Source organism: Bos indicus x Bos taurus, chromosome 23 (genome assembly GCF_003369695.1).
Source record: "Bos indicus x Bos taurus breed Angus x Brahman F1 hybrid chromosome 23, Bos_hybrid_MaternalHap_v2.0, whole genome shotgun sequence".
NCBI classification, from domain to species: Eukaryota; Metazoa; Chordata; class Mammalia; order Artiodactyla; family Bovidae; genus Bos; species Bos indicus x Bos taurus.
The window spans coordinates 30,241,387-30,313,475 of record NC_040098.1 but is presented as its reverse complement, the minus strand read 5'-3'; the positions used below and the strand labels follow the sequence as shown (position 1 = coordinate 30,313,475).

The 72,089-nt window shown below is 39.7% G+C and overlaps 5 protein-coding genes and 3 pseudogenes across 5 annotated transcripts; all 8 read left to right on the top strand.

The window, feature by feature from the left end:
* The first annotated feature begins 7,841 nt into the window (after positions 1–7,841).
* On the top strand, positions 7,842–10,341 carry LOC113881170 (olfactory receptor 12D2-like). Its single transcript, XM_027523986.1, has 2 exons — positions 7,842–7,906; positions 9,412–10,341. The coding sequence occupies exon 2, from the start codon at positions 9,415–9,417 to the stop codon at positions 10,339–10,341; it is 927 nt and encodes a 308-aa protein (XP_027379787.1). The 5' UTR covers positions 7,842–7,906; positions 9,412–9,414.
* Positions 10,342–20,611: 10,270 nt separating this feature from the next.
* Positions 20,612–21,541, top strand: LOC113881150 (olfactory receptor 1361-like). Its single transcript, XM_027523957.1, has one exon. It carries the CDS (start codon positions 20,612–20,614, stop codon positions 21,539–21,541), a length of 930 nt encoding a protein of 309 aa, XP_027379758.1.
* Positions 21,542–26,958: 5,417 nt separating this feature from the next.
* LOC113881204 (olfactory receptor 12D2-like) lies at positions 26,959–27,885 on the top strand. Its single transcript, XM_027524040.1, has one exon. The coding sequence runs from the start codon at positions 26,959–26,961 to the stop codon at positions 27,883–27,885; it is 927 nt and encodes a 308-aa protein (XP_027379841.1).
* Positions 27,886–35,837: 7,952 nt separating this feature from the next.
* On the top strand, positions 35,838–36,763 carry LOC113881138 (annotated as a pseudogene).
* Positions 36,764–40,553: 3,790 nt separating this feature from the next.
* Positions 40,554–41,468, top strand: LOC113881203 (olfactory receptor 12D2-like). The gene has a single exon (XM_027524039.1). The coding sequence runs from the start codon at positions 40,554–40,556 to the stop codon at positions 41,466–41,468; it is 915 nt and encodes a 304-aa protein (XP_027379840.1).
* A 5,919-nt stretch (positions 41,469–47,387) lies between these two features.
* On the top strand, positions 47,388–48,314 carry LOC113881467 (olfactory receptor 12D2-like). The gene has a single exon (XM_027524492.1). The coding sequence runs from the start codon at positions 47,388–47,390 to the stop codon at positions 48,312–48,314; it is 927 nt and encodes a 308-aa protein (XP_027380293.1).
* Positions 48,315–49,000: 686 nt separating this feature from the next.
* Positions 49,001–52,140, top strand: LOC113881465 (annotated as a pseudogene).
* A 2,584-nt stretch (positions 52,141–54,724) lies between these two features.
* Positions 54,725–55,635, top strand: LOC113881464 (annotated as a pseudogene).
* The last annotated feature ends 16,454 nt before the right edge of the window (positions 55,636–72,089 follow it).

Below are 72,089 nucleotides of genomic sequence, written 5' to 3'. Positions count from 1 at the left end.
CCAGTTTCTCTTTGTAACAGTTGGACATAGAATGGGTGGGCACTGATAAAATCTTCCCCTTTTTTTTCTCTCCTCCTCCACTTTCTCCTTGTGACTACCCTGTACTTCCTCAGCAGGGATAATGCAGGGACTCAGAGGGCCAACAGACTAAGGCAAAAGCTGTTAGTCATTGAGAGAAAAACCCCATAACAAGAATTAACATCATTTCTATCATATTCTATTAGTTTAAGAAGTTACATTTTTCTTCATATTTCTTCATGGAGAGAGAAAATAAATCCTACCTTTCAAGGGAAAGAGTGTCAAAGAATTGTGGCCATCAGTCCCATCTCTAACTGTTGCAGAAACCAGTACTCAAGAAACCAAGCACCACACTCGGAGAGTTGGAGAACTCAGGTTTATTTCACTGGTGGGCCCAGAGGAGCTAACTCTCCAAGCTCTGAGCCCCAAACAAAGCAGTTACAGAGATTTTTATACACGACAGGCGTGATTAAGTGGGTTTGTGGATTTGCAGGGGCTAAAGCAATTGCAAAGAGCAGGACAAGGGTGAGTGAGATAAACTCCTGTTCCTAGTATTGTGAGTCCCACTTTCTGAGACCTATGTGATCTAGACTTTGCAAGGAGCAAGCTGGGTTACAGAGGCAGAAGGAGAAGAAAGTTATATAAATTTTAACTTTTCCTCTTCATAACTACAAATAGCTTTCATAGTCCTCATGTACAAAGTACACTTACTCCCTCTCCTAGTTCTAAAATGTATAACATTACAACATCAGTTCAAAGTCTTTCCATCAAATCAAGGTACAAATGGGGCTTCTTGTGTAGATCCTTCAAGTATGATTTCTTGTAGTCTGAAGAACTTAGAATAAAGAGTCAAATTATCTGCCCATCACAAACTCAACAGATAATGATACAATAGATATAGAATGACCAAAACAGAAAACTTTTATTGTAAAAGGGGAAAATGAGAGGCACATAACAGTAACAGGACATCCCTGGGGGCTCAGATGGTAAAGCGTCTGCCTACATGCGGGAGACCTGGGTTCAATCCTTGGGTCGGGAAGATTCCCTGGAGAAGGAAATGGCAACCCACTCCAGTACTCTTGCCTAGAAAATCCCATGGATGGAGGAGCTTGGTGCAGGCTACTGTCCATGGGGTCACAAAGAGTCGGGCATGACTGAGCGACTTCACTTTAACAGCAACATAGTAGTAGTAAACTCCAAGCGGGGGCATTTTTCTAAATTTGCCCCTAAAGCCCAATATGATGAAATTGAAAATGATGACACCAATGAAATTATTTTTAAAAATATTTTATGGCCTTACAATTATTATTAAGATATACTCAATTAGACAAATGCCATATTCACAAAGCTCTTTGATACAAGCTTTTCTCTGAGTTGGGCTGAGGGTCAGGGTACTTTGGAACAATATTGTTAAGATTTCTAGGAACATTTTTGTCTGGTTGAAAGTCTATAAGTCATGTCCTTAAGATTCTTAGAGATTTTCTTATCTAGCATAGAGCATCTAGGAGACCTGACCTTAAGTCTTTTAGAATCTAATCTAGGTTTCCTGTTTATTTTACTGAGGTCCCAACAAAGGATCTTACAGCCACATCCTTGAGATCTCTAACCAAAGACCACATTTTCCTCCCAGCACCTAAGAATTTGATCTTTGCCTCGACATCATTTTTACTTTGATAACCTTCTACCATGTAAAGTATCTACGACTTACATACAGTTAAACTTTTGAGTCTAAACTGTCCTGGCTTCTTTAATTTTCCTCTAAATTCTGCTTGAAAGCTGAATGGTTTGGTTTTTAGCTCATCTCATTCCTTATGTATTTTATAATAGTCAACTGAAAGAAATTGCTTGGAACTTTCACAATTCTTCCTGGTAGTCTCCTCAGCAAGATATATGGGCTCAGGGTGACGTCAGCATCATGGCTGTATGGCTCCCTTTGCCGCTCCCCTTCCATCTAAAACCAGTAAAACATCCATAACTCAACAAAGTTGCCTCTGCCAAATATCCCATGATGCCAGAGAATTCCACATATCTGTTCATATAAGTGTTTGGGCTAGAACATATAGAAAAGGCACAACCAGGAGCAGAGGAGGGGCGGGGATTATAATTCCCAGCCTGCAGGGAGAGCAGCTGAACCTACGGTCCCAGAAAACAGAGTATCTTCAGGGGAGACAGCACATGACTCCAGCCTCCGAGCCTCAGCAGTCCCCATGGCCACAGGCAACCAAGTGGCAGAGACAGTGAGGCCTGGGACCCCATCCCGCTAGTTGTGGAGACACTCCAACTCCAGGCAGCGTCCACCCACAGCAGCAATGCCCATGAACCCAACAACCCCGGGCAATATGGGGACCCTCCCAACCCTGGCTCTCCAGCCACCTCCACCCTTTTCCTGTGGTGGCTGGAGCCTGCAACACAGGAGGCCCTGGGTGCAGTGGATGTGCCAGCCATTCCAATGCCCTAGGTGGCAATGCCAGTAACACCAGATGGGCAAGGTGTTAACAATCCTGGAGGCACAAGCAGTGACAACAGGAGTACTGGATGACACCTTGACAGAGGTGCTAGGGGGAGCAAAGTGCCAATTCTCAAGTGTAACCAGAGGTAGCTCGGGTAAGGGAAACCAAAAACTTATGCAGCAGTGCTACCACTAGGAACCAAAGACAAGACCTCTCCTTTCCAACTTTTGAGTCCGCAGAATCAAATAAAAAATAAAAAGTTTTACCTACAGAAGAAAGTGAAAGTTGCGCAGTCGTGTATGCAGTAGTGCCACCTACAAGGAACCAAAGGAAAGCCCTCTAATTTCTAACTTGTTGAATCTTCAGAATCAAGTTTAAAAATAAAAAGTCTTACCTACAGAAGAAAGTGAGGTTGCACAGTTGTGTCAGAATCTTTAAAGCTGCACAGTCATGCCCAAGTCTTAGCGACTCCCATGGACTATACAGTCGATGGAATTCTCTAGGTTAGAATACTGAAATGGGTAGCCTTTTCCTTCTCCAGGGGATCTTCCCAAGCCAGGGATAAAACCCAGGTCTCACACTTTGCAGGAGGATTCTTTACCAGCTGAGCCACAAAGGAAGTCCAAGAACACTGGAGTGGGTAGCCTATCCCTTCTCCAGAGGATCTTCCCGACCCAGGAACCAACCCAGGGTCTCCTGCTTTGCACGCAGATTCTTTACCTACTGAGCTATCAGGGAAGCCCACCTATAGAAGAAAGGTGTTTGCAACTACAAATGCACTAAAAGGAACAACTCATCAAACACCGTTATGGACGGCTGTAACGTATTATCACAAAAGAAAATGACAGTTCTCCAGAAATCAGACTTAAAATGTAATGTCCTCTAACAGATAAAGAATTTTAAATAGCTGCCATAAAAAAAAAAAAAAAACTGCAGCCAAAGTCACATGCAGTGAAGAACTTTAGAAATATCCTTTTAATATATGAAAGAAAAATAAAGGTTTCCACTACTGCATCCCTGCTGCTGTAATAGATCTCAGCCAATGTAATTAAATAATAAAATAAATAGTAAATAGAAGAAGAGGAAGGGAAGAGACAAAAATCTTTTTTTTTAATTTATTTATTTTAATTAGAGGATAATTACTGTACAATATTGTATTGGTTTTGCCATACATCAACATGAATCCGCCATGGGTGTACACATGTTCCCAATCCTGAATCCTGCTTCCACCTCCCTCCCCATACCATCCCTCTGGGTCATCCCAGTGCACCAGCCCCAAGCTTCCTGTATCCTGCATCGAACCTGGACTGGCGATTCACTTCTTATATAATATTATACATCTTAAATAATGCAGAGTATATTATTTTTGACATTATAAAAACTGTAAAATTATCCAAAATGAGTTGAAAACTTCCATTCACACAAAAATCTGTGCATGGATGTTCATGCTGCTGCTGCTGCTAAGTCACTTCAGTCGTGTCCAACTCTGTGCGACCCCATAGACGGCAGCCCACCAGGCTCCCCCATCCCTGGGATTCTCCAGGCAAGAACGCTGGAGTGGGTTGCCATTTCCTTCTCCAATGCATGAAAGTGAAAAGTGAAAGGGAAGTCGCTCAGTCATGTCCGACTCTTCCCGACCCCATGGACTGCAGCCCACCAGGCTCCTCCGTATGGATGTTCATAGCAGCTTTATTTATAACTGCTGAATTTAGAAGTAAACAAGATGTCCTTCAACAGGTGAATAGACACTGGTGCATCCATACACATGCCTGCATGCTCAGTCTCAGTTGTGTCCAACTCTTTGTGACCCCATGGACTGTAGCCCACCAGGCTCCTCTGTCCTTGGAATTTTCCAGGCAAGGATACTGGAACAGGTTGCCATTTCCTCTTCCAGGGGATCGTCCCAACCAAGAGACTGAATCCACACGTCTTGCCTCTCTTGCACTGGCAGGGAGATTCTTTACTAACTGTGCCACCTGGGAAGCCATATCCACACAAAGGATAGGTAAAAAGAAAAAAAAAAGCACAGCTATCAAGCCACAAAAAGACATGAAGGCATCTTAAAGGCATATTAATAAGTGAAAGAAGATTCCAAGTACATGGCATTCTGGATAAGGCAAAACTGAAGACAATAAAAAGATCAGTGGTCGCCAGGAGTCTGGGGAGGGAAAGATAAAGAGATTTAACTTGGGATTTTTAGGGCAGGAAAACCATTCTGTGTGACACTGTAACTGTGGATACCTGACATTATGCATTCGTCCAAACCCATAGAATGTACAACACAAAAATGAAACACGATGTAAACGGTGGGCTAGAGAAGGAAATGGCAACCCACTCCAGTGTACTTGTCTGGGAAATTCTATGGACAAAGAAGCCTGGCAGGCTACAGTCCATGGGGTCACAAGAGTCAGACACGACTTCACGAATAAACCACTACCACCACACGGGCTTAATCAGGAATGATGAGCCGGTGTTGATTCATTGATTGTAACAAAGGTATTACTCTGGTAGAGATGTTGGTAGTGAGGAGGCTGTGTGAGAAACGAAGAGGGGTTATGTAGGAACTATGTATTTTCTGCTCAATTCTTCTGTGAAACTAAAAGTGCTCTGACAGTCTCTTAATTTAAAACAGCAACAATAAAATCGATGTAAATAAGAAGCAAATTTAAAATGAATTTGAAGCTTAAGTAATGCTGCCTAATACAAAACCAACATATACAAATCAAATATTCAGCTACAGCAATAATGATTATATAGAAAAGTTAGTAGGATATGAAATACAACTAAAAATAGAAATGAATTCACTTTTTAAAAATGAACAAAACTTACAAAAAAATTTTCTATCAAAAGATTTTAAATTAAAACTGAATAAAAGTAGCAATATATCACATTTAAATATGAGATAATTAAATACTATAACAGATCATTTGTACAAAAAAAAAAATGAATCCAATAGACTTTAAAGAAAATTCCACAATCAGTTCAAAGGGAATAATGAAGGAGACCACACAATTAATGAATAATGTTCCCACCTAGACCACTCACTCTGGAGTCTGAGCAGGTCAGTTCACTTCAGTTCAGTTCAGTCGCTCAGTCATGTCAAACTCTTTGCTAACCCCATGGACTGCAAAATGCCAGGCCTCCCTGTCCATCACCAACCCCTGGAGTTTACTTAAACTCATGTCCATAAGTCAGTGATGCCATCCAACCATCTCATCCTCTGTCGACCCCTTCTCCTCCTGGCTTCAATCTTTCCCAGCATCAGGGTCTTTTCCAATGAGTCAGTTCTTTGTATCAGGTGGCCAAAGTATTGGAGCTTCAGCGTCAGCACCAGTCCTTCCAATGAATATTCAGGACTGATTTCCTTTAGGATGGACTGATTGGATCTCCTTGCAGTCCAAGGGACTCTCAAGAGTCTTCTCCAACACCACAATTCAAAAGCATCAATCTTTGGCACTCAGCTTTCTTTATAGTCTAACTCTCACATCCATACATGACTGCTGGAAAAACCATAGCTTTGACTAGATGGATCTTTGTTGGCAGAGTATTGTCTCTGCTTTATAATATGCTATCTAGGTTTGGTCATAACTTTTCTTCCAAGGAGCAAGTGTCTTTTAATTTCATGGCTGCAATCACCATCTGCAGTGATTTTGGAGCCCCCCAAAATTAAATCTCTCACTGTTTCCATTGTTTTCCCATCTATTTGTCATGAAGTGATGGGACCAGATGCCATAATCTTAGTTTTATGAATGTTGAGCTTTAAGCCAACATTTTCACTCTCCTCTTTCACTTTCATCAAGAGGCTCTTCAGCTTTTCACTTTCTGCCATAAGGGTGGTGTCATCTGCATATCATCTGCATATCTGAGGTTATTGATATTTCTCCTGGCAATCTTGATTCCAGCTTGTGTTTCATCCAGCCCAGCATTTCTCATGATGTACTCTGCATGTAAGTTAAATAAGCAGGGTGACAATATACAGCCTTGACATACTCCTTTTCCTATTTGGAACCAGTCTGTTGTTCCACGTCCAGTTCTAACTGTTGCTTCCTGACCTGCATACAGATTTCTCAAGAGGCAGGTCAGGTAGTCTGGTATTCCCATCTTTTTCAGAATTTTCCACAGTTTATTGTGGTTCACACAGTCAAGGCTTTGGCATAGTCAATAAGGCAGAAATAGATGTTTTTTCTGGAACTCTCTTGCTTTTTTGATGATCCAACAGATGTTGGCAATTTGATCTCTGGTTCCTCTTTTCTAAAAAAGAGGCCTTCTCTGGCCTTTTCTAAAGCCAGCTTGATCATCTGGAAGTTCATGGTTCATGTACTGTTGAAGCCTGGATTGAAGAATTTTGAGAATTTTGAGTATTACTTTACTAGTGTGTGAGATAATAACCAATAATTCTTATTGATGTGTATTCTATTCATAGCATATCCTAGAATAAGAAATTATTAATGTGATGAATATGTAATGAGTTTCGGCAAAGCAAGAAAAATAAACTGCAGTAGAAAGATACATAAAGTACATGGCACACATAACTGTAATTAAAAAACTTTGATAGATGTTAGATCACATACAGGTACTCCTTCAATGAATCAGATAAATTATTTTTACCTAAAGGATATAGGAAGAAGTGAAGATACACATTGGAGAGACCAGCCTCATTCTCCCAGAGAGAAATGTGAGCTCAGGGACCCCAAAATTAAAGAAAATATTTTAGTGTTAATCCCAACAGTGAAGAATCAGATTTAGAAGAAACAAAAACAATACTACTTCTCCATATTCCTCTTTTTTTTTTGTTTTTTCCATAGAACCACAGTAATAAATGAGCAAAATATTTAAAAGGTATTGAAATACAGATATCTTTCTGTATGGATCAATGGGATATCACTGGCCCTCATTCTTTAACTGTCATTGCTCAATTTCCTTCCATTTCATACAGTTTTTGAAGGAAAGTGCCCAAGATAAGAAAGTGCATCCACACCTCTGGTCCCAGGAAATAAAAGGTAATTTAAGAAAACACGAGGTCATTGTGAATTGTCTCAAACTGTTTGTGGTTCTAAAACTAAGAAAGAAACACAGTAAGCAAAGAAAATAGGAACAACAACAAAAATGGAACTCAAGATGACGAATTCCCTGAGGAGAATCCTCTTATATTGCAAGGAAAGAAAGGTAACAGGTTAATTTTTATAATAATCTTCACAAACCCAGGGGACACTCTCTCTTAGGGATGATATGTTTAAAGATCCATGGATCATAAAAACGGGCAGAATTTCAGCAAGAAGAGGTTTTAGAAGATGAAGAGCTTATACTGTAATCCCAATATAAACCATCACGTCAAATATTTTTCTACTCTTTATTTTTCAAATATTTTTATACCATTTACTTTTCAGGAGTGTCAACCTGATAAGGCTTCTTAACTGTGAATTTGAACACTCAACCAGGTAGGAAAATGAACTAGGAGACAAGCTGGAGAGTTGTCCATATTATCTGTCTTCTTGCCTGTAGTAAATTTACAAGCCAAGGATTTAGACCTGTTTCTTATCTTATACTGAACCTTGTATTTGTAGATTATGAAGGTTCTTTACTGTCTACAATTTTATTGCCATATCTCTAGATATTCTCAAAAGTAGATATGTAATCTCTACATATTCACTGTGATGCAGTGAAATAAATCATTTAGTACAGAAAGTTTCATTGATATTTTTTTAATGTTAGGAAATGGTTTTTGCTCCAAATGAATTTTTGATACGATTTTGTTTTGTGTAGAGAACCAAAAATAATATCTGGCATGACAATTATATCTTAAGCAGGAGTCACAGAGTTTAACAATTTACAAAATATACTTGGCTATTAAGGAAAATTAATAATAATTATTAATTTCCCTGATGCTGGGAAAGATTGAAGGTGGGAGGAGAAGGGGATGACAGAAGATGAGATAGTTGGATGGCATCACCAACTCAATGGACATGAGTTTGAGTAAACTTTGGGAGCTGGTGATGGACAGGGAGGCCTGGCATGCTGCAGTCCATGGGGTCGCAAAGAGTTGGATACGACTGAGTAACTGAACTGGACTGATTAAGAAAAATTACTCTGAATCCCTTGAAGCCAATCTTTCATAAAGGTGTAATAAAAGTTAGATAATTTCTCAAACTTTATCTGGTTATAAAGCCTAGAATCCCACAGGATCCCTAGAAATGTCCCCTAATTCACTTTTCTACTTTAGTCACTTAAAATCTTTTGTCTCTCCTCTCAGGGATTTTCCAAACTTGAGATGATTTCCTGTTTATAGGGAACACTTTAATGTTTGCATCTCTATTCAGATTCTTATAGCTCTTATTATCCTTTCATTGTCTTTTTTTCTGAAGTGAAACCCTTCAGGTGGTTTCCTACTAAGTCAAGAGACAGCAGAGGGGAGTGCTTAAAAGTTTACCCTCTGTTAGAGCTGACTTGGGATGACAAAAAGGAAGTTGCATCAGAATGTAGAAGTTCACAGCCAGATAAGATGCTAGGCTGGCAACATGCTCCGAATCTCTGGGTAAAGGAAAAAATAATGATAAACCTAATGAAGAAAAAAAGTGGTTAGGAAACAGTCCATTACCAACATGTAACCTTAATATTTATGAAGTTAATGGTCCAAATATTATACAATTTCTGGTGCTGTAAATGTTTAAAATAACAATGCTCTCCCTCAGAATATGATGTCTAGGTAGGAAAATCCTCAGCAGGAGGCCTTTGGTTCTGATGAAAGTGAAAGTGGCTCAGTCATGTCCGGCTCTTTGAATTCTCCTGGCCAGAATACTGGAGTGGGTAGCTGTTCTCTTCTCCAGGGAATCTTCCCAACCCAGGGATCAAACCCAGGTCTCCCGCATTGCAGGTGGATTCTTTACAGGCTGAGCCACAAGGGAAGCCCAAGGAGATAGCATTTCATTATTGTTTTGTCTTTTAGGTGATGCTGAATCAAACTTCCGTCACTGAATTTTTCCTCCTGGGAGTGACAGACATCCAAGTACTGCAGCCGGTTCACTTCGTGGTTTTCCTTACAATTTACTTTCTCAATTTGGCTGGAAATGGAGCCATCCTGATAGTTGTCATCTCTGATCCAAGACTTCATTCTCCTATGTATTTTTTCCTGGGCAACCTGTCATGTCTAGATATCTGCTACTCCACGGTGACTCTGCCAAAGATGCTGGAGAACTTCCTCTCTACACACAAAGCAATTTCTTTCTTGGGATGCATAAGCCAGCTTCATTTCTTCCACTTTCTGGGTAGTACAGAGGCCATGCTGGTGCCCGTGATGGCCTTTGACCGCTTTGTGGCTATCTGCAAACCACTTCGTTACACTCTTATCATGAGTCATCAGGTCTGTACCCAGATGGCTGTCACTATCTGGATCATTGGGTTTTTTCATGCCCTGCTGCACTCAGTAATGACATCTCACTTAAACTTCTGCGGTTCCAACCACATCCATCACTTCTTCTGTGATGTTAAGCCATTGCTCAAGCTGGCCTGTGGGAACACTGAGCTCAACCAGTGGCTGCTCAATAATGTCACAGGGACTTTTGCCATGGGCTCATTCTTTCTAACCCTTCTCTCCTATTTCTACATTATTATTTATCTGTTCTTCAAGACCCATTCTTGTAGCATGCTCCATAAAGCACTGTCCACGTGCGCCTCTCACTTCATGGTAGTTGTTCTTTTATTTGGTCCTGTTTTTTTCATTTATATCCATCCTGCCTCGGGTAGCTCCATGGACCAGGAACGGATCATTGCCATTATGTACAGTGTGGTCACTCCTGTACTAAATTCACTGATCTATACTTTGAGGAACAAGGAAGTGAAGGAGGCATTGAGGAAGGTGATCAGAAGGAAACTCTGACTTGAAGAAGTCTATGATATCTTCTGAAGCATAAACAAGCAATGAGACAGTTGAGATGTGAAATATATTGCTTCTCAAATTGTTTATCAAATACATAAATACATATATATAGATAGATATAAATACATATATATGTGTGTACATGCTAAATCACTTCTGTCAGGTCTGACTCTGTGACCCTTTGGACTGTAGCCCTCCAGGCTCCTCTGTCCATGGGATTTTCCAGGCAAGAATACTGGAGTGGATTGCCATTTCCTCCTCCAGGGGATCTTCCAGACCCACAAACTTCCAGACCCACGTCTCTTACATCTCTTGCCTTGCCAGGGGGGTTCTTTACCACCAGCACCACCTGGGAAGCCCATCTATACATGTGGACCTGGAAAAGGCTTGTCTAGTGTTCAATAATGCATTCTTAGGTAATAGAAATGAAATGTGAACAAATGAAACATCAGCCATGGAAGTCTAATGCTGAATTTGTTTTTGAGATACCAGTGATAAAGTAGATTTGCTATATATCTCAACAAACTCTTCTCTGGATTTAGTTACAGAAATTTGCCTCTGTTGCCCATGTAACATGTACAGTTTTTAAGCCTGTCTAAATCACCCCTCTAGGTTAGCACATTTTAATGTGAGAAGTAAAATTATTATGCTTTCAGATTTTGAGAATTTTAATTGAGGACATAATTACTCAGAAAATTAAATGTTAACTCACCATTTAACATATGATTTAAGGGGAATTTTTTAAGAGGTACATCATGATTTCTTGTTATCCAAACAGGAAGGCAAAATAATAAATAAAATTATACTGTAATCATGATTGAACAGAAAACAACCAGTAATTTAACTTCAAATAATTTCAATATTTTTAGAACTCAATGGTCAAATTCTCAATTACTATGAAGTGTTATTAAAAATGGAGGCAGCTTGAAAAGACATCTCAAGAATATCTTCTATCTTATTTGTGGTTTATTTATTTTTCTCAACTTCTGGTCATGGAAAATGTTGATTTACAGAATTTTTTCTAATCTTTTGTTTTTCTTTTACATTCTACCCTTATTTCAACAAACTGTAAAGCAGTGTGACATGAAGTAATATAAGAGAAATATTAAGAATAAATAAATTAGTATATTCTTTCACTTCTCTGTTCTTAGTCTTATACTTAGTGGCTTTAACTGATAACATTTTCATTATCACTGCAACTTCCATGGATGGCAGTCTCTGTTTACCTGTATATTTCTTCCTGAAACATCTCTCCTTCCTGGACCTATGTTATATTTCTGTGACTGGACCAAGGTTCATCTGCAACTTGACTCTGCACAGTAGCAATATTCCCCTCTGGGAATGCATTTGCAGTGTTGTGCTTTCACTCTTTGTGGCTCTGCTGAGATGGCCGTGCTCACAGTGATGCCTTATGATTGCTGTGTGGCCATCTGTCTGCCTTCCTCTGCGCTCTGAAAGCATCATGAACGTCAACATCTGTACTCAAGAAATCTTGGCCATTTGGATCAGTGGGGTCATCTCTGAAGTTATGCATACATCTGCTACTTTCTCCATCACTTCTATGGTGCCAATATCATTTACAAACTCTCTGTAATATCTCCCAGCTCCTAAAACTCACTTGTTCCAATGAGTATATCAGTGAGCTTCGGGTTACTGGCTTCCTGTCCTTGATGGCATTTCTTTGCTTCATTTCCATTTGATTCACCCAATCACACACACATGCACACACAGACACACATATTCTCTACTGTGTGGAGGATCCCATCTGCTGAGGGAAGAGCAAAGGCCTTTTCCACCTGCCCCCTCCACTAGCTATCATCATATTGTTTGTCTCTATTGGTGTCCATTGAGTTTCTAAAGCCACATACTGACTCTCCAACTGCATTAGACTTTACTTGAAAGTGAAAATCTCTCAGTCATGTCTGACTCTTTGTGACCCCATGGACTAATGCAGTCATTGGAGTTCTCTAGGCCCAAAAACTGGAGTGGATAGCCTTTCCCTTCTCCGAGGGATCTTCCCAATCCAAGGATCGAACCCAGATCTCCCACATTGCAGGCAGATTCTTTACCAGCTGAGCCACAAGGGAAGCCCAAGAATACTGGAGCGAGTAGCCTATCCCTTCTCCAGCAGATCTTTCTGACTCAGGAATTGAACCATTCTCCTTCATTGCAGGCAAATTCTTTACCAACTGAGCTATGAGGGAAGCTTACTATGTCTATATTGTTTTTTATAATATTTTGCTTCCGACACTTAATCTGATGCTCTAAAGCCTGAGAAACAAAGCCATGAAGGCAGCTCTAATAAAGTTTTCAAGAAAAGAAAAGCCTACCTCTTTTATGAGTCACATCTATTCATTCCTCACTGAGAAACAAATCAAAATATATTGGAAAAATATGGCAGAGTCAATCAAGAACTTAAAGCTCAAGCATAGCTCATTATAAGGAAAATCATACCAATGGAGTGTCTCTGAGCAATAATAACATATACATGCTGCTGCTGCTGCTTACATAGAGTTATCTAAACACTATTCTTGTAAATGGAGTAGATTTAAATCTCACTATACAATGCCAAGTATGGTGAAAATATAATTTTTTTTAACTGTGAAGACTCCAACTTAATTATCCTTTCTGACTCATTTCTTTCTTTTTTTTTCCTCTTTTGGTTTTCCTGTTTAATGTTTTATTTTCACTTTGACTCATACTTTATCTCAGGTTATTATTATCTCCTGTGCTTTCTTTGCTTGGTACACATCTGTCTTTTCCTTCACTTTTAATTTTTCCAGGTCCCTTTGCTTTAGTCAAACCCTTATTAAATAATGTATAGACAGACTTTTGTTCTGTTTCAGCTCAAGGGTCCCTCTTCAGTAATAAGGTAATTCCTTCAAAATTTCTGTACCACATTTTGTCTAATTTTTATTCCATTGTATACTGTGCTTCTAATCTCTTATTTTCTTATTGTTGTCTTCATCATATGTCATTCATCTTTGTCATATGTTCTTTTTCTTTGAGGACAGTGATTGTAAGGGCATCTGTACATTGCTTTCTGGCTCATTTCTGTCAAAGAAAAGAACAACTCTTTCTTTTTTCTGAGTTACAATCAAGTTTGGAATATTATATAGTACGTAAGCACATAAGAGAACCACCTGGCCCTCAGTGTTTTCTGTCTGTTTAAGGGTCCACCTAATGTTCTATTAATCTTACAGGGCTTCAGTTGGTAGCACACACGGTCACCAGGGACAAGTCTGGTTATGTCATTTGTGTTGCATCCTTGTCTTTCATGTGAGTTACAAGTTGAAAAAATACAAACAATAAGCGACTCATAAAATGTTTATAGGAATTAATACAAACACAATTAAACTAATATGTTTTTAAAAGGCACATTTGAAAAATAAGCAAAAAAAATCATGTCAATATAATATACAGTGACCAAAATGTAAAAGAATGGATGATATAAGCAGCAGATAAAATGCAAGAAAGGGCAGAAGAAGCTAGCTGACAGATCCAAGTATTTCTCACAGAATGAGAAAAAAAAATTTTTTTAAGCATGAAAAAGAGCTTAGTTTTCATAAAAGATACAAAAAAATATTCAATATCTGTCCACTAATGGTTCCAGAAAGATCTACTTTCCATGCAATTGAGGGAATGTGTGACAGGGAATATTCAGAGAAATAACTTTAAAGGCTTTTTTCCCAGAATTCATAGAAATGTAGATCATCAGGTTTGAGAAGCACAACAAAAATTGGCAAGGATAAGTAAAATGAATATAAATGTAGTTATATCCTTCTGAACCTATAAAATAAAACAGAAATTTAAAAAATCTTAAAGCAGAAAAACTGTTTTAAAAATACCAATGTTATATCCTAGAAGCTTTATTATTTTACCTTTTCTATTTAGTTCCATAATCCATTGGAAAACAATTTTTGTGATGGCATAAGGTGGATGTCATTGTTTGCTTTACTCATTGATATCCAATTCACTACAATAATTAATTGGAAACAAACTTTTCCCCCCAAAGAATTGCAGTTGGTGCCTTTGTAAAAAGTTGAGCAATTGTATATGTGTGGGAGTCTCTCGTCTGTTCAATTGATTTATGTATTTATGCTTATTCTATTAAGCTCTATTAATTATTGCAGCTATACAGTTTTTTATATTAAGTCTGTAAGTTTTCCTACTCTGCTCCTTCAGATCTTATGGTCTATTCCAAGTCTTTTGCTTATCCATATGTTTTAGAAACAAGCTTTTAATTAAAAAAAAGATGTTGACTGAAGTACATTGAATCCATAGATCAAACTGAACAATCTTCTTTAAAAGTTTGCATATCCCAATTTATATAAACAGGGTAATTTATGAACAGGGTATTTTTCTACACTTCTTTAGGTTTTTAAAAATTCTGTCAGAAATGATGTATAATTTTGAACATAGTAGTTTCAGACATCTTTTATTTATCTCTATGTATTTGATGATATTTTAAGTTGTAATTGTAAAAATTTAATTGTCTAATTTGGGGGATCAATATATAGAAATCCAGTAGATTTTTGTACATTAACCTTATATTCATTGATCTTCCCTATAAACATATACTTTCTAATAAATCTTTATAGATTCTTTTAAATTTCTATTACACATTGTTATCTGTGAATAAAGAGCTTTATTTCTTAATGTCCAAAATTTAAAACTTTCATTTCTTTTCCTTGCTATTGGTCTGGCTAGGGTCAGATTAGGATCTAATTATGGTTCAGTTATTCCTATCAATGTAATCATGAGCAAATGGCTTATTTTTTTCTGAAACTTTTGTTTTCTCTGTAACACATGGATGTGATACTTACCTTGAGAAACAATTGAAATGATGTTTGTGATGTGTTGCACAGATCTTTGCAAAGATCTACTATTTTGTCCCATAAATAGTAGATTCTAGTGGAAAAAATATAGTCAAATTCTGAATACTCTAATATTGTAATGGTGATTCAGTCACTTTAACACTAAAAGATAGAAGTATTTCAAATTACTATAGAAGAGTGATCTCACCAAGATGGCAACATAAATTGTTCCCAACTTTATTCCCTCTCGCAAAAAGAACAACTAACAAGTATTCATGGATAAGACATCACTGAGAAAATTACAGAATTGAGGCCAAAGCACCACAGAGACCAAGGCAAACTGCATTAGAAGGGTAAGTGAAATGGCTACCTGCTGACTGCACTGACTCTCCCCCAGGTCAGTGGAGAATCACGCTGAGAGCCTAGACTTGAGCAATCCTGAGAAAGAACAACAAACCTGGACATATTACCCTCCCTGATTTCAAATATTACAAACCTATAGTAGTCAAAGCAATATGATAGTGGCATAAAAATGGATGCATAGATCAATGAAACCAAAGAGAGTATCCAGAAATAAGGAATTAAGTTCTAGACAATTAGATGTGGAAAATTTTCTCCAGGAAAATAGCATGATCACCAAAACTAATGCAGCTCCAACAGTTGACCTTGAGGATAAAAATCATATGCTAAGGACAGAGAGAGCTTTACTCTATAATGACCCACCACATCCTCACCAGACTACCTACCTGGACTTAATTTACATTAGAGAAAAATGAACTTCTACTTGTTTATAACTCCATATTGATAGTCTTTAATGGCTGAATGTGACGCCTTTATGAACTCAAGAAATGATATACCACAAACCTTGTTATTAAAATGGTAAATATCAGACTAGAAACAAGGAAAAGTTAAGAGCTTGGGATGTTCTCATTTAGGCAGATTTAAAATTGAAATGCTTGTCAGATATCCAAAGGTAGATGACATAGGCACAGTGTTACTATTTCGGTCTATCAATCTATTTATACAAAAGACAGAAAAAAGATTGCTCAAAATATATATATATGCACATATATATATAAATATTAAGGGTTATGAAATGCTGTGGTCATATGTTCACCTCTTCAAAATAATCTGACTTAAGGAAGCAGAGCAGTAACCAGAGAGAAACTGAATTTTAGATAATCTTTCTGATTTTACTTCCAAGTTATTCTTAATAACAGACCTCTGTTAATTATTGACTTTATTCCTCAGCACCATTTATACCCAACTTTTTCTATGGAAAATTCCTCAAGATTTGCCATTAATGAGTAACTCTGGGAACAGTCTCCAAGGACAAGAAAGATTCCTAATGCTAACCTACCTTTCCAATCCCAAGAGACATGAATACTGTTAATACTCAGTTCCTGAGCTACATCTTTGCAGCTATGAACATCACCTCACCAATGTAGGCAAAGGATTCTGGGATCTCTGGACTATCCCACTTGCTTAATAAAAGCACTGGATAGAATATATATTCAAATGATAGAATACATAGATCAGTCAACTCATGGGTTGAAGATAATGAACGCCAGTAGGTAAGTGTGGAAGGTAGCATTTGACAAATAGAGAAACAGGCTCAGACTTCAGAGTGGAACATAGTAGATGAAAGTTCTGTGCTTGAAGTCTACATATGTACCTGTTTCTAAATCCATATGTAAATCAGTTGAGCTGTAAGAAATGTCTTAGACAGTAAAACCTCTAACAGACATTCATAAGGACATATCTAATAGAAAGTTAAATATACAAGTCTAGAGTTTAGAAAAGAAGATGGATTGGAAGATATAATTGAAAAGTTATCTAGTTATGACAGAAATAGACTCACAAACTTAGAGAACAAACTTACAGTTGCTGGAGGGGAGGGATAGTTAGAGAGTTTGGGATGGACGTGTACACACTGCTGTATTTAAAATGGATAATTGACAAGGACCTACTGTATAGCACATAGAACTCTGCTCAATATTATGTCGCAGCCTAGATGGGAGAGAAGTTTGGGGGAGAATGGATACATGTACATGTATGACCCTCTTCAGTCAGGCTATTGCTCTTAACATACCAATGAAATCACTCTCATCAATGTCAAAGTTCAATTTCAGTCCTTAAGTTACTTGATGTCTCAACAAGACTTATCCCAGCTGACTTCTCTTACTTCAAATACTCTTTTTTGCTGGCTTTCAGGACATCCTGACAGTCTCCTAGGTATGTAGTGATCTCACTGATGGCTCCTTAGTCTCCTTGTCTGACTCCTCCTTTTTCTTATTATTCATTTTTGGACCTCTTCTTTTATTTCTAGTTTCAGACTTCAAATATCTATAAACAGATAACTTGTTAACTTTTAATTTTGTTTTAGGGTATAGCCAATTAACAATGTTTGTGATAGTTTGAGGTGAACAGCTTGACTGAAGACGGTTTATAAAAAGCATGGAAGGTAAAATAACAAATTTGGAGAGTAATGGACAATGCATGATGGAGACAAGTAGCTTTTTGAAGGATCTGTCATAAAGAGTAGAGAAGTGGAGGAGTAGCTGAGGAAGGCTGAGGGGAAACAGTAGGATATGAGGGTATTGTCCATCTGAGGCTGAGATTTTAGACAGTTAGGACTTCACAATTTTAGATAGTTAGGACCTCGTATATTTTCAATGCTGAAATATGATTCTGATAACCTCAGTTTTCAACCACTCCTAGATCTATCTGAGATCCAACACGAATGATTACTTTTCAGGTGAATTATCAGGAGGTGGATATAAAAGCAGAAAGGTTATTCAAGCAAAAGTATCAGGAAGATTCAACCTGGGAAAGGATGTAAAAATGTGAGAGGTATGGTCAGAGACAACATGCACTCAACTTCTAGACTGTTGGTTTAAAGAAATTTTTTAAAAAATATATGATTCTACTCTCAGTGCATTTATAAATAATTTATACAAGAAAATCTGTATGTCATAAACATTTGAAAACATCTTAAGATAATATTCAATTAAGGACTAGATTGGAGAAGGCAATGGCACCCCACTCCAGTACTCTTGCCTGGAAAATCCCATGGATGGAGGAGCCTGGACTGAGCGACTTCACTTTCACTTTTCACTTTCATGCTTTGGAGAAGGAAATGGCAACCCACTCCAGTGTTCTTGCCTGGAGAATCCCAGGGATGGTGGAGCCTGGTGGGCTGCCATCTGTGGGGTCGCACAGAGTTGGACATGACTGAAGCAACTTAGCAGCAGCAGCAGCAAGGACTAGATTATACTGTGTATATATCAGTGTGTGAAAGCATAAGTGAGAATATTCATGGAGTTATGACATGATCAGCTCAAGGAGAAAGGAGACTAAATAGTGATAAAAAGTAGAAAACCTTGTTTATTGGAAAGTGGGAACAAGGATAGAAATTATCAATAACCAGACACAGATAGGTAGAAGTGACGCATTTTGTGTGCATGCTCAGTTGCTCAGTCTTGTCCTACTTTTTGTGACCCCATGGACTGTATAGTCTTCCAGGCTCCTCTATCCATGGGATTTTCCAGGCAAGAATACCAGAGCAAGTTGCCATTTACTTCTCCAGGGGATCTTTCCAATCCAGCGATGGAACCAGCATCTCTTATGTCTCCTGCGTTGGCAGGTGGGTTCTTTACCATTAGTACCACCTGGGAAGTGATGCATTAGAAAATAAGATATTAGAGATATTTGAGCAAGGGAGCGTCAGGCCAAAACCATAAAGCTGTACGTTTTCTGGAACCAATAAAGCCGGTAAAGCTGCTGATTAAGTAACTGGGAGCAAGTTGTTGAAGGTACAAAGATGGTAACCGTGAAAAAGATGAGAAAAAGACAAAAATGAGGATCATTTTGTAGTTTAAAAAAGAAGTGTTATACTACTAATATAGATTTTAGGGATGAAGTAAAAAGATGAATCAGTGATTCCAATCTTATTAAGAGAATATTTGGAGGAAAACACTTTTATTCATAAAATGTTGAAATGGAAGGAAGAACATTTCAGCACTTGGGAGGAAAGCTTATGATCCTCTCCTGTCCTCACTATCAATTAATTAATTTATTATTCATCTTGTGACAAATATGCTTTATGGATGCCTACACTGGGGACACAAGGGAGAAGAAAACCAGACACGTTATTTGCCTTAATGCACTTTATGGCTCCGTGAGGGAGTCCAACACTAACTGCTGCTAAGCTGCTAAGTCGCTTCAGTCGTGTCCGACTCTGTGTGACCCCATAGACGGCAGCCCACCAGGCGCCCCCGTCCCTGAGATTCTTCAGGCAAGAACACTGGAGTGGGTTGCCATTTCCTTCTCTAATGCATGAAAGTGAAAAGTGAAAGTGAAGTTGCTTAGTCGTGTCCGACTCTTCGCGACCCCATGGACTGCAGCCTACCAGGCTCCTCCATCCATGGGATTTTCCAGGCAAGGTGCCATTGCCTTCTCCAAACAGTAAATAAATATCTTAAATAAATATTTTAACAAAATAAATATGAACAACATTTTTCGTATGACACCTATAGCAATTCTATGCAAGTACTACGTGTGGTAGCATATGAAAAGTAGGTTTGATTTAATCAAAGAGGCAAGGGAAAACTTTCCTAAGAAAGTCACTAATTGATCTGAGACTGTGAAAGGATGAACAGGAGTTGACTCAGAATGAAGCAAAGGGAAATAGTGCACAGGAAGAAATGCAAGGCAGCCAGAGTGGCTAGCAAGCAGAGAATGGGGGGACTGTAGTGTAAGATGAAGCTGCTGAGACATCACGAGGTCAAGACAGATTGAGCTTTGTTAGATAGGGTGGGGATTTTTGTTCCTTCACAAGCCCAATGCTTCTCTGGACATCTGTTTTTAAGCAAATAACAGACATGATCAGAGTTTCTTTTTTGAAAACATCACTCTGGTGGCAGTGTGGAGAATATATTGAATGAGGCAAGAGTGGGACTATTCAAGCAGGTCACAAGTTAGCAGGACTCTAGTCATTAACAATAACTTAAACTAGAGTAGTGACTGTGTAGATGGGTAGGAGCGTTCACCAAGCTCCTATGATGTGCCAAGCACTAAGCTAAGTACTGAGATGCAGTCTTTGCCTTAGTAGGCTCATGTTCTTGTAATAAAAACTGATTCATAAACAAGTACCTATGCCATCCAATAATATGAAGACTAACAGAGCTCTTTCACCCTTAAAAAACTCGAGGAACCTCCTGGTGTTCCTCTCATTCCATCATCTTTGTGCCTCCTTATTTAGATCATCCTTCAGAAAGTGCAAATTCTGTCTCTCTCATTGCTGATTTTCTTTTCTTCATTCCTCATATTTGTGGTATAAGGAAACCAACTGAAAAGAGAACCATCGAGGTTAGCTACAATACACTTCAGCAGCTAACTGTAGTGAATCCTCTTCATGCTGATTCTTTTCTTGTAGCCCATCAAGACCTGAAATGAACTGCAGTAAGAACCCTGACTTTGTCCTCTCGGGACTGTCCAATGACCCAGACAAACCACAGCTCCTCTTTGGTCTCTTCCTGGCCCTCTACTTGCTGAGTCTCTTAGGAAACTTGCTACTGCTGATGGTTATTGGTGCTGACATCCACCTCCACACCCCCATGTACTTCTTCCTCAGCCAGCTCTCCCTGGTCGACCTCTGCTTCACTACCACCACTGCCCCCAAAATGCTGGAGACTTTGTGGACCAGTAATGGACTGATCTCCTTCTCTGATTGTCTGGCCCAGTTATATTTCTTCACAGTTTTTGCTGATATGGACAACCTGCTTTTGACTGCCATGGCTATTGACCGCTACGCTGCCATCTGCCATCCCCTGCACTATGCACTCCTAATGACTCCTTACAGATGTGCACTGCTGGTGGGTGGGTCATGGGGAGTGGCCCACTCTATCTCTCTTGTCCATGCCCTGTTGCTATCCCAGCTCTCATTCGATAGTAATCAAGAAATTCCCCACTTTTTCTGTGATTTCGGACCACTCTTTAGACTTTCCTGCTCTGATACCCACCTCAATGAGGATCTGATGATGGTTCTGACAGGACTCTTAGGAATCAGCCCTCTCCTCTGCATCACAAGCTCCTATGCCCATATTTTCCTTGCTGTAGCTCGGATCCCATCAGCACAGGGGAAAAAGAAAACCCTGGCCACATGCAGCTCCCACCTCTCCATGGTCATCCTCTTCTACAGCTCAGTCTTTGCCAGCTACCTGAAGTCCCCGTCAGCTTCTCATGCCTCTTGGGAGCTGGGTGCTGCTGTCATGTATGCCCTGGTCACCCCCACTCTCAATCCTTTCATTTATAGTCTAAGAAATAAGGAAGTGAAGAGATCCCTGAAAAGGATTCTGGGCATAGAGAGTTCATGGCATTAGGAATAATTCCAAGAAACAAGTGTTTTTTGCGGGGGGTGGGGTTGGGGGGACGGAAATCACACTCTTCAACACCACACTGATAAAGTGAGCAGTTAACACCAAGGCTTTCACATGTCACACAACATGATATGGTATATTGGATATAACACTACATAGAAATTTGGAGAACTAGCTTCTAGGTCCCACTCTAGGTGCAAGTTTGTATATGTATTCCAGCTATAGGTATATATATTATTTATTATCTATATTATTATCTCAAAACATTATATCAGTAATATGTCAAAGGAGTATAATACACATTACATTATAATATATAATTAAGTATATTAGCAATTAGCAATAGCAATATATATAATATTCTTAAGAGTTGATTGGATGAGCTGCTCTTTAAGTTGCCTTGTAAAGATAATACTATTGAGATGTGATCATCTATTCCCATTTTTACCAACATTTTGATCACTATTGCCATTTCTATCACCAGTTTAGTAATGAAGATCGTCTCCATCAGCTTTAGTCAATATCATCTTTTTGTCATCAGAGTCACCTTACAAATTACCATCTTCAGTTCTCTCCCCATCAGTAACACCAGTATCATCATGATAAGTAAGAGAATAGAAACTGATCCTATGCACTTTTTCCCCTTTTAATGCCTTATTTTTCAGAATGTTCTATTAATTTGTGTTTTTGTGCTATCTTGATAATTGTGGGACATATCATCATGGCATGGTGAATAAAAATGTCTTCATAAATTTGAAAGCATAATAAACATTCGCCCTGGGAATACAAGATTACATCATTTATACAGCACAATATGGGCTCCCTAGGTGGTGCAGTAGTAAAGAATCTACCTGCACAATATATACACAATGTTTAAATTTTTCTTTAAAATTTTCCAGGAAAAAAAAAGGAATGGTAGATATAGGCACAATACTGGCAAAGCATTGATGTCAAAGCTGGGTGATAGGTACATAAGGGTCTATTACACTACCAACTCTACTTCTCTGAATGTTTGACATTTTCTACAATAAAAAGTTAAAATGACAATCCCAAGCTCCCCATCTATTCCTTCCCCTTACTTCCCCCCTCTGATAACCGTAAATTCATTCCCTAAGTCTGTGAGTTTCTTTCTGTTTTGTAAATAAGTTCATTCACATCTTTTTCTAGGTTGTATGAGATATTCTATGATATTTGTCTTTGCTGACTTAACTTCACTCAGTATGATAATCTCCAGATCCATTCATTTTGCTGCAAATGGCATTATTTCATTCTTTTGAATGGCTGGGTAATATTCCATTGAATGTATGTTCCACTTCACCTTTATCCATTCATCAGTCAATGGACAGATGGGATTGACATGTATACACCGCTATATTTAAAATAGATAACCAACAAAGACCTACAGTAGAGAGATAAAAATAAAGCAAAAAGTTAAAATGAATAAGTGAAGTGCATTCAGCTTTAAATATTTTTAAAATATCCATACACTTAGACATTGCAATCAAACCATGAAAAACACATTGAAGTAAATTCTGGAAATAAACAATGTTTGTGAAAGAATGGAATACAACTAATGGAATACAACAGTGAAAGAATGAAATACAACTAAAAATTCCCAATGACAAAAGAATATTTAAGAGTGTCATGTTTAGCCATATTATAAAGCCCAAAAGAATAAAACATTGAATTGGCCACAAAGTTCATTCAGTTTTTTTCCGCCAAACCAGTATGTATTCGTTGATCTTGAAAAAGAATTGTCCTAACAGTTTTCACTGGAAGCTCTGATTATAAACTTAATGATCCAACTTCTGTTATTTATACATATCCATAGAATGCAATTCTGATGTCATAAAACAATGCTATAAATAAATAGTATTTCGAGGTTTCTTTTAGGGATACTATTTGTGTTTGTTTTTTATATAAAATATTCATGACCTATTTAATAGAGAAATAATAGAATTTAAAATAAAAAATTTAATCTAACACTTAAAAATTGCCATACTTGCCTCACTTTTAGAGGAACCATAGAAAGATTAGAGGAGAACAAGAGAATAGACAAAGATATGCTTTTTCAAACATTCTTGGAAGACCTCTTAGTGGAGAAATCTGCACTCCCAAAAGAAAATATCAACACCCTCCTTTGTAAGTCAAGTGTGTCAGTTTCCTTATGAGAGCTGCCTCCTCAGTGCTTAATGAGCCAACTTGCTCCCAAGAGGGTAGATCAGAGGATTGAAGATGGTGGTGACCATCAGATAGAGCAGGCTAACAACCTGAATGGGGATGAGCAACAGAGACTGTAAAGTAAAAGACCGTGAGAATTTCACAGCATGTGAACGTTATAGCTAGGTAGGAGGACCATGTGGGTGAGCCTTTCTCTTGCTGACCACAGCAAGAACTGCCAATACAATCACCACAATCCAGGCATAAGATATGAGAATCAGTCCAAAAGGAATAGTAAGATAACCACACAGTAAATGAATGAATTTTGTCACCTGGACCACTCACTCTAGGATCTGAGTGGGCCAGTCTTCACAAAGGAGTGAAGTCACAGTAAAATTGGCTAATGTGATTGGGCCACTGGACCTCTGCTGGGCCACCAGGGCCACAACCAATCCATCTACCATGAAGCCAAAGAGCCAGGCTATGCCCACCAGCCCCAAGTACCGTCTGGGAGTGAGTGGCAGCCAGGGTAACAATTATTCAGTAGTGATCATATTCTTTGACCACCAATCAGGAGAATCCAGTTGTCCCTAGAGAGCCAAAGATAAAGAACTGAGTCAAGGAACCAGTCATAGAGATGAATGTCTTCTGCAGGAAGTCCTCCAGCACATTTGGCATCACTTTAAACATATAGAAGAAAGGATGGAAATGCAAGTACATAGACTCAGAAACATCACTTACACAAAGAGCACAAAATAATTGCTATTACTTATATTATATTCATAGCATAGAGTAGAACAAGAAATTACTTATGTGATGAATATACAATGAACTTCTGCATAGCAAAAAAAAAAAAAAACAGTGACTTGCAATAGAAAGATGGACAAAGGACATGGCATTTACAATTAGAATTAAAGCTTGGATAGATGTCAGAACACATATAGATATCCTTTGGATAAGGCAGATAGAATATTTTTACCTAAAGGGTATAGCGACTGTAGCCATGAAATTAAAAGATGCTTACTCCTTGGAAGGAAATTTATGACCAATCTAGATAGCATATTCACAAGCAGAGACATTACTTTGCCAACAAAGGTCCGTCTAGTCAAGGCTATGGGTTTTCCAGTGGTCATGTATGGATGTGAGAGTTGGACTGTGAAGAAGGCTGAGCACCAAAGAATTGATGCTTTTGAACTGTGGTGTTGGAGAAGACTCTTGAGAGTCCCTTGGACTGCAAGGAGATCCAACCAGTCCATTCTGAAGGAGATCAGCCCTGAGATTTCTTTGGAAAGAATGATGCTAAAGCTGAAACTCCAGTACTTTGGCCACCTCATGCAAAGCATTGACTCATTGGAAAAGACTCTGATGCTGGGAGGGGTTGGGGGCAGGAGGAGAAGGGGACAACAGAGGATGAGATGGCTGGAGGGCATCACCGACTTGATGCACATCCGTTTGGGTGAACTCCGGGAGTTGGTGATGGACAGGGAGGCCTGGTGTGCTGTAAACATGGGGTCGCAAAGAGTCGGACACAACTGAGTGAATGAACTGAACTGAAAAATACACAATGAGAGACCAGCTTCATTCTCCTAGAGGGAAATGTGAGCTTGGGAATTTCAAAATTAAAGGAAATAATTTAGTGTTAATACCAACAGTGAAAAGTCAGATTGAAAAGAAAGCACTACTATTTTTCCCTATTCCTCTATTTTCCACAGAGCCACAGTAATAAATGAGGGGCATATTTAAAGATAATCAACTTTCTGTATGGATTAAAGAAATATGACTGACCCTCATGCCTTAAATGTCATAGCCCAATTTCCTTCCATTTTATACTTTTTCCAACGCAGGTCCCAAGATGAGAAAGTGTATCCATACCTTTGTCCCAGGAAATGAAAGATAATTTAAGAAAATTTGAGGCCACTGAGAATTGTACTGACTGTGGTTCTGAAACTAAGAGAGAAACAGGAAAGAAAAGAGGAAAAATGAAAAAAATGGAACTCAAGATAGGAATTCCCCAAGGAGAATTCTCTTATACTGCAGGTATAGAAAGGTATCTTGTTTATTCTTACAATACTCCTCTCAAACCCAGGGGACACCTTCTCTCATGTGTCACCCTCTCTCAGGTGTCACCCTCTTTATATATCTAAAGAACCATGGATCATAAACAAAAGGAAGAATTTCAGAAAGAAGAGGTTTTGGAATATGAAGAGCTTATACTATAATCCCAACATAAACTATCACTTCAAACATTTTTCCACTTTTTATTTTTCATAGTTTTCTACTGTTTATTTTTCAGAAGTGTAAACCTGGTCAACTTTCTTAACTATAAATTTGAACACAGAATCAGGTAGGAGAATGAAACAGGCTCAAAGTTGCCCATAGTCTCTGATTTTTGTTAGTGTTAAATTTACATACAGAGAACTTACAGTTGGTTTCCCATTTAATGATGGACATTGTATTGGTGGATTATGAAGGCTCTCTACTGCCTACATTTTAGTGCCATACCTCTAGACGTTCATCAAAGTAAATGAGTAATCTCTAAAGATACAGTGAAATAAATTATTTAATACAGAAAATCTGACTGCTGTTTTCTTTATACGTTAGGAAAAGGTTTTTTCCACCAAATGATTTTTGATACACTTTTGTTTTGTGGGTAGAGAACCAAAAATAATGTTTGGCATACCATGTGTATCTTAAGCAGGAGTGATAACGTTTCACAATATACAAAATACACAAGATTATTAAGGAAAGCTACTCTGAATTCCTTGCTGCCAGCCTTCAGTAAAGGTGTAATAAAGTTTAGATGATTTCTCAAAATATTCTCTAGCTATAAAGGGGAATGTCCCATGGGATCCCTAGAAATGTTGCCTAGTTTATTCACTTTTTTATTGAGGTCACATCAAATCTTTTTCTTCTCCACTCACAGGTTTCCCAAACTTTGTGTATGTGCTCAGTTATGTCCAACTCTTTGCAACCCCATAGACAGTAGCACTCCAGACTCCCCTGTTCTCAAAATTTTCCAGGCAAGAATACTGGAGAGATTTGCCATTTCTTCCTCCAGGGGATCTTCCTGACCCAGGAGTTGAATCCATGTCTCTTGCATTTAGAGGTTGCTTCGTTACCACTGAGCCACTAGGTAAGCCCTAAAACAACAATGCTGTCCCTCAAAATATTAATGTCTAGATGGGAAATCCTCAGCTGCAGGACTCTGGTTCCCATGAGAGATATCATTCCATATGTTATTTTCTCTTTTCTTTCAAGTGATGCTGAATCAAACCTCAGTCACTCAATTTCTCCTCCTGGGAGTGACAGACATCCAAGTACTGCAGCCTGTTCTCTTTGTGGTTTTCCTTGCAATTTACATTGTCAATGTGGCTGGGAATGGAGTCATCATGATGGTTGTCATCTCTGATCCAAAACTCCATTCTCCTATGTATTTTTTCCTGGGAAACCTGTCATGTCTGGATATCTGCTACTCCACGGTGACTCTGCCAAAGGTACTGGAGAACTTCCTGTCTATCCACAAAACAATTTCTCTCTTGGGATGCATAAGCCAGCTTCATTTCTTCCACTTCTTAGGTAGCACAGAGGCCATGTTGCTGGCCGTGATGGCCTTTGACCGCTTTGTGGTTATCTGCAAACCACTTCGTTACACTCTTATCATGAATCATCAGGTCTGTACCCAGATGGCTGTCACTATCTGGATCATTGGGTTTTTCCATGCCCTACTGCACTCAGTAATGACCTCTCGCTTAAACTTCTGTGGTTCCAACCATATCCATCACTTCTTCTGTGATGTTAAGCCATTGCTGGAGTTGGCCTGTGGAAACACTGACCTCAATGAATGGCTACTTCATTCTGTGACAGGGACCATTGCCATGGGCCCATTCTCTCTAACCCTTCTCTCCTATTTCTACATTATTATCTATCTTTTCTTCAAGACCCGTTCTTGCAGCATGCTCCATAAAGCACTGTCCACGTGTGCCTCCCACTTCATGGTAGTTGTTCTTTTCTATGCTCCTGTTGTTTTCACTTACATTCGTCCTGCCTCGGGTAGCTCCATGGACCAGGAGCGGATTATTGCCATTATGTACAGTGTGATCACTCCTGTACTAAATCCACTGATCTATACTTTGAGGAACAAGGAAGTAGAAGGGGCTTTGAGGAGGGTGATCAGAAGGAGACTCTGACCCTAAGAAATCTAGAGAATTCTTCCAAGGCATCAATAAAAAGGCTATGAGAAAGTTGAGATGTGAAATTAGACTGCTTTTCTAATTGTATACTGTTTGTGAAACAGAAGGCATTATATAAAGAAAAATAAATGGGAAACTCCAGTCTAGTTGTGTTAACAGTGTGTGACAAGGTAATGTAAGGGAAACTTGAATAAATAGGACACTATCCACAAAATCTTTTTTTTTTTTTTTGGCTGTGCTGAGTCTTCATTGTTGTGGCAGCCTTTTCTCTGGTTTCGGCGAGTGGGGGCTTCTCTCAGGTCATGGTGCTCAGGTGTCTCAGTGCAGTGGCTTCTCCTGTTATCACAAGTGGGCTTAATTGCTCCATGGAATGTGGGATCTTCCTGGATCAGGGATCAAACCAGTGTCTCCTGCATTGGCAGGCAGATTCTTTACCACTGAGCCACTAGGGAAGCCCCGTTGGAATCTTAATGTTGAATTTGTGTGGGAGATATAAGTTGATAAAACTATTTGGTTACGTATTCTTGTGTGTTCTTGAATAAAATCAGATAGAGAAATTTGCCTCAAATATGCATATATTATACAGTTGGATAATACTAAGGCTTATTAATCTGCATGTTTCCTGTAAATTAACATATTATAAAGTGAACAATAAAGTTGTTATGCTGTTTTATTTTAAGAATTTGAGTGTAGGGCTAGGGTTACTCAACTAGAAAAATAAATGTTAACTCATATTAGGAGTATATCATGATTTCTTTTTCTCCAAGCAAGGAAGCAAGTAAGTAATTAAAACAAATAATGCTTTGAGTACTAATTAACAGAGATAAATTGTGAACTCTGACTCCAAAGATGCTTTAAAATTCAAATGGACAACCTGTAAAAGATTACCAAAAGATTGCTAAAAATGGAGGCAGCATGAAAACAATCTCAAGAATATCTTTCTTGCCCACTGATATGTTATTTTCCCTTCAATTTCTGGTCATAGAAAATTGAGCTTCAAAATTTTTCCTTATTATTTATTTTATTTTTGATTTCTATACTCATTTTCACAGATTGTAATGTGATATAATATGATATAATACCAGTGAAATATGAAGAATTCATCAAGTTTGTTTTCCTTACCTATCACCAAATTTATGCTAAGTGAAAGCTATTGAATAGTAATTCAGTTCAGTTCAGTCGTTCAGTCATATCCGACTCTTTGCGACCACATGGACTGCAGCACTCAAGGTTCCCTGTCCATCACCAGCTCCCAAAAATTGCTCAAACTTATGTACATGGATTCTGTGATGCCATCCAATCATCTCATCCTCTGTCATCCCATTCTCCTGCCTTCAATCTTTCCCAGCATCCGGATCTTTTCCAATGAGTCAGTTCTTTGCATCAGGTGGCCAAAGTATCAGACTTTCAGCTTTAGCATCATTCCTTCCCATGAATATTCAGGACTGATTTCCTTTAGGATTGACTGGTTGGATCTCCTTGCATTCCTAGGGACTCTCAAGAGTCTTCTCCAACACCACAGTTCAAAAACATCAATTCTTTGGCACTCAGCTTTCTTTGCAGAAGTATTTTTGGAGCTAATAGACAAGAATTACTATGTTCCTCACTTTCTATGTTCCATGAAGTGTCACTGGACCTGAAACTATAGTGGATACCAGCATTCCCAACTATTTAGAGATATAGGATTCCCTGGTGTCCAGTGGTTAGCATTCTGCACTTTCGCTGCCAAGAGCCTAGGTTCAATGCCTGATTGGAGAACTAAGATCCCACAAGCCAGGCCGTGCAACCAATAAATAAATAAGACTATTAAATAAATAATAGAGATACAGACTGAAAAGTTATAAAAGGATATTTTGAGTTCATGAACAGACCATCCAAATTGTTTACATCCACTTTTATAAAGCAAAGAATTTGATTCTAACCTAGCTCATATAGTTCTTCCATCTTCCTACTCTATCTTCTTTGGTCTCTTAATTCCAGTTTTGTTTATAAAAGAATGTATGCGGAGAAGGCATTTTATACCTAGTCTGAACTATCTCAGACTAGAATTCCTATTGATCAGAATTTTTTAAGTAATCCAATATACATGGGTATTGTCACCCTGCTTATTCAACTTATATGCAGAGTACATCATGTGAAATGCTGGGCTGGGTGAAGCACAAGCTGGAATCAAGATTTCCGGGAGAAATATCAATAACCTCAGATGCATATATGACACCACCCTTATAGAAGAAAGTAAAGAACTAAAGAGCCTCTTGATGAAAGTAAAAGCAGAGAGTGAGAAACTTGGCTTAAAACTCAACATTCAAAAAACTAAGATCATGGCATCAGGTCCCGTCGCTTCATGGCAAATAGATGGAGAAACAATGGAAACAGTAAAAGATTGTATTTTGAGGGCCTCCAAAATCACTGCAAATGGTGACTGCAGCCATGAAATTAAAAGACGCTTGCTTCTTGGAAGAAAAGCCATTACCAACCTAGGCAACATATTAAAAATCAGAGACATTACTTTGCCAACAAAGGTCCGTCTAGTCAGAGCTATGGTTTTTCCAGTAGTCATGTATGGATGTGAGAGTTGGACTATAAAGAAAGCTGAGCACCAAAGAATTGATGCTTTTAAACTGTGGTGTTGAAGAAGACACTTGAGAGTCCTTGTGACTTCAGGGAGAACAAGCCTGTCAATCCTAAAGGAAATCAGTCCTGAATATTCATTGGAAGGACTGATGCTGAAGCTGAAACTCCAATACTTTGGCCACCCAATGCGAAGAACTGAGTCATTGAAAAAGACCCTGATGGTGGGAAAGATTGAAGGCAGGAGGAGAAGGGGATGACAGAGGATGAAATGGTTGGATTGCATCACCGACTGGATGTACATGAGTTTGAGTAAGCTCTGGGAGTTGGTGATGGACAGGGAAGCTTGGCATGCTGCAGTGAACAGGGTTCAAAGAGTTGGACATGATGGAGCAACAGAACTGACTGACTGAACATACATGGAGGCTGTAAATTATAAAAGAGAAAACGGTTACCTATTGCTGCATGACACACTATAACACAGATGGTTAAACACTTATTTAATTAAATTGCATAATTCAGTGATTCAGAAATTGGTAAGAGTACAGCAGAGAATCACTGACTCTGTTTAATGTTTCAAGTCTCAACTCAGATGACTTTATCAACAGGTGTATGAAATTATTTGTTAAATTTCAGTATATTTGTATGACAAAAGTTCTCAGAAAAATAAAAACAAAAGGACACATATAACATGTTATGGCTGTATGTTAGTCTTTTCAAACTATTCTTATATAAGGAGAGAGGGCAGTGACTAGACAAAATTGTGAGTTTTAAGTCATCTTTCTAATTCTATGTCCAAATCAATGTTAGACTTCTGTTTAATTGTTGATTTCATTCCTCAAACCTATCTATAGGAAATTTTCTCAACAGAAAATTCCTCCAGGTATTTTTCTAATGAGTAACTTTAGGAACTGTCTCTAAGGCCAAAATGATTTCTTCTGCTGCCAAAATCTTTCTGATCCCCAAAGAGACAAATATTGATAATGCTCAGCTTCTAAACTACATTACCTTTGCCCAGTCTCATCAATGTATGCCAAGGCCCTGGATTCTTTGTTCTTTCCCATCCACTCACCAATATCATTGGATAGAATGAAGATTTCTAAGGTCACCGTTTATAGAGATTAGGGAAGCCAGAGGCAGGAGTTGAAGACGTCATTTGGCAAATGGAGTAATGGGATCAGCCTTCCAAGTGGACCACAGAGAGTTCAAGTTCTGCACTTGATGGACTGCATAATGTTTTGTGTATCTGTTTCTAATGCAGTACATAAATCAAGCCATCTGTAAGAAAATATATTAAAGTGTTAAATTGCTACTGTAGAACTGTCTAGTTGGAAGTTAAATATGTAAGTCTAGAGATAGGAAAATAAGTTGAAATTAAAGGTATACTTGGAAAATTATATGTTTATAGCTATATAAAGCCCAGAACTAGAAGACAGAGAAGAGGAGATGGCCAGAAGTACATAATAAGGAAGAAGAGCAGTAACCAGCCAAGAAGACTGGAAAGGAGTCTACATGGTGGGTCTCCTGAATGCAGATTTTTTTTAAATTAGAATATAATTTCTTTACAATGGACTTCCCTGGTGGCTCAGAGGGTAAAGTGTCTGCCTGCAATGCAGCAGACCCAGGTTCAATCCCTGGGTTGGGAAGATTCCATGGAGAAGGAAATGGCAACCCACTCCAGTACTCTTGCCTGGAGAATCTGATGGATGGAGGAGCCTGGTAGGCTACAGTCCACGGGGTCACAAAGAGTCAGACATGACTAGGCAACTTCACTTTCACTTTCTTTCACAATGTTGTATTAGTTTCTGCTGTACACAAATGTGAATAAGCTATATGTATGCACATATCCCTTCAAAATTTATTTTAGATGCTGATGGCATGGATGCCTATGGCATGGATTTTAGTTACTAGAGTAGAAACAATGAAGCATGTTAAGCTGCTGATGAAACATGAAACTAACTGGAAGTGAGTTGATTAGAGAAAGCTCAAAAAGGATAACAATTTAAGGTGAGAAAGCATCTGAAATAAAGGACATTTTATAGGAAATGAAATTTCTAGCCATTGGTCTAAAGTTGATGGATGAAGGAATTAGATGGATCAATGTTTCCAACCCATGTTGCTACAACAATATTTTGTTGGTAAAAAGTTTTATTCTTAAAATGGAAGAGGACTTTTGAAAGAAGATAATGTATCGTCCTCTCCTGCCTTCACTTTTCATTAACCAATTTATCCATTTTCTGACAAATACCATATTTAGCATTCCAAGCACTAGAGATACACAAGAGAGGAAAACCTTGTTAGGGAGACCAACATTAACTAAATAACTTAAATATTTAAACAAAATAAATGTAATTACATCCTCCATATTACAATTTCAACAATTGACCAAGAGCCTAGACAGGAAGGGTTGTCTTTGTCAAAGAGGACACAGAAGACTTTCCTAAAGAAGTCACCAATAGAACCAAGGTTAGACGGATGAGAAAGAGCTGACTCAGAATGATGAGAAGGAACGTGGTCCATACAAGGCAATGCAGTGCAGACAGTGTTGCTGGGAGCACATGATAATTGACTGTGGTGCGAGTTGAAGCTGGTGACATGAAGCTCAAAACCAAATGAGCTTTGTCAGACGTGTTAGGGTTTTTCATATATAAGTGGTATCATATGGTATTTATCTCTTTCTGATTTACTTCACTTTTGTTGCTGTTTAGTCACTCAGTCATGTCTGACTCTTTGCAACCCCATGAACTGCAGCATGCCAGGCTTTCCTGTCCTTCATGATCTCCCAGAGTCCACTCATACTTATGTCCATTGAGTCGGTGATGCCATCCAACCATCTCATCCTTACTTCACCTAGTATGATAATATATGTAAGTTTATAAAACACATCTTCTTTATCCATTCATCTGTCCATGGACTTTTAGGTTGTGTTTATGTTTTGGCTATTGTAAATAGTGCTGCTGCTATGAACATAAGGGAGCATGCATCTTTTTGAATCATAGTTTTGTCTGAGTATATGCCCAGGAGTGGAAATGCTGAATCATATATGCTATAGCAGCTCTATTTTTAGTTTTTTGAGAAACCTTCATATGGTTTTTCATTATGGTTATACCAGCTTATGTTCCCATCTACAATGTAGGACAATTCTCTTTTCCCAATACCCTCTTCAGAATTTGTTATTTGCAGACTTTTTAATGATGGCCATTCTGACAAGTGTGAGGTGATACCTCATTATAGTTTTGATTTGCATTCCTCTAAAGCCAGGCTTCAGCAATACGTGAACTGTGAACTTCCAGATGTTCAAGCTGGTTAGAGAAAAAGGCAGAGGAACCAGAGATCAAATTGCCAACATCTGCTGGATCATCGAAATAGCAAGAGAGTTCCAGAAAAACATCTATTTCTGCTTTATTGACTATACCGAAGCCTTTTGGTGGATCACAATAAACCATGGAAAATTCTGAAAGAGACGGGAATACCAGACCACCTGATCTGCCTCTTGAGAAATTTGTATACAGTTCAGGAAGCAACAGTTAGAACCGGACATGGAACAACAGACTGGTTCCAAATAGGAAAAGGAGTACGTCAAGGCTGCATATTGTCATCCTGCTTATTTAACTTATATGCAGAGCACATCATGAGAAATGCTGGACTGGAAGAAGCACAAGCTGGAATCAAGATTGCCAGGAGAAATATCAATAACCTCAGATATGCAGATGACACCACCCTTATGGCAGAAAGTGAAGAGGAACTAAAAAACCTGTTGATGAAAGCGAAAGAGGAGAGTGCAAAAGTTGGCTTAAACTCAACATTCAGAAAACGAAGATCATGGCATCTGGTCACATCACTTTATGGGAAATACATGGGGAAACAGTGGAAACAGTGTCAGACTTTATTTTGGGGGGCTCCAAAATCACTGCAGATGGTGACCACAGCCATGAAATTAAAAGACGCTTACTCCTTGGAAGAAAAGTTATGACCAACCTAGATAGCATATTGAAAAGCAGAGACATTCTTTGCCAACAAAGGTCGGTCAAGTCAAGGCTATGGTTTTTCCAGTGGTCATGTATGGATGTGAGAGTTGGACTGTGAAGAAGGCTGAGCACTGAAAAATTAATGCTTTTAAACTGTGGTATTTGAGAAGACTCTTGAGAGTCCCTTGGACTGCAAGGAGATCCAACCAGTCCATCCTAAAGGAGATCAGTCCTGGCTGTTCTCTGGAAGGACTGATGCTAAAGCTGAAACTCCAATACTTTGGCCACCCCATGCGAAGAGTTGACTCATTGGAAAAGACTCTGATGCTGGGAGGGATTGGGGGCAAGAGGAGAAGGGGAAAACGGAGGATGAGATGGCTGAATGGCATGACTGACCCGATGCACGTGAGTCTGAGTGAACTCCAGGAGTTGGTGATGGACAGGGAGGCCTGGCATGCTGCGATTCATGGGGTCGCAAAGAGTCGGACACGACTGATCGACTGAACTGAACTGAATAATTATAGTAGTTTCAGGTGTATAGCATAGTAATTCAGTATTTTTTACAGATTATGCTTCATTAAAAGTTATTACAGGAAAATGGCTGTAATTCTTTGTGCTATACAATGTATCCTTGTTACTTATATATTTTATTTTCTTCACTTTCTTTTTTAAACTTTTTATTTTATACTGGACTATAGCCAATTAACAATGTTGTAATACTTTTAGGTGGACAGTAAACAGACTCAGCCATACATACACTTGTGTGAATTCTCCCCCAAACTCTCATCCCATCCAGGCTGCCACATATTTTTGAGCAGAGTTCCATGGGTAGAGATCAATTTTTAAATAAAGAAGTGACATGAGATTTTTTTTTTTAAAGGATCTCACTAATTACAGTATGGAAAACATATTGGATGGGGCAAGATCCATGTTAAAATAGTTAGGAGGATAACAGTTCTCCAGCTAGTCACAAACCTTGAACTAGAATAGTCACTGTGAGTATGGGTGGGAGTATTTATTGAGCCCCTTCTATGTGCCAGCCACTGAGCTAAGTACTGAAACATCACTTCTGCCTTGAAAGACTCATGATCTTGAGAAGAAAACAGATCCACAAGCAAGTAGTTAAATACCAATCACACAAAATTTTATTAAGAAAACTCGTTATGCGTTCGTAACTCCAGGATGTCTTTGTGGTTTCTTTCATTCTCTTACCTTGATGTCTCCTTAATTTGACCATCTTTTGTGAGGTACAACCCTTGTCCTCCCCATTGCTATTTTAGTTGTTTATCCATTCTTCACATTGGTGGTATAAGTAAAACCCATTGCCAAGAGAAAGGATCCAAGGTTCTAGCTAACTGTAGTGAATTCTCTTCATACTGATTCTTTTCTTGTAACCAATCAAGACCTGAAATGAACTGCAGTAAGAACCCTGACTTTGGCCTCTTGGACTGTCCAATGACCCAGACAAACCACAGCTCCTCTTTGGTCTCTTCCTGGCCCTCTACTTGCTGAGTCTCTTAGGAAACTCCCTACTGCTGCTGGCTATTGGTGCTGATATCCACCTCCACACCCCCATGTACTTCCTCAGCCAGCTCTCCCTGGTCGACCTCTGCTTCACTACCACCACAGCCCGCTAAATGCTGGAGACTTTGTGGACCAGCAGCAGATTGATCTCCTTCTCTGATTGTCTGGCCCAGTTAAATTTCTTTGCAGTTTTTGCTGATATGGACAACCTGCTTTTGACTGCCATGGCTATTGACCACTATGCTGCCATCTGCCATCCCCTGCACTATGCACTCCTAATGACTCCTTGCAGATGTGCACTGCTGGTGGGTGAGTCATGGGGAGTGGCACACTCTATCTCTCTTGTCCATGCCCTGTTGCTATCCCAGCTCTCATTCTACAGTAATCAAGAAATTCCCCCCTTTTTCTGTGATTTCAGACCACTCTTTAGACTTTCCTGCTCTGATACCCACCTCAATGAGGACCTGACGATGGTTTTGACAGGACTCTTGGGAATCAGCCCTCTTCCCTGCATCATAAGCTCCTATGCCCATATTTTCCTTGCTGTAGCTTGGGTCCCATCAGCACAGGGCAAAAAGAAAGCCCTTGGCACATGCAGCTCCCACCTCTCCATGGTCACCCTCTTCTACAGCTCGGTCTTTGCCACCTACCTGAAGTCCCCGTCAGCTTCTCATGCCTCTGGGGAGATGGGTGCTGCTGTCACGTATGCCCTGGTCACCCCCACTCTCAAGCCTTTCATTTATAGTCTAAGAAATAAGGATGTGGAGAGTTTCCTGAAAAGGGTTCTGGGCATAGAAAGCTCATGGCATTAGGAATAATTCCAAGAAACAAGTGTTTTGGGGGATAAAAATCACACTGTTCACCACCACACTGATAAAGTGAGGCTATTGCACAGTATAGATATGCTATAGCATAAAGAACACTAAATAGAAATTAGGAGAACTAGTTGTTAGAACCCACTTTAACTGCTAGCTCTAGGTTTATATATTATATATTATCTATATTATTATATCAAAATATATCAGTAATATATCAAAGTGAAATTGTTAGTCACTCAGTTGTGTCCAACTCTTTGTGACCCCATGGACTGTAGCCCATCAGGCTCCACTTGTCCATGGAATTCTCCAGGCAAAAATACTGGAGTGAGTTGTCATTCTCTTCTCCAGAGGATCTTCCTGACCCAAGGATCGAATCTGGGTCTCCTGCATTTGCAGGCAGTCTGATCCACTAGGGAAGCCCACTTCAGGTTGTCGTGGTTTAGTCACTAAGTCGTGCAGGACTTTTGCAACCCCATGGACTGTAGCCCTCTAGGCTCCTCTGTCTATGGTATCCTCCAGGCAAGAATACTGGAGTGGGTTGCCATTTCCTTCTCATATATATATATATATGAATACCATAAATATTATATTATAATATATATAATGAGGTATATTAGCTAAATATAGTATACTTAACAGTGGATTGGATGAGCTGTTCTTTAAAGTTGACTTATAACACTAATAGTATTGAAACTTAGTCATCTGTTCTCATCATTACCACCATTTTGACCATCATTTCCATGGCTATCACTGGTTTAATAATGAAGATTCTCACCATCAGCTTTACTATAGTCAGTATCATTTTTTTGTCATTAGCATCACGTTACAAATTACCATCTTCAGCTCTTTCCCCATCAATACTTCCAGTACTATCACCATGAATAAGAGATTGGAAACTGATTCTATGCATTTTTTCATTTTCAATACCTCATTTTACAGAATCTTCTACTTCTTTGTGTTTTTGTGCTATGTTGATAATTGTGGGAAGTATCATAATGGCATGGTGGTTATGTTTTATAAAAATGTCTTCATAAATTTGAGAGTATAATAAATATTTACATTTGAAATGAATGATTGCATAGTTTATATAAAACAATACATACACAATGTCTAAAACTTTCTTTAAATTATTCCAGAAAAAAAGGAAATCTAGATATTTGGCACAATATTGGAAAAATATTGATGTCAAAGCAGGGTGATAGCTACAGGAGGGTTTTACACCACTGTCTGCATTTTTCTGAATGTTTAAAATTTTCTACATTAAACGTTAAAATGAAAAAGTAAAGTGCATTCAGCTTTAAATAATTTTTAAAATATCAATGTGTTAGGCACAGCAATCAATCCATAAAGAATGTATCAAGGTAAATTCTGAATATAAATAATACTTTTATAGAAGAAAAAATTGAATACAACTAAAAATTCCCAATGATAAGTGTTTATCTATTTGTAATTCTCCAGACCAGACTGTTGGAGTGGGTAGCCTTTCCCTTCTTCAGGGTATCTTCCCAACCCAAGGATCAAACCCAGGTCTCACACATTGCAGGTGGATTCTTTACCAGCTGAGGACACTAATTTAAGAATGCATTACAATATCAAACAACAATGCAAAAACCGCAATTACTTTTGCACCAAAGATACAGCAGGGCTTCCCCAATGGCCCAGCAGGTAAGGAAACTGCCTGCAATGCAGGAAAGGCAGGGTTGAGCCCTAGGTCAGAGAGACCCCTGGAGGAGGGCATGACAACCCACTCCAGTGTTCTTGCTGGGAAAATCCCATGGACAGAGGAGACTGCTGGGTCCATTGGGGCCTAAAGGGCCAGACATGACTTGAGCAACTGAACACAAATGATACAGCAAGAAGTGAAGATACTTTGGAGAGACAAGTCTCATTCTCATAGAGAGAAATAGAATTTTGGGGATCCCAAAATTAAAGAAAACATTTTAACATTATTACTAACTTTGAAGAGTCAGATTTAGAAAGAACAAAAGCAATACTACTTCTCCCTCTTTCTTTTTTTTGTTTTCCATAGAACCACAGTAAAAAATTAGTAGAATATTTAAAAGATAATCATCTTTCTGTATGGATCCATGGGATATGACTGGCCCTCATTCCTTAACTGTCATTGCCCAATTTCCTAGCATTTTATACAAAGCTTTTCCAGGGAAGTCCCCAAGATGAGAAAGTATATCCATCTCTCTGTCCCAGGAAATGAAAAGTAATTTAAGAATTCCTGAGGCTCTTGAAACTGTACTGTCTATGGTTCTGAACCTGAGAAAGAAACATAATAAGGAAAGAAAATAGGACCAATGAAAAAAATGGGACTCAAGATAGGAATCCTCCAAGGAGAATTTTCTTATATTGCAAGTATAGAAAGGTAACTTGTTTATTCTTTCAATAATCCTCCCAAACCCCAGGGACACTCTCTCACAGGGTTTGTGTATCTGAAGATCTGTGGATCATGAAAGACAGGCAAAATTTTAGAAAGAAGAGGTTTCGGCAGGTGAAGATCTTATACTGTAATTCCAATATAAGCTATCATGTCAAATACTTTTCTACTCTATTCATTTAAAATTTTTTCTACTATTTACTTTTCAGGAATGTCAACCTGAGAAGCCTTCTTAACTGTGGATTTGAGCAGTCAATCAGGTAGGAGAATGAACCAGGAGACAGGCTGGAGAGTTGCCCACCTTCTCTGTCTTCATGTCTGTATTAAATTTACATGCCAAGGATTTAGAGCTGAATTCCTATCTTATGATGGATATTGTGTTTGTGGATTACGAAGACTTTTTACTAGCTACATTTTTATTGCCATATCTCTAGATATTTTTCAAAGTAAATATATAGTTGATAAATATTCAGGATGCAGTGAAATAAGTATTTAGTACAGAAAGTCTGATTGCTCTTTTTTTTAAACGTTAGGAAGAAGTTTTTTACCCCAAGTGAATTTGTGATACAATTTTGTTTTGTAAGAAGAGAACCAAAAGCAATGCTTGGCATATGTGTACCATAACCAAGAATGATTAAGTTTAACCATATACAATATATACATGGCTATCAAGGAAAGTTACTCTTAATTCCTTAAAGCCAGCCTTCGATAAACATGTATTAACATCAAATAATTTCTCAAAATTCTCACTACATTTAAAGGTGATAATCTCATGGGATTTCTAGAAATGTTCCCTACTAAATTCACTTTTTTATTCTAGTCACATCATATCTTTGTCTTCTCCTTTCATGAGTTTCCCAAATATTGAATGATTCCTTTTAATAGCAAGCACTCTAATGTTTACATCTCCTTCAGAGTTCTTTATAGCTCTTATTATTCCCTCACTGTCAATTTTTCTTAGGTTAAAAACCCATCAAATGATTTTGTACTAAGTCAAGAGACAGTAGTGTGGTGGAGAGCTTAACAATTTACCCTCTGTTAGATCTTACGATGAGAAAAGACAAGTCTTTATCAGAAAAGATGGTAGGCTGGCAATTTGCTCTGAATCCCTGGAAAAAAGAAAAGATTTTCTCTTGAAAAGAGGTATATATATATTTGAAAAGATATGTCAAATAAAAAACAAAAGTGTTTGAGTAACAGTCCATAAATGGCATATAATGTTAATATTTAATAATCTAGTGGTCCAAATATTTTATAATCTGTGATGCTCAGACTATTTAAAACATCACTGCTCTTCCTCAAAATATTATTGTCTAGATGGGAAAATCCTCAGCTGCGGGAAACTGGTTCCCATCAGAGATAGCATTCCATATGTTATTTTCTCTTTTCTTTCAAGTGATGCTGAATATAACCTCAGTCACTGAATTTCTCCTCCTGGGAGTGACAGACATCCAGGAACTGCAGCCTGTTCTCTTCGTGATTTTCCTTGCAACTTACATTGTCAGCTTGGCTGGAAATGGAGCTATCCTGATGGTTGTCATCTCTGATTCAAGACTCCATTCTCCTATGTATTTTTTCCTGGGAAACCTGTCATGTCTGGATATCTGCTACTTCACAGTGACTCTGCCAAAGATGATGGGGAACTTCCTCTCTACCCACAAAACAATTTCTTTCTTGGGATGCATAAGCCAGCTTCATTTCTTCCACTTCCTGGGCAGCACAGAGTCCATGTTGCTGGCCATGATGGGCTTTGACCGCTTTGTGGCTATCTGTAAACCACTTCATTATACTCTTACCATGAATCATCAAGTCTGTATCCAGATGGCTGTCACTGACTGGATCACTGGTTTTTTCCATGCCCTGCTGCACTCAGTAATGACCTCTCGCTTAAACTTCTGTGGTTCCAACCATATCCATCACTTCTTCTGTGATGTTAAGCCATGGCTGGAATTGGCCTGTGGGACCGTTGAGCTCAATAAGTGGCTGCTCAATACTGTCACAGGCACCATTGCCATGGGCTCATTCTTTCTAACATTCCTGTCCTATTTCTATATTATTGTCTATCTTTTCTTCAAGACCCATTCTTGCAGCATGCTTCATAAAGCACTGTCTACGTGTACCTCCCATTTCTCGGTAGTTGTTCTCTTCTTTGTCCCTGTTGATTTTGTTTACATTCATCCAGCCTCAAGTAGCTCCATGGATCAGGATCAGATCATTGCCATTATGTACAGTGTGGTCACTCCTGTGCTAAATCCACTGATCTATACTTTGAGGAACAAGGAAGTAAAAGGGACCTTGAGGAGGGTGATGTGAAGGAGGCTCTGACTTGAAGATATCTGAAGAACTCTTTGGAGGCATAAATAAATAGGTAATGAGAAACTCGAGAGCCTACTAGGTTCCTCCATCCATGGGATTTTCCCGGCAACAGTACTGGAGTGGGGTGCCATTGCCTTCTCCATAGCAAGTTTATGCTGCTTCTCAAATTGTTTACTCTTTGTAAAACAGAGTGCGTGTGTGCTAAGTTGCTTCAGTTGTGTCTGACTCTTTGCGACCCTTGGACTGTACCTTATTGGGCTCCTTTGTCCATGGGATTCTCCAAGCAAGAATACTGGAGTGGGTTGCCATTTCCTCTTCCACGGGGTCTTCCAGACTCGGGGATTGAACTCACATCTCTTATGTCTCCTGCATTAGCAGGTGGTTCTTTACCACTAGTCCTACCTGAGAAGCCTATGAAACAGAAGGAATAGTATAAAGAAAAAATAAATGAAAAAGTCCAGTAAGTTGTGTTAAACAATGCATTTCTAGGTAATATAAGGGAAATTTGAACATATGTACACTCTCCATGGAATCTGAAAGCTGAATTTGTTTGGGAGATATTGGTTGATACAAATGATCTGTCATGTTTGTGCTCTTAAATAAAATCAGGTACAGAAATTTGCCTCAGTTACTCATACATTGTATAGCTGGAAAGTGCTTAGGCCAGTTTATCTGTGTGTTTCCTGCAAGTTAACATATTATAATGTGAACAATAAAATTATTGTGCCATTATACTTCAAGGATTTGAATTTAGGATCATGGGCAAAAATGGAAAAGTAAATATTAACTCATACATGAGTGAAAGGGCATTTTTAATCAGTATGTCGTGATTTCTTTTTCTCTAAGCGGGGAGGCAAGTAATTAAAACAACTATTGCTGTTAGTTCTAGTTAACAGAGGTAAAGTAACCAATGATTTATCTAGAGTTTTGTGAACTCTGACTGCAAAGATGCATTATAAGTCAACTGACAACCTGTCAAAGATTACTGTAAAATATTGGTAAAAGTATAGTCAGTTTGAAAAAAATCTCAGGAATACATTTTTAGCGTTTAGCATGTTATCTTCCCCTCAATTTTTGGTCATGAACATTGAGCTTCAAAACTTTCCCTATCATTTATTTTGTTCTTTGATTTCTATATTATTTTTGCAGATTGTAATGTGATATAATATGATGTATTTCCAGTGAAATATAAAGAATTCATAAAAATTTTGTTTTGCTTTCCTTACCTGTCACCAAGCTATACTAAGTGAAAGTTATTAAATAGTAATTGCTGAAGTATGTTTGGAGGCTAATAGGCAAGAATCACTATGTTCCTCACTTTCTACGTTTCTAGATGTGCCACTGAATCTGAAACCATGGTGGGTGCCGATACTTACAACTATTTAGAGATACAGAATCCCTGGTGTCCAGTGTTTAGGACTCCCTGCTGAAGGCACAGGTTCAATTCCTGGTTGGGGAACTAAGATCTCACAAAATAGGTAACACAGTCAATAAATTAAAAAATAGGAATAATAAATAAATAAAATAGAGATACAGACAGATAAGACTATAAAAGGATATTTTGAGATCACAGACAGACTGCTCAAATTTTTTACATTCACTTTTGTAAACCCAAGAAATTTGGTTCTAACCTTAACTCACATGGTTCTTCCATCTTCCAACTCTACCTTATTTGGTCTTTTGATTCCAATTTTGTTTAGAAAAGAATGTGTGTGGAAGAAGGCATCTTACATCCTGCACTGTCTAGGACAGAATTTCTATTGAACAGAATTTTTGACATAATCCAAGCTTCGTAGAGGCTGTAAACTGTAGAGGAGCACATGGTACCTATTGCTCTATGACACGCTGTCACCCTAAACACAGATGGTTAAACACCTATTTAATTAAACTGCATTATTCGGTAATTCAGAAATTGGGGAAAGGACAACAGAAAAGCACTGACTCTAATGTTTCAGGTCTCAACTGAGATGACTTTATCAACAGATGAATGAAATACTTTGTTAAAATTCAGTGTATTTGTATGACAAATGTTCTCAGAACAATAAAAATAAAAAGACACATATAATGTGTTATGACCGTATGGCAGTCACTTCGAGCTATTCTTATATAAGGAGACAGGGCAGTGACTAAACAGAAATTGTGAGTTTTAAGTAATCTTTCTGATTTTATGTCCAAATCAGTGTTAGACTCCTGTTTATTGATTTTATTCCTCAGCCCTATCTATAGGAAATTTTCTCAAGAAAAAATTCCTCCAGGTTTTTCTCTAATGAGTAACTCTGGGAACTGACCTCTAAGGCCAAAATGATTTATTCCTCAAAATCCTTCTGGTTCAAGAGAGATGAAGATTGATAATGCCCAGCTTCTAAACTACATTATTTTTACCTGGTCTCATCAGTGTATTCCAAGGCCCTGGCTCCTTTGCTCTTTCCATCTACTCACCAGTATCATTGGATAGATTGGAGAATTCCAAGGTCATTGTTTATAGAGATTGGGGTAGCCAGAGGCAAGTGTTGAAGCTGTCATTTGGCAAATGGATCAGCTTTCAAAGTGGACTATAGAGAGTTCAAGTTCTGCACTTGGTGGACTGCATAAGGTTGACAGTCTATTTGATTTGTGTATCTGTTTCCAATGCAGTATGTAAATCAAGCCAGCTGAAAGAAAATATCTTAATGGTTAAGACAGCTACTGTAGAACTGCCTAGTTGGAAGTTAAATATGTAAGCCAGAGTTAGGAAAATAAGTTGAAATTAGAAGTATAACTTGAGAGTTATCTGTTTATAGATATATAAAGCACAGAACTAGAAGACAGAGAAGAGGAGACGCACAAAAGTGGATAATAAGGAGGAAGAGCAGTAACCAGCCAAGGAGACTGGAAAGGAGCCACAATGGTGGCTCTCCTTGAATGCAGATTTTTTTATTATTGGAGTATAATTGCTTTACAATGTTGTATTAGTTTCTGCTGTACAGCCAGATGAATCAGCTATATGTATACACTTATCTTTTCAAAATATATTTCAGATGCCGATGGCATGGATGCTGATGGCATGGGCATTAGTAATTGAGGGTAGAGACAGTGAGCCTGTTAAGCTGCTGATGAAATTAATAATTAAGAAATTATTAATGTGATGAATATATTATGAACTTTGGCAAAAATGAAACACAATTGAAAGGTGGACAAAGTACATTGCATTTGTAATGGCAATTAGAAAGCCTGGATAGATGTTGGATTGCATATAGATACTCCTTGGATGAAGCAGATACGATACTACTACTAAAGCAGAGAGCAAGAAGTGAAGAAGACACATTGGCGATATCAGCCTCATTCTCCTAGGGAGAAGTGTGAGGTCTGGGACACCAAAATAAAAAAAAATATTTGTGTGTTAATACCAACAGTACAAGAGCCCTGGTGTTCCAGTGCTTAAGAATCTGCCTGCCAATGCAGGGGACACGGGTTTGATTACTGGTCCAGGAAGATCATATATGCTGCTGAGCAGCTAATCCCGTGCGCCACAACTCTTGATCCCAAGCTCTAGAGCCTGCGAACCACAACTACTGAAGCCCGCATCCTCTAGAGCCCATGCTCTGCAACCCGAGACGCCACCACAATGAGAAGCCCGTGCACCACAACGAGGGAGTAGCCTGGGCTCACAGCAGCTGGAGAAAGGCCGCGCACAGCAGTGAAGACTCAGTGCGGCCAAAAATAAACAAATCAAATTTTTAAAAAAACACCAACAGTGAAGTGTCAGACTCAGAAGGAACAAAAGCAATACCGCTTCTCCTCATTCCTCTCGTTTGCATTCCATAGAACCACAATAATAAATGAGTAGAATACCTAAACGATAATCATCTTTCTGTGCAGATCAATAGGATGTGACTGGCACTCATTCCTTAACTGTCATGGCCCAATTTCCTTCCATTTTATATAGAATTCTCCCAGAGCAGTCCCCAAGATGAGAAAGTGTATCCATACCTCTGTCCCAGGAAGTGAAAGAATATTTTAGAGAGTGCGATACTAAGTGAAGTAAGTCAGAGAATGAGAAGTATCATATGACATCCCCTGTAAGTGGACTCTCAAAGAAATGATACAAATTAAGCTACTTCTGGAACAGAAAGAGACTCACAAACTTAGAAAATGAACTTACAGGTGCCAGGGGAAGGGATAGTTAGGGACTTTGGTATGGTTGTGTACACACTGCTATATTTAAAATGTATAACCAACAAGAACCTATTGCATGGCACACGGAACTCAGTGTTATGTGCCGGCCAGGATGCGAGGGGAATTTGGAAGAGAAGAATGGATACATTTACTTGTATGACCTGAGTCCCTTCACTCTTCATGTGAAACTACCACAGCATTGTTAATTGGCTATACTCCAATTAAAAATAGAAAGTTTAAAGTTTGGGGGAAAAAAAGAAAACGTAGGCCATTGAGACCTATACTGTCTGTGATTCTTAAACTAAGAAAGAAGTACAGTAAGGAAAGAAAATTAGAATGCTGAAAAAAAACAAAAATGGAACTCAAGACAGGAGATCCCCAAGGAGAATTCTCTCATACTGCAGGTATAGAAAGAGCCTCCCAAACCCCTGGGATATTCTCTCTCAGGGTTTGTCTGAAGATCTGTGGGACATAAAAGACAGGCAGAATTTCAGAAAGAAGAGGTTTTGGAAGATGAAGAGCTTATATACTTTGTCCCAATATAAGTTGTCCCTTCAAATATATTTTTACTCTTTATTTTTCTCAATGTTTTTCTATTATTTACTTTACAGGAGTGTCAACCTGGTAAGCTTTCTTAGCGGTGAACTTGAACACTCAAACAGGTAGGAGAATGAGCCAGGAGACAGGCTGGGGAGTTGCACTTATTGTCTGCCTTCTTGCTAGTATTGAAGTTGAATGCCCAGGATTTCGGGCTAGTTTCCTATCTTATGATGGACTCCCCATTGTGTCTGTGGATTATGAAGGCTCTTTACTGCCTACATTTTTATTGCCTTTCTCTAAGTGTTCTCCAGAGTAAATATGTGATCTTTAAATATTCAGGATGCAGTGAAATAAATCATTTGGTACATAAAGTCTGATTACTATTATCTTTAGATGTTAGGAAATGGTTCTCTTCCCCAAGGATTTTTGAAATAATTTTGTTTTGAGGGTAGAGAACCAAAAATGATATTTGGCATATCATGCATCTCTTAAGCAGGAGTGATAAAGTTTAATAATATAAAAACATTCATGGTTATCAAGGAAAGCTACTCTGAATACCTGGAAGCCAGCCTTCAATAAAGGTGAAATAATGGTTAGATATTTACTCAAAATTTTTTCTAGCTATAAGGGTGAGAATCCCATGGGATTGCTAAAAAAGTTCCCTACTGAATTCACTTTTTAATTCTAGTCACATCAAATCTTTTTCTTCTCCTTTCAAGGATTTCCCAAACTTAAAATGTATCCTTTTTATAGAAAGCATTCCATGGTTTGCATCTCTAATTCAATTTCCTTAGAGCTCCTACTCTTCTCTCTTTGTTTATTTCTCTTAAGTACATCAAATGAGTTCTTACTTTGTTAAGAAAAAGCAGCGTAGTGGACTATTTAAAAATTGACTCTCTGTTAGATCCTAGGATGATAAACCACAAGTGTTATTAGAGAAGACGGTAGGCTGGCAACATGCTCTGAATCCCTGGAAGAAAGAAAAATATTGATAAATCTAATTTTTAAAAAGTGTTTGAGTAACGGTCCACAAGCACCATGTAACTTCAATATTTAATAATCTAGTGGTACAAACATTGTACAACCTGTGATGCTGGGACTATTTAAATAGCAATGCTCTCTCTCAAAATATTATTGTCTGGATGAGAAAATTCTCAGCAGGAGGACTCCGGTTCCCATCAGAGATCACATTCCATGTTATTTTGTCTTTTCTTTCAAGTGATGCTGAATCGAACATCGGTCACTGAATTTCTCCTCCTGCCAGTGACCGACATCCAAGTACTGCAGCCTGTTCTCTTTGTGCTTTTCCTTGCAATTTACATTGTCAATGTGGCCGGGAATGGAGCCATCCTGATGGTTGTCACCTCTGATCCAAGACTCCATTCTCCTATGTATTTTTTCCTGGGAAACCTGGCATGTATAGATATCTGTTTCTCCACAGTGAGTCTGCCAAAGATGCTGGAGAACTTCCTCTCTACACACAAAGCAATTTCTTTCTTGGGCTGCATAAGCCAGCTTCATTTCTTCCACTTCATGGGCAGCACAGAGGCCATGTTGCTGGCCGTGATGGGCTTTGACCGCTTTGTGGCTATCTGCAAACCACTTCATTATACTCTTATCATGAATCATCAAGTCTGTATCCAGATGGCTGTCACTGTCTGGATCATTGGTTTTTTCCATGCCCTCCTGCACTCAGTAATGACCTCTCGCTTAAACTTCTGTGGTTCCAACCAGATTAATCACTTCTTCTGTGATATTAAGCCATTGCTCAAGTTGGCCTGTGGGAACACTGAGCTCAACTGGTGGCTGGTCAATAATGTCACAGGCACCATTGCCACGGGTGCATGCTTTCTAACATTCCTGTCCTATTTCTATATTATTATCTATCTTTTCTTCAAGACCCACTCTTGCAGCATGCTTCGTAAAGCACTGTCTACGTGTGCCTCCCACTTCGTGGTAGTTGTTCTTTTCCACGTCCCTGGTGTTTTTGTTTACATTCATCCTGCCTCAAGTAGCTCCATGGACCAGGATCAGATCAGTGCCCTTATGTTCAATGGGGTCACTCCTGTGCTAAATCCACTGATCTATACTTTGAGGAACAAGGAAGTAAAGAGGGCCTTGAGGAGGGTGATTTCAAGGAGTCAATGACTTGAAGAAATCTAGAGAATTTTCTCAGGCATAAATCAACAGGCAATGAGAAACTGGAGATATGGAATTATACTGCTTGTCAGAGTATTTACTATCTGTGAAACAAAAGGAACTGTCTAAAAGAATAATAAATGGAAAAGTCCAAAAGTCATGTTAAACAATGCATGCCTATATAATATAAGGAAAACTAGAATAATTGTGATACTGAACATTGAATTTGATTGTTGGATTTGTTTTGGAGATATCAGTTGATAAAAATGATTTGTTATCTATTTTTTGTGTTCTTGAATAAAATCAGATACAGAAATTTGCCTCAATTACTCATACGTCGTATAGTTGGATAGTACTTAAGTATGTTTACCTATGTGTTCCCTGCAAGTTAACATATCATAGTGTAAATAATAAAATTATACTGTTTCAGAGACTTCTCTGGTGGCCCAGTGGTTAAGACTCCAAGCTCCCAGTGCAGAAGATACAGGTTCAGTCCCTAATCAGGAAATTAAGATCCCACATGTTGCATGGCACAGCCAAAAAAATAAAATAATTTTTAAAAATTATTACACTTTAAATTAAACTGTTTTCTTAAACTGCTATACTTTAAGGATTTTAATTTAGGGCCATGGACTCCACAAGAAAGAAAATGTAAACTCACATATGAGTTAAAGGACATTTTTAAGCAGTATGTCATGATTTTTTTCTCTAAGCAGAGAGGCAAGTAATTAAAATAAACAGTAGTCTGAGTTCTAATTAATATAGGTAATGTAACTAATGGTTTAGCTAAAGAGTTTTGTGAACTCTGACTCCAAAGATATTTAATAATTCAATTGAATAACCTGTCAAAGATCACTGTAAAATATTGTTCAAAGTGGAGTCAGCTTGAAAAAATCTCAGGAATATCTTTCTAGTTCATTATTGTTATTTTCCCCTCAATTTCTGGTCATGGAAAATTGAGTTTCAAAATTCTTCCTTTTTATTTAGCTTTTTGATTTCTATACTTATTTTCACAGACTGTAACATGATATATTATGATGTAATACCAATGAAATATGCTGCTGCTGCCGCTACTAAGTTGCTTCAGTCGTGTCTGACTCTGTGTGACCCCATAGATAGCAGCCAACCAGCCTCCCCCATCCCTGGGATTCTCCAGTCAAGAACGCTGAAGTGGGTTGCCATTTCCTTCTCCAATGCATGAAAGTGAAAAGGGAAAGTGAAGCCGCTCAGTCGCGTCCAACTCTTAGCGACCCCAAGGACCTCAGCCTACCAGGCTCCGCCATCCATGGGATTTTCCAGGCAAGAGTACTGGAGTGGGTTGCCATTGCCTCCTCCAATGAAATAGGAAGAATTCACAAAAAGTTTTTGTATTGTTTTTCTTATCTGTCACCAAACTTATACCAAGTGAAAACTATTAAATAGTAATTGCAGAAGTATTTTTGGAGCTAATTGACAAGAATTACTATGTTTCTCACTTTCTAAGTTCCTAGAAATGCCACTGGACCTGAAACCATGGTGAGGGCCAGCACTGAACACTATTTAGAGATACAGAATGCTGTGGCAGTTCAGTGATGAAGAGTCTGCACTTTCACTCTCGAGGGTCCGGGTTCAATCCCTGGCTAGGAAACTAAGATACCACAGAGCCAGACAGCACAGCCAAAAATAAATACATTAAATAGAGATACAGACAAGTAAGACTGTAAAAGAATATTTTGAGCTGATAGACTATTCAAATTGTTTACATTCACTTTTGTAAATCCAAAGAATTTGGTTCTGATCTTACTCACATGTTTCTTCTATCCTCCAATTCTACCCTCTTTGGCCTCTTAATTTCAGTTTTGTTAATAAAAGACTGTATGTGGGGGCAAGATATCTTACACTCTGGACTGTCTCAGAATTTCTGTTGAACAAAATTTTTGACATAATCCAACCTACATGGAGGCTGTAAACTATAGAGGAGCACATGATTACCTATAGCTGCATGATACACTGTCACCCTAAACACAGAAGGTTAAACACTTATTTAATTCAACCGCATTATTTTGTGATCCAGAAATTGGGAAGAGTACAGCAGGGAAGTACTGACTCTGTTTAATGATGTTACAGGTCTCAACTGAGATGACTTTATTTATAGATGTATGAAAATAATTTGATCAACTGTGATATATTTTCATGACAGAAATTCTCAGAACAATAAAAATAAAAGGACATGTATAACAGTTTATGCCTGTATGTCAGTCTCTTCCAACTATTCTTACTTAAGGAGACAGGGCAGTAATGAGGCAGAAATTGTGAAGTTTTAAGTAATCTTTCTAATTTTATTTCCAAATCAATATTCGGCTTCTGCTTAATTGTTGATTTTATTCCTCAACACTCTCTATAGGAAATTTTCTCAAGAAAAAATTTCTCCAGGTTTTTCTCTAATGAGTAACTGTGGGAAAAATTGAGATCTAGTTTCTTAGCAAGTTTAATTACTTTTATCTTTTTAAAATTGAATTATGGTTTATTTACAATATTATCCTACTATCAAGTGTACAGCATAGTCATTCATTATTTTTACAGATTATGCTCCATTAAAAGTTATTACAGGATAATCACTATAATTCTATCTGCTACACAATGTTTCCTGGTTGCTTATCTCTTTTCCTTTTTTTTTTTTTTCTCTTTTCCTTTTTAATGGATAAGCAACAAGGATATATTGTGTAGCACAGAGAATTATATTATTATATTACCTTTCCTTTTTATTTATTTCTATTTATTATTATTATTATTATTTTTAGGCTTCCCTCATAGTTCAGTTTGTAAAGAATGCGCCTGCAATGCAGGAGTCCCTGGTTTTACCCCTGCGTTGGGAAAATGTGCTGGAGAAGGGATAGGCTACCCACACCAATATTCTCAGGCTTCACTTATGGCTCAGCTGGTAAACAATCTGCCCACAATGCGGGAGACTGGGGTTCCATCTCTGGGTTGGGGAAGATCCCCTGGAGAAGGGAAAGGCTACCCACTCCAGTATTCTGGCCTGGAGAATTCCATGGACTATATAGTCCCTGGGATTGCAAAGAGTAGGACATGACTGAGCAATTTTCACTTTTTTTTTTAAGTTCTATTTTTATTGGAGTATAGCCGATTAACAATGTTATGTAGGTTTCAGGTAGACAGCAAAGGGACTCAGCCATACATATATCTGTATTCATTCTTCCCCAAACTCTCCTCCCATTCAGGCTACCATGTAACACTGAGCAGCGATCCATGTGGTAGAGATCAATCTCTCTCTCTCTCTGGCCCAATTATATTTCTTTGCAGTTTGCTGATATGGACAACCTGCTTTTGACTGTCATGGCTATCGACTGCTACGCAGCCATCTGCCATCCTCTGCACTATACACTCCTAATGACTCCTTGCAGATGAGCACTACTGGTGGGTGGGTCAGGGGGAATGGCGCATTCCAACTCTTTGACCCAAACCTTGATGCTAACCTATCATTCTATACTAATCTAGAGATGCCTCATTTTTTGTGTGTAATTTTAAACCTCTCTTAAGGCTTTTCTGCTCTGATGCCCACCTCAGTGAGGACCTGATGATTGTTCTGACAGGACTCTGAGGAATCAGCCCTCTCTTCTGCATCATAAGCTCTTATGCCCATATATTCCTTGCTGTAGCTTGGGTGCCATCAGCACAGGGGAAAAAGAAAGCCCTGGCCACATGCACCTCCCATCTCTCCATGCTCATCCTCTTCTATAGCTCGCTCTTTGCCACCTACCTGAAGTCCCCATGTCACGGGGGAGTGGAAGAAATGAAGCTGGCTATGCATCTGAAGAAGGAAATTGCTTTGTGAGTAGAGACAGAGTCTTCCAGCAATTTTGGCATCCCTTTAAAGATGTAGAGATTGTCAAGAAAGGACAGAAATACAAACATGTGAAATCAGAACAATAACTTAAACAATGAGCACACAATAATTATTTATTTGTATTATATTCATGGCATACTATAACAAGCAATTATTGTGATGAATATATAATGAGCTGCAATGCAACAAAAATGAACTGTGATAGATGGACAAAGTACATGGCATACAACAATAATTACAATGCTTGGATCCATGTCAATTGCATATAGGTATTCTTTGGATGAAGCGGAGAGAATATTGTTACCTAAAGCATACAGCAATAAGTGAAGATACACATTGGAGAGACCAGCCTCAGTCTCCTAGAGATAAATTTGAGCTTTGGGGATCCCAAAATTGAAAAAAAAATATTTAAATGTTACTACCAGCAATGAATACTCAGATTTAGAAGGCACAAAAGCAATACTACTTCTTCCTAGTCCTCTTTTTTGTTTTCCATAGAATCACAGGAATAAATGAGTATAATATTTTAATGATAATCAATTTCTGTATGGATCATTGGGATATGACTGGCCCTCATTCCTTAACTGTCATTGTCCGATTTCCTTCCATTTTTCCATGGAAGTCCTCAACATGAGAAAGTGTATCCAAATCTCTGTCCCAGGAAATGAAAGGTAATTAAAGAAATCCTGAGGCCCTTGAGAACTGTACTGTCTGTGGTTATGAAACTAAGAAAGAAACAGAGTAAGGAAGGAAAATAAGGAAAAAAATGGAACTCAAGATCGAAATTCCCCAAGGAGAATTCTCTTATATTGCAGGTATAGAAAGGTAACTTGTTTATTCTTTCAATAATCCTCCCAAACCCCAGGGACACTCTCTCTCAGGCTTTGAATATCTCAAGATCTGTGGATCATAAAAGACAGGCAGAATTTCAGAAAGAAGAGATTTCAGAAGACGAAGAGTTTATGCTGTAATTCCAGTATAAACTATCACATCAAATATTTTTCTACTCTTTATTTTTCAAAAATTTTTCTACTATTTACTTTTCAAAAGTGTCAATCTGATAAGCCTTCTTAGCTATGAATTTGAACACTCAATCAGGTAGGAGAATGAACCAGGAGACAGGCTGGGGAGTTGCCCATATCCTCTGTCTTCTTGTTTAGACCTGTTTCCTATCTTACCATGAACCTTGTCTTTGTGGATTATGAAGACTCTTTGTTGCCTACATTTTTATTGCCATATCTCTAGATAGTCTCCAAAGTAAATACGTAATCGATAAATATTCAAGATGCAGTGAAATAAATATTTGGTACAGAAAATCTCATTGTTATTTTCTTTAAATGTTAGGAAAAGATTTTTCCCCCAAGGGAATTTTTTTTATGTAATTTTCTTTTGCAAGCAGAGAATCAAAAACGATGTTTGACATATGTGTATCTTGATCAGGAGTGATAAAGTTTAACAGTATACAAAATATACATGGCTATCAAGGAAGGCTACTCTGAATTCCTGAAGCCATCTTTACAAAAAAGATGTGCAGCGTCCAGCATAGCAGGTGAGGAAGACCTGAAACCCGGGGGTGGGGGGGCACATAATGAAAAAACAGATGCATATATTTGGCAAGCGGGGAGTCAGGGGGCCCTCCTGCTCTCCATGGCAGGAAGACAAGATGGCTCCTTTCAGCCCTCACTTTTATTGGCACAAGTCACATGAGATCAATAGGATAAAGCTATACTGGGGAGTTTGATCAGCACACCATCAAGAGGGAGTAAAATTAAGGCTCTGCTGTTAATCAGGAACATCTTGCTTGGTTTCCATGAGGACGGACACAGGGGCAGCCAGTGAAGCCGAGCAGAGAGCACGGCCAGCTCCACATATGTCCATCGGGCATGCTTACTAGGACAATCTCGCGGGCGCGGTTTGCCGCACCCTCTTGTCATGGGGCAGGTTCTGATCTCTGCCCTGCCAGGCTGCAACAAAGATGTAATAAAGGTTAGATAATTTCTCAAAATTTTCTCTAGCTACAAAAGTAATAATCCCAGGGGATCTCTGGAAATGTTCCCTAGTTGATTCACTTTTTTATTCTAGTCAAATCAAATCTTTCTCCTTTCATAGATTTCCCAAACTTTGAATGATTCCTTTTTATACGAAGTGTTCCAATGTCTGCATCTCGATTCAGATTTCCTTATAGCTCTTATTATTCTCTCATTGTCTATTTTTCTTAAGTAAAAACTTCAGATGGTTTCTTCCCAGGTCAAGAGATAGCACTGTGGTGGAGTGCTTAAAAATTTACCTGCTTTTGGAGTTGATTTAGGATGATAAAAGGCAAGTTGTATCAGAGAAGATGATAGTCTGGCTAAAGAAAGTCTGGCATTTTTCTTTCCTGGAAGAAAGAAAAATATCAATGATAAATCTAATTCTTAAAAGGTTTGAGTAACAGTCCATAACCAACACGTGATCTTATTTAAATAGCAATTCCTCAAAATATTATTGTCTAGATGGGAAAATCCTCAGCTGTGGGACTCTGTTTCCATCAGAGATCGCATTCCATATGTTATTTTGTCTTTTCTTTCAAGTGATGCTGAATCAAACCTCAGTCACTGAATTTCTCCTCCTGGGAGTGACAGACATCCAAGTACTGCAGCCTGTTCTCTTCGTGATTTTCCTTGCAACTTACATTGTCAATGTGGCTGGGAATGCAGCCATCCTGATGGTTGTCATCTCTGATCCAAGACTCCATTCCCCTATGTATTTTTTCCTGGGAAACCTGTCATGTCTAGATATCTGCTACTCCACGGTGACTCTGCCAAAGATGCTGGAGAACTTCCTCTCTACATACAAAACAATTTCTTTCTTAGGATGCATAAGCCAACTTCATTTCTTCCACTTGCTGGGCAGCACAGAGGTCATGTTGTTGGCCATGATGGCCTTTGACCACTTTGTGGCTATCTGCAAACCACTTCGTTACACTATTATTATGAATCATCAGGTCTGTACCCAGATGGCTGTCACTGTCTGGATCTTTGGGTTTTTCCATGCCCTGCTACACTCAGTAATGACATCTCGTTTAAACTTCTGTGGTTCCAACCACATCCATCACTTCTTCTGTGATATTAAGCCATTGCTGGAGTTGGCCTGTGGGAACACTGACCTCAATGAGTGGCTACTTCATACTGTCACAGAGACCATTGCCATGGGCTCATTCTTTCTAACCCTTCTCTCCTATTTCTACATTATTATTTATCTTTTATTCAAGACTCATTCTTGCAGAATGCTTCGTAAAGCACTGTCTACTTGTGCCTCCCACTTCATGTTGGTCCTGTTTTTCTCATTTACATTCGTCCTGCCTCAGGTATCTCCATGGACCAGGACCGGACTGTTGCCATTATGTACAGTGTGGTCACTCCTGTACTAAATCCACTGATCTATACTCTGAGGAACAAGGAAGTAAAGGTGGCCTTGAAGAGGGTGATCAGAAGGAGGCCCTGACTTTAGGAAATCTAGAGAACTCTTAGAGGTATAAATAAACAAGCAATGAGACAGTTGAGATGTTAAATGATACTGCTACTCAAAAGTGCTTGCCATATATATTACTTTGCCAGCAAAGGTCCGTCTAGTCAAAGCTATGGTTTTTCCAATAGTCATGAATGGATGTGAGAGTTTGACCATAAAGAAAGCTGAGCACTAAAGAATTGATGCTTTTGAACTGTGGTGTTGGAGAAGACTCTTGAGGGCCCCTTGGACTGCAAGATCAAGCTAGTCAATCCTAAAGGAATATTCATTGAATATTTATTGTAAGGACCAATGCTGAAGCTGAAACTCCAATACTTTGGCCACTTGATGCGAAGAACTGTTGGAAAAGACTTTGATGCTGGGAAAGAGACAGAGAATGAGATGGTTGGATGGCATCACTGACTCGATGGATATGAGTTTGAGTAGGCTCTGGGAGTTGGTGATGGACAGGGAAGCCTGGCATGTTGCAGTCCATGGGATAGCAAAGATTCAGACATGACCTAGCAACTGAACTGACTGATAACACAATAGTACTTAAAATTTTACTGATTATAACCACTTTTTTCATTAAATTGCATTATTCCATGGGCCAGAAAACAGCAAGAGTTGACTCTGCTAAAGAAAGTCTGGGTCCTCTTGGTTAAGTTAACTTGAACAGTTGTTCATGGAATAACTAGGACCTGATAAAATTTTTCCCTGTTTTTCTCTCTCCAGTTTCTCTTTGTAAAAGTTGAACATAGAATGGCTGGGCACTGATAAAATCTTTCCCTTTTTTTTCTCTCCTCCTCCACTTTCTCCTTGTGACTACCCTGTACTTCCTCAGCAGGGAAAATGCAGGGACTTGGAGGGCCAGCAGACTAACGCAAAAGCTGTTAGTCATTGAAAGAAAAAACCCATAACCAGAATTAACATCATTTCTATGATATTCTCTTAGTTTAAGAAGTTACAGACCAACCTCATATTTCTTCATAGAGAGAGGAAATAAATCCTACCTTTCAAGAGGGGGCATTTTTCTAAATTTGCCCCTAAAGCCCAATATGATGAAATTGAAAATGATAACGCCAATAAAATTCTTTTTAAAAATAATTTAGGGCCTTACAATTATTATTAAGATATACCCAATTAGACAAATTGATACAAGCTTTTCACTGAGTTGGGCTGAGGGTCAGGGTACTTTGGAGCAATATTGTTAAGATTTCTAGGAACATTTTTGTCTGGTTGAAAGAGTCTATAAGTCATGTCCTTAAGATTCTTAGAGATTTTCTTTTCTAGCTTAGAGCGTCTAGGAGACCTGACCTTAAGTCTTTTAGAATCTAATCTAGGTTTCCTCTTTATTTTACTAACGTCCGAACAAAGGATCTTATAGCCACATCCTTGAGATCTCTAACCAAAGGCCACATTTTACTCCCAGCACCTTAGAATTTGATCTTTGCCTCAACATCATTTTTACTTTGATAACCTTCTACCATGTAGAGTATCTACGACTTACATATAGTTAAACTTTTGAGTCTGAACTGTCCTGGCTTCTTTAGTTTTCCTCTAAATTCTGCTTGAAAGCAGAATGGTTTGGTTTTTAGCTCATCTCATTCCTTATGTATTTTATAATAGTCAACTAAAGAAATTGTTTGGAACTTTCACAATTCTTCCTGGTAGTCTCCTCAGCAAGATATATGGGCTCAAGGTGACATCAGCATCATGGCTGTATGGCTCCCTTTGCCGCTCCCTTTCCATCTAAAACCAGTAAAACATCCATAACTTAACAAAGTTGCCTCTGCCCAACACCCCAAGATGCCAGAGAATTCCACATATCTGTTCATATAAGTGTTTGGACTAGAACATATAGAAAAGGCACAACCAGAAGCAGAGGAGGGGTGGGGATTATAATTCCCAGCCTGCAGGGAGAGCAGCTGAACCTACAGTCCCAGAAAACAGAGTATCTTCAGGGGAGACAGCACACAACTCCAGCCTCCGAGCCTCAGCAGTCCCCATGGCCACAGGCAACCAAGTGGCAGAGACAGTGAGACCTGGGACCCCATCCTGCTAGCTGTGGAGACACTCCAACTCCAGGCAGCTTCCACCCACAGCAGCAATGCCTATGAACCCAATAACCCCAGGCAATACGGGGACCCTCCCAACCCTGGCTCTCCAGCCACCTCCACCCTTTTCCTGTGGTGGCTGGAGCCTGCAACACAGGAGGCCCTGGGTGCAGTGGATGTGCCAGCCATTCCAGTGCCCTAGGTGGCAATGCCAGTGACACCAGATGGGCAAGGCGCTAACAACCCCGGAGGCACAAGCAGTGACAACAGGAGTACTGGATGACACCTTGACAGAGGTGCTAGAGGGAGCAAAGTGCCAATTCTCAAATGTAACCAGAGGTAGCTCGGGTAAGAGAAACCAAAAACTTATGCAGCAGTGCTACCACTAGGAACCAAAGACAAGACCCCTCCTATCCAAGTTTTGAGTCCACAGAATCAAATAAAAAATAAAAAGTTTTACCTACAGAAGAAAGTGAAAGTTGCGCAGTCGTGTATGCAGTAGTGCCACCTACAAGGAACTGTCACGTGAGTGTATGTTCTTCAGCTCTTTGTCTCTTCACAACAAAGATTTGGAGTGATGGACATTAAAGCTCCCTCTGCGTGTCACAGCTCTCAGGTCTTGGATAGACCGTGTTATAGCTCTCAGGTCTCGAATGGACCATATTATAGCTCTTAGACAAATCAGTGTTACAGCTCAATGTTACAGCTGTATTTTATTTAGAAGATAGCAGGAAAATCCATCTTCAAGGCGTGAGGGCACGTCGATCCAAAGACACAAGGAGAAGAGTGCCCCAGCGCGCGGGAGAGAGAGAGAGAGGGAGAGAGCTAGCTTTGGCTCCTCTATATGTTATCTCTCCCTGGGCCTCTCCTATGTAATTTGGGCCAGGCAGGAGTGTTGTTTGTTTTACGTGAGGTCCTCACTCTGGTCCTCAGACCTTTTCTTCTATTTTCGCGGGCTTTCCCTTCCTTGTCTTTTAGCCACCGCCATTTTGGACTCCTTTTCCCTATTCTACCTACCTCAAGAGATGGGAGGCTCAGTTCTTTGGGAATAGGGGCGTCAAAGTCTCTCTGGCTACTTCCTGCTGAACTGGGATGGAGAGGGGTACTGAGCCTCCCCGTCTTGTTAGTCTCAAGCCTCAGAGTCCTTATAGCGGTGTCCAAGGGTGTGTGACATTTTTATATCTTTGTTGAACTGGCACGTCATGTTGTAGCTGGTTGACCTGGGCAGAGACAAAACAGGTTAGGCAATTGACAGTATATGGAATAATCATAAGCATCATCAATATAGCATAACAAGGACTAATAGGGGCATTAGTCAATTTTAAATTCACACGGCCAGAATGGCTCAAGTCCCTCTTTGTTCAGGAATAAGAAGATCTATCTCCTGTCTGTTTTGGAGTATGGTCTCTGTCAAGCTGTGTTGGCTCTTTAGAGTTATCCTGAGAAATTTTATCCCCAGAAACCTGATTTTAGGGGTGTTCATTAGAATGGCACTCATTTGTAGTCTTGAATAGGTATCTGAGATCTCCCAGGGGCTCACAGGTGTATTGAGTGTCCTCTTCTGTTTTTTCCCACAGCTTGACTCATGAGTAGTGAATCCAGGAGTCATGTCTTTGTACCTTGACTGCTGTTGGGGTGGAAAGTATTACAGGGTAGGGGCCCTTCCATGTGGGCTGGAGTTGAGCCTTTGGGGACCCATCTTTCCAGACTTTAATTAGGACTTGAGTTCCTAGAGCATATAGTGGTGACTTTTTAGAATCTTTTGGGTCCTGGTTCATACCCCACAAACGTATATCCTGTTGGAATTGCCCAATGGCCATGGTATAAGACTGGAGGGTCTGAACCTCTGGATCTAGGAAGAGGTCAAGGAAGAGGTCATTGACTTAAACAAAAGGTCTCCCATATAGCATCTCATAAGCACTAAGACCAACCTGTTCCTTAGGGACAATGCAGGTGCAGAGGAGAGCTATTGGTAAAGCCTCCTTCTATCCCAGGGAGGTCTTCTGGGTTATCTTTTTTATCGCTGATTTTAAGAATTGATTGGCTCTTTTTACTTTTCCTGAAGATTGAGGCCTCCAGGAACAATGGAGATAATAAGTAATGCCCGATGCTTTTGAGACCCCTTGGGTGACCTTAGAAGTAAATGATGTCCCGTTGTCACTTTGTAATGACCTGGGCAGACCAAATCTTGGAATGATTTCATGGAGCAGTTTTTTTTACCACCTCCTCAGCCTTTGCAGTCCGGGTGGGAAAGCCTTCAATCCATTCTGTGAATGTATCTATCATGACTAATAGGTATTTATACCCTTGAGAAACTGGCATCTGGGTGAAGTCCATCTGCCAGTCCTCTCCTGGGTAGGCCCCACGTTGTTGGACGGGCTGGGCCAGCTGGGGTCTTCGAGCTCCTTGGGGGTTGTTTAATTGGCAAGTGGGACAAGAGGAGACCACCTGTCTTATAGTTGTTTGGAAGCCTGTTCCTCTGAAGGACCTTTCTAGTAATCTTTGGAGGACCTTTTCTCCTAAATGAGTAGTGGCATATAAGGAGTTAACCAACTTCCATTGGAGGTTCCCAGGCAGAAAAAGGAGTCCCTCCTTTTGGAACCACCCCATATGATCTTGAAAGCCCTCACTCTTAGCTTTAAGAGTCTCACCTTCAGTATATGAAAGAGTTTCTGGCAAATTAGTCTGTGGAACTAAGGTGGCAATCCCTATTAGGTCATGGTTATATAATGCTGCTCTCCTAGCTGCCTGATCAGCTGCTTGGTTCCCTCGTGCCACTTCCGTGTTCCCTTTTTGGTGTCTTTTACAGTGGAAGACTGAAACCTCAGTGGGCAGATGGACTGCCTCCAAGAGTCAAAGAGTCTGATCACCATATTTGATTGGGGACCCTCGGGTGGTCAAGTGGCCCCTTTTTTTCCAAATAGCCGCATGTGTATATAGCACCAGAAAGGCATACTTGGAATCAGTGTAAATGGCTATTCTTTTTCCTTTTCCCAGCTCTAAAGCTCGAGTCAGGTCTATGAGCTCAGCTAATTGGGCTGAAGTACCTGGTGGCAGAGGCTTAGTCTCTATGGTCTCAAAATTGGAGACTACTGCATACCCGGCTCTTCTTTTTCCATCCAAGACAAAGCTGCTTCCATCAGTATACCAGATTTCCTCAGGATTGGTCAGAGGATCTTCTGACAATCCCTCTCGGGGTTTTGTCCAAGGTTTCTAGACAAGACTGAAAGGGGAGAGAGCCCTCAGAGGTAGGGAGGAGGGTGGCTGGGTTAAGAACCTCACAAGGGGATATAGTGAGGCCTGGATATTACTTGATATCTGAGGATTCTTTGAAGACATCCATAAATGGCCTCTCACATTTAGGAGTTGTGATGGTGTGATCACTGACCTAGAGCCAGACATCCTGGAATGTGAAGTCAAGTGGCCTTAGAAAGCATCACTACGAACAAAGCTAGTGGAGGTGTTGGAATTCCAGTTGAGCTATTCCAAATCCTGAAAGATAATGCTGAGAAAGTGCTGCACTCAATATGCCAGCAAATGTGGAGACCTCAGCAGTGGCCACAGGACTGGGAAAGGTCAGTTTTCATTCCAATCCCAAAGAAAGGCAATGCAAAAGAATGCTCAAACTATTGCATAATTGCATTCATCTCACACGCTAGTAAAGTAATGCTCAAAATTCTCCAAGCCAGGCTTCAGCAATATGTGAACCGTGAACTTCCTGATGTTCAAGCTGGTTTTAGAAAAGGCAGAGGAACCAGAGATCAAATTGCCAACATCAGCTGGATCATAGAAAAAGCAAGAGAGTTTCAGAAAAACAACTATTTCTGCTTTATTGACTATACCAAAGCCTTTGACTGTGTGGATCACAATAAACTGTGGAAAATTCTGAAAGAGATGGGAATACCAGACCACCTGATCTGCCTCTTGAGAAATCTGTATGCAGGTCAGGAAGCAACAGTTAGAACCGGACATGGAACAACAGACTGGTTCCAAATAGGAAAAGGAGTATGTCAAGGCTGTATATTGTCACCCTGCTTATTTAACTTATATACAGAGTACATCATGAGAAACGCTGGACTGGAAGAAACACAAGCTGGAATCAAGATTGCTGGGAGAAATATCATTAACCTCAGATATGCAGATGACACCACCCTTATGGCAGAAAGTGAAGAGGAACTCAAACGCCTCTTGATGAAAGTGAAAGTGGAGAGTGCAAAAGTTGGCTTAAAGTTCAACATTCAGAAAACGAAGATCATGGCATCTGGTCCCATCACTTCATGGGAAATAGATGGGGAAACAGTGGAAACAGTGTCAGACTTTATTTTTCTGGGCTCCAAAATCACTGCAGATGGTGACTGCAGCCATGAAATTAAAAGACACTTACTCCTTGGAAGGAAAGTTATGACCAACCTAGACAGCATATTCAAAAGCAGAGACATTATTTTGCCAACAAAGGTCGTCTAGTCAAGGCTAGGGTTTTTCCTGTGGTCATGTATGGATGTGAGAGTTGTACTGTGAAGAAGGCTGAGGGCCGAAGAATTGGTGCTTTTGAACTGTGGTGTTGGAGAAGATCTTGAGAGTCCCTTGGACTGCAAGGAGATCCAATCAGTCCATTCTGAAGGAGATCAGCCCTGGATTTCTTTGGAAGGAATAATGCTAAAGCTGAAACTCCAGTACTTTGGCCACCTCATGAGAAGAGTTGACTCATTGGAAAAGACTCTGATGCTGGGAGGGATTGGGGGCAAGAGGGGAAGGGGACGACAGAGGATGAGATGGCTGGATGGCATCACTGACTTGATGGACATGAGTCTGAGTGAACTCCGGGATTTGGTGATGGACAGGGAGGCCTGACGTGCTGCGATTCATGGGGTCGCAAAGAGTCAGACACGACTGAGCGACTGATCTGATCTTACTTGATGGCTGGTAAAAATAGTGTGCCCCCAAAGGAGAGTTTTAAAGCGTCTTCTATCATGATTGCAATAGCTGCAAGATTTCTAAGGCAGGGGAGCCAACCTCGGGTAGTTGGATCAAGCCTCTTGGATAAGTAAGCTATAGGCTAGGGCTTAGATCCCAACCTTTGAGTTAACACTCTGAAGGATATTTTATCTTTCATGGCTTTTCCTGTAGCACCCAAAATGGTACAGGTTTGAGAGAAGGCTCCAGAGTAGGAGATCAAGACAGAGTAGGTAGCCCCTGTGTCAACCAAGAAATTCTCGGACCTACCTGCCACATCCAGTTGCACCTTTGGCTCCAGCCCCATGATGGTTATCTGCGACAGGCGGGCTGGCTGGAGCAGGCCGCTTCAGTCCTCTTGAACCATCGTGAGGGTAGGCTTGGTACTTGACCTTGAGGCTCTTGGGTCTCGAGGGCAGAGTGCTGCCCAGTGTCCCAGTTGATGGCATTTGTGGCAAGCCATTCTAGGAGACTTGTCACGGTTTGGACACACTTTGGCCCAATGTCCTGCCTGTCTACAGATGAGGCATTTGTCTCGTGCCTTGTACTTCAAGGACTCGGGGTTTGCCATAGGGCTTTTTTGGAGGGCGGCCAGTATCTGGGCATGTCTTGTCTCTTTCTCTCCCTCTCCTGGGCCTTGGCCTCCTTCTCCTGTTCTCTGTTATAAAAGGTATTGGTGGCTATCTGGAGCATCTCATCTAAAGAGGCACCAGGGTCCTGTTGTTGTAGCTGTTGTAACTTAATTCTAATATCTGATGCACATTGGGACAGGAATTTGTCTTTTAAAATTACCTGTCTCTCATAAGAGTCTAAGTTCAGATTGGTAAACTTTTGGAGTGCTTCTTTTAGCCTTTCCAGAAAGGCAATGGGGTTCTTACTGGGCTCCTGAGTTATTGCTGAGACTGGGCACAGTCTCACAGATAATAGACTTTTTTTGTTTTTATAGGTGGACATCCTTAGGGGTGAGTCTTTCTGAACCTTATCTTACCCAGAACTGTTGCATCCTGAGCCAGGTGTCCCCGGGTCAGGGTGCAGATCCCCGGGCAGGCTGAGACATGACAGCCTCCTATAGATCGAATCCCCGGGCAGGTCGAGGCATGACGACCTCCTGGGACCCCTGGGGCTGGTGGATCCCCGAGCAGGTTGAGGCATGACAACCTTTCGAGGACCAGATTCCTAGGCAGGTCAAGGCGTGATGACCTCCTGGACTCCTGGACTGGAGTTTGGGCGTCCTCAAGGTCTCCAGTGTGACCAGTGCTGGGTAGAATTAAGGGGTTTGTAACTCATTGCTAGTTTGCCCACCGTGGACGGGAATATTGGGGGTAGAAGAAGGGGACGACAGAGGATGAGATGGCTGAATGGCATCACTGACTCGATGGACGTGAGTCTGAGTGAACTCTGGGAGTTGGTGATGGACAGGGAGGCCTGGCGTGCTGCGATTCATGGGGTTGCAAAGAGTCGGACATGACTAAGCGACTGAACTGAACTGAACTGAACTGAAGCTCATCTAACCTAGTACTGTTAAAACCTGAAAGCCAGGCGTCCCCGGGTCAGGGTACAGATCTCCAGGCAAGCTGAGGCGTGACAGCCTCCTAGAGATCGAATCCTTGGGCAGGTCGAGGTGTGAGAGTCTCCAGAGAATTGGGTCCCTGGGCAGGTTGAGGCGTGACGACCTCCTGGGACCCCTGGGACTAGCGGATCCCCGAGCAGGTTGAGGCATGACAACCTTTTGAGGACCAGATCCCTAGGCAGGTCAAGGCATGATGACCTCCTGGGACCCCCTGGCTGGAGTTGGGCATCCCCAAGGTCTCTAGTGTGACCAGTACTGGGTAGGCTTAGGGGGTTGGATATTATAGGGTATTTCCCTCCCAAGGCCAGCTATTTTCTGGTTGTCTCTTCAGAAGATTATAGAGGCAACCTTGTGGGTCTGGATGGGGCTCAGGAAAAGAGCATGAAACAGGAGGGAAGTGGGCAGAGCACAACCTTTGAAAGAATGACATAGCACAAGGGTATAAAGTAAACAAATTAAAATCAATTGGGTCCAAGATGACAAGTCAAATTCAAGTAAACCTTAATCCCCAATCTATAAGCCAACAGACACACCCAGAGGTGGCAGGACAGCTCCAAGACACTGTCAAAAGATGGAGGACTGCGTGGTTCCCCAATGGCTGGGATGATCCTCTCACTCATTAGCATATGAATTCACCCCGCTTGCAAAACCTAGCCAGGCCTCATTCCATGGCCAGTACCCTGTAGAGTGGGCGCTTCTCTCTGAATCTTAACAAGTCAACCTCTTATCTATCACTTACTCTCAATGAATTTTTGCAATGAGACCTCAGAGCCTGATTTTTATTACTGGGCATCCTGGGTTTTGGTCGGGCTTACGTCCCCACCCAGAAAGACAGCTGAAGGACAGGAGGAAAAAGCAATGGGGAAAACGTGCCAAGGAATCCCCTTCATAGCCCGCTGGAAATTTTGCTAAATATCTGACCGGTACGCAGTTTCATTGGTCTGATCCTTGGCAGAGAGAAGAGAAAGGACAGAAGAACCCCCACCGGCTTGTGTAACAGCTACTGGGTAGGGCTCAGCGGATAGTGCCTTTGGGACATGCTGAGGAGTAGCCTTTCCAGAGTCCCTCAGTTGTGCCCCCTGCCGCCCGCCTCTTCGCAGGAGGTTCGAGGAAACTAGAAATGAGAGATTGTAAAGGAATTAAGATTTCGTTAGGCATGTCCCTCCAGCCATAGGAGCGAGGACCTTACCTTAACCGGAGGTCTTCTGGAATCTGAGACTGGGCCACGTGAGCTTTCTGCTGAGTTTGTTTTTCGCTGTCCTGGTTTCCAGCACGATGGGCCTTCCCCTGCGCTGGGTTTCTTTGCCTTCTGCTTCTAGTGCGGGAGCTTCGCTGAGTTGGGCTCCTGCTGTGCCTGGCCTCTTCTGCGTGGAGATTGTTTCAGCCAGGTTAAACCTGAGTCACGGCACCATAGATGTGACGCGAGTGTATGTTCCTCGGCTCTTTGTCTCATCACAACAAAGATTTGGAGTGACGGACATTAAAGCCCCCTCTGCGTGTCACAGCTCTCAGGTCTTGGATAGACCGTGTTATAGCTCTCAGGTCTCGAATGGACCATATTATAGCTCTTAGACAAATCAGTGTTACAGCTCAGTGTTTCAGCTCTATTTTATTTAGAAGATAGCAGGAAAATCCATCTTCAAGGCCAGAGGGCACGTCAATCCAAAGACACAAGGAGAAGAGCGTCCCAGTGCGTGGGACGGAGAGAGAGCGAAAGAGCCAGCTTTGGCTCCTCTATTTATATGTAAATAAAATAGAGGGCCTGTCCTATGTAAATTGGGCCAGGCAGGAGTGTTGTTTGTTTTACCTGAGGTCCTCACTCCGGTCTTCAGACCTTCTTTTGTTCTATTTTCGCGGGCTTTTCCCTTCCTTGTCTTTTAGCCACCGCCATTTTGGATTCCTTTTCCCTATTCTACCTACCTAACAGAAGCCGAAGAATCGATGCTTTTGAACTGTGGTGTTGGAGAAGACTCTTGAGAGTCCCTTGGACTGCAAGGAGATCCAACCAGTCCATTCTGAAGGAGATCAGCCCTGGGCTTTCTTTGGAAGGAATGATGCTAAAGCTGAAACTCCAGTACTTTGGCCACCTCATGCGAAGAGTTGACTCCTGATGCTGGGAGGGATTGGGGGCAGGAGGAGAAGGGGATGACAGAGGATGAGAAAGCTGGATGGCATCACGGACTCGATGGACGTGAGTCAGTGAACTCTGGGAGTTGGTGATGGACAGGGAGGCTTGGCGTGCTGCGATTCATGGGGTGGCAAAGAGTCGGACATGACTGAATGACTGAACTGAACTGAGCAGAACGAAAAGAAAGCCCTCTAATTTCTAACTTGTTGAATCTTCAGAATCAAGTTAAAAAATAAAAAGTCTTACCTACAGAAGAAAGTGAGGTTGCACAGTTGTGTCAGAATCTTTAAAGTTGCGCAGTCATGTCCAAGTCTTAGCGACCACCATGGACTATACAGTCGACGGAATTCTCTAGATTAGAATACTGAAATGGGTAGACTTTTCCTTCTCCAGGGGATCTTCCCAAGCCAGGGATCAAACCCAGGTCTCACACTTTGCAGCAGAATTCTTTACCAGCTGAGCCACAAAGGAAGTCCAAGAATGCTGGAGTGGGTAGCCTATCCCTTCTCCAGAGGATCTTCCTGGCCCAGGAATCAACCCGGGGTCTCCTGCATTGCACGCAGATTCTTTACCAACTGAGCCATCAGGGAAGCCCACCTATAGAAGAAAGGTGTTTGCAACTACAAAGGCACTAAAAGGAACAACTCATCAAACACCATTATGGACGGCTGTAACACATTACCACAAAAGAAAATGACAGTTCTGCAGAAATCAGACTTAAAATATAATGTCCTCTAACAGATAAAGAATTTTAAATAGCTGCCATAAAAAAAAAAAAAAAACTGCAGCCAAAGTCACATGCAGTGAAGAACTTTAGAAATATCCTTTTAATATATGAAAGAAAAATAAAGGTTTCCACTACTGCATCCCTGCTACTGTAATAGATCTCAGCCAATGTAATTAAATAATAAAATAAATAGTAAATAGAAGAAGAGGAAGGAAAGAGACAAAAATCTTAAATAATACAGAGCATATTATTTTTGACATTATAAAAACTGTAAATTATCCAAAATGAGTTGAAAACTTCCGTTCACACAAAAACCTGTGCATGGATGCTCATAGCAGCTTTATTTATAACTGCTGAAATTTAGAAGTCAACAAGATGCCCTTCAACAGGTGAATAGACACTGGTGCATCCTTACACATGCCTGCATGCTCAGTCTCAGTTGTGTCCAACTCTTTGTGACCCCATGGACTGTAGCCCACCAGGCTCCTCTGTCCTTGGAATTTTCCAGGCAAGAATACTGGAACAGGTTGCCATTTCTTCTTCCAGGGGAACGTCCCAACCCAGAGACTGAATCCACATCTCCTGCCTTTCTTGCACTGGCAGGGAGATTCTATACTAACTCTGCCACCTGGGAAGCCATATCCATACAATGGATAGGTAAAAAGAAAAAGAAAAAAAAGCACAGCTATCAAGCCACAAAAAGACATGAAGGCATCTTAAAGGCATATTAATAAGTGAAAGAAGATTACAAGTACATGGCATTCTGGAAAAGGCAAAACTGAAGACAATAAAAAGATCAGTGGTCGCCAGGAGTCTGGGGAGGGAAAGATAGAGAGATCTAACTGGGGATTTTTAGGGCAGGAAAACCATTCTGTGTGACACTGTAACTGTGGATACCTGACATTATGCATTCGTCCAAACCCATAGAATGTACAACACAAAAAATGAAACACGATGTAAATGGTGGGCTAGAGAAGGAAATGGCAACCCACTCCAGTGTACTTGTCTGGGAAATTCTATGGACAAAGTAGCCTGGCTGGCTACGGTCCATGGGGTCGCAAGAGTCAGACACGACCTCACGAATAAACCACCGCCATCACATGGGCTTAATCAGGAATGATATGCCAGTGTTGATTCATTGATTGTAACAAAGGTATTTCTCTGTAGAGATGTTGGTAGTGAGGAGGCTGTGTGGGAAACAAAGAGGGGTTATGTAGGAACTATGTATTTTCTGCTCAATTCTTCTGTGAAACTAAAAGTGCTCTGAAAGTCTGTTCATTTAAAACAGTAACAATAAAATCGATGTAAATAAGAAGCAAATTTAAAATAAATTTGAAGCTTAAGTAATGCTGCCTAATAAAAACCAACATATACAAATCAAATATTCAGCTACAGCAACAATGATTATATAGAAAAGTTAGTAGGATATGAAATACAACTAAAAATAGAAATGAATTCACCTTTTAAAAATGAACAAAACTTACAAAAAATTTTTCTATCCAAAGATTTAAATTAAAACTGAATAAAAGTAGCAATATATCACATTTAAATATGAGATAATTAAACACTGTAACAGATCATTTGTACAAAAAAAAGAAATGAATCCAATATATTTTAAAGAAAATTCAACAATCAGTTCAAAGGGAGTCATGAAGGAGACCACACAATTAATGAATAATGTTCCCACCTAGACCACTCACTCTAGAGTCTGAGCAGGTCAGTTCACTTCACTTCAGTTCAGTTCAGTCACTCAGTCATGTCAGACTCTTTGCAACCCCATGGACTGCAGCACGCCAGGCCTCCCTGTCCATCACCAACTCCTGGAGTTTACTCAAACTCATGTCCATGAGTCAGTGATGCCATCCAACCATCTCATCCTCTGTCGTCCCCTTCTCCTCCTGCCTTCAATCTTTCCCAGCATCAGGGTCTTTTCCAATGAGTCAGTTCTCCGCAAAGGTGGCCAAAATATTAGAGCTTCAGCTTTAGCATCAGTCCTTACAATGAATATTCAGGACTGATTTCCTTTAGGATGGACTGATTGGATCTTCTTGCAGTCCAAGGGACTCTCAAGAGTCTTCTCCAACACCACAGTTCATAAACATCAATTCTTCAGCACTCAGCTTTCTTTATAGTCCAATTCTCACATCCATACATGGCTACTGGAAAAAATATAGCTCTGACTAGACAGACCTTTGTTGGCAAAGTAATGCCTCTGCTTTTTAATATGCTATCTAGGTTGGTCATAACTTTTCTTCCAAGGAGCAAGCGTATTTTAATTTCATGGCTGCAATCACCATCTGCAGTGATTTTGGAGCCCCCCAAAATTAAATCTCTCACTGTTTGCATTGTTTCTCCAACTATTTGCCGTGAAGTGATGGGACCAGATGCCATGATCTTCGTTTTCTGAATGTTGAGCTTTAAGCCAACTTTTTCACTCTCCTCTTTCACTTTCATCAAGAGGCTCTTCAGCTCTTCTTCACTTTCTGCCATAAGGGTGGTGTCATCTGAATATCTGAGGTTATTGATATTTCTCCTGGAAATCTTGATTCCAGCTTGTGCTTCTTCCAGCCCAGCATTTCTCATGGTGTACTCTGAATATAAGTTAAAAGAGTAGGGTGACAATATACAGCCTTAACATATTACTTTCCCTATTTGGAACCAGTCTGTTGTTCCATGTTCAGTTCTAACTGTTGCTTCCTAATCTGCTTACAGATTTCTAAAAAGGCAGGTCAGGTAGTCTAGTATTCCCATCTCTTTCAGAATTTCCACAGTTTATTGTGGTTCACACAGTCAAAGGCTTTGGCATAGTCAATAAAACAGAAATAGATGTGTTTCTGGAACTCTCTTGCCTTTTCCATGATCCAGCGGATGTTGGCAATTTGATCTCTGGGTCCTCTGCCTTTTCTAAAACCAGCTTGACCATCTGGAAATTCATGGTTCATGTACTGTTGAAGCCTGGCTTAAAGAATTTTGAGTATTACTTTACTAGTGTGTGAGATGAGTGCAATTCTGCAGGAGTTTGAGCATTCTTTGGCATTGCCTTTCTTTGGGATTGGAATGAAAACTGACCTTTTCCAGTGTTCTGGCCACTGCTGAGTTTTTCAAATTTGCTGGCATATTGAGTGCAGCATTTTTACAGCATCATCTTTTAGGATTTGAAATAGCTTATCTGGAATTCTATCACCTCCACTAGCTTTGTTCGTAGTGATGCTTCCTAAGGCCCACTTGACTTCACATTCCAGGATGTCTGGTTCTAGGTGAGTGATCATACCATCATGATTATCTGGGTCATGAAGATCTTTTTTGTGTAGTTCTTCTGTGTATTCTTGCCACCTCTTCGTAGTATCTTCTGCTTCTGTTAGGTCCATACCATTTCTGTCCTTTATTGTGCCCATCTTTGCATGAAATGTGCCCTTGGTACCTCTAATTTTCTTGAAGGGCTCTCTAGTCCTTCACATTCTATTGAATAGAAATATTGAATGATAAGCAGGTCAAGCTTATCAAAGGCATGGAGTCACAGAGAAAGCGGCTATTTTGTTTGGGCCACAGAACTTCAACTGGGCCCATCAGGGCCACAACCAATCCATCCACCATTAAGCCAGATAGACGGGCTATGTCCACCAGCTCCAAGTACCATCTGGGAGTGGCAGAGAGGGTAATAATTACTAGTAGTGATTATATTCTTTGACAACCACCCAGAAGCATCCAGCTATCCTGGGAGAGTCAAAGATAAAGAACTGGATCAAGGACCCAGCCATAGAAATAAATACCGCTTGCAGGAAGCCCTCTAGCATTTTTGGCATCACTTTAAAGATGTAGGGGGGAATAAAAAAAGATATGGAGATTTTCAAGGAAGGACAGAAATAAAAATATATGGGCTGAGAACAATAATTTACACAAGGAGTATACAATAATTCTTATTGATTTGTATTCTATTTATAGCATATCCTAGAACAAGAAACTATTAATGTGATGAATATGTAATAAGTTTCAGCAAAGGAAGAAAAATAAACTACAGTAGAAAGATATATAAAGTACATGGCATTCATAACTGTAATTAGAAAACTTTGATAGATGTTAGATCACATACAGGTACTCCTTCAATGAATCAGATAAATTATTTTTACCTAAAGGATATAGGAAGAAGTGAAGATACACATTGGAGAGACCAGCCTCATTCTCCCAGAGAGAAATGTGAGCTCAGGGACCCCAAAATTAAAGAAAATATTTTAGTGTTAGTCCCAACAGTGAAGAATCTGATTTAGAAGAAACAAAAACAATACTACTTCTCCATATTCCTCTTTTTTGTTGTTGTTTTCCATAGAACCACAGTAATAAATGAGCAAAATATTTAAAAGGTATTGAAATACAGATATCTTTCTGTATGGATCAATGGGATATCACTGGCCCTCATTCTTTAACTGTCATTGCTCAATTTCCTTCCATTTCATAGTTTTTGAAGGAAAGTGCCCAAGATAAGAAAGTGCATCCATACCTCTGGTCCCAGGAAATAAAAGGTAATTTAAGAAAACATGAGGTCATTGTGAATTGTCTCAAACTGTTTGTGGTTCTAAAACTAAGAAAGAAACACAGTAAGCAAAGAAAATAGGAACAACAACAAAAATGGAACTCAAGATACGAATTCCCCGGGGAGAATTTTCTTATATTACAAGGAAAGAAAAGTAACATGTTAATTTTTATACTAATCTTCACCAGGGTACACCCTCTCTTAGGGATGATATGTTTAAAGATCTGTGGATCATAAAAACAGGCAGAATTTCAGCAAGAAGAGGTTTTAGAAGATGAAGAGCATATACTGTAATCCATCACGTCAAATATGTTTCTACTCTTTATTTTTCAAGTATTTTTATACCATTTACTTTTCAGGAGTGTCAACCTGATAAGCCTTCTTAACTGTGAGTTTGAACACTCAACCAGGTAGGAAAATGAACTAGGAGACAAGCTGGAGAGTTGTCCATATTATCTGTCTTCTTGCCTGTACTAAATTTACAAGCC

What these genes read in the sequence shown, in the direction of transcription:
- LOC113881170 (XM_027523986.1), top strand. Translation starts at nt 9,415, where the DNA reads ATGCTGAATCAAACTTCCGTCACTGAATTTTTCCTCCTGGGAGTGACA.
- LOC113881150 (XM_027523957.1), top strand. Translation starts at nt 20,612, where the DNA reads ATGAACTGCAGTAAGAACCCTGACTTTGTCCTCTCGGGACTGTCCAAT.
- LOC113881204 (XM_027524040.1), top strand. Translation starts at nt 26,959, where the DNA reads ATGCTGAATCAAACCTCAGTCACTCAATTTCTCCTCCTGGGAGTGACA.
- LOC113881203 (XM_027524039.1), top strand. Translation starts at nt 40,554, where the DNA reads ATGCTGAATATAACCTCAGTCACTGAATTTCTCCTCCTGGGAGTGACA.
- LOC113881467 (XM_027524492.1), top strand. Translation starts at nt 47,388, where the DNA reads ATGCTGAATCGAACATCGGTCACTGAATTTCTCCTCCTGCCAGTGACC.